The sequence below is a fragment of the Archocentrus centrarchus genome, chromosome 14 (genome assembly GCF_007364275.1).
Source record: "Archocentrus centrarchus isolate MPI-CPG fArcCen1 chromosome 14, fArcCen1, whole genome shotgun sequence".
Classification (NCBI taxonomy): Eukaryota; Metazoa; Chordata; class Actinopteri; order Cichliformes; family Cichlidae; genus Archocentrus; species Archocentrus centrarchus.
The window spans coordinates 136,258-207,812 of NC_044359.1; the positions used below are offsets into that span (position 1 = coordinate 136,258).

At 43.5% G+C, this 71,555-nt stretch overlaps 1 protein-coding gene across 1 annotated transcript; it reads right to left on the reverse strand.

The window, feature by feature from the left end:
* Positions 1-378: 378 nt before the first annotated feature.
* slc23a1 (solute carrier family 23 member 1) lies at positions 379-59,287 on the reverse strand. The gene is made up of 14 exons (XM_030746894.1): positions 59,270-59,287; positions 58,561-58,722; positions 16,161-16,318; positions 15,984-16,072; positions 15,829-15,896; positions 15,088-15,269; positions 14,824-14,944; positions 14,590-14,746; positions 10,906-11,053; positions 10,716-10,821; positions 10,483-10,612; positions 10,265-10,408; positions 3,075-3,170; positions 379-1,859 (listed from the first exon to the last, which is right to left on the reverse strand). Exons 1-14 carry the CDS (start codon positions 59,285-59,287, stop codon positions 1,627-1,629), a joined length of 1,812 nt encoding a protein of 603 aa, XP_030602754.1. The 3' UTR covers positions 379-1,626.
* Positions 59,288-71,555: the final 12,268 nt, after the last annotated feature.

Sequence of the window (71,555 nt, forward strand, 5' to 3'; positions counted from 1 at the left end):
TGGTCAGTTCTTCCAGGTGTTCTTACCTGCAGCTAGCTCTGTCTCCAACACCACCATGTTACCAGTGTGCTGTTTTAACCCTGCCTCCCCTGTGTTAAGCCCCACCCCTACCGTGTTCCAGGTGGGCAATGCTAACCCCACGCTGGTCTCAGTGATGCCGTTCAAACCAGTGGTGGGTGTGTCCACAATTTATGGCCCCTCCTACCTGCCTGTCACTGTGATGACATCACACCCACAGCACAGTGATGATATCACATCACTGGTTGTCTCTGATCACTGATTGCTCATTTGATATTGATTTCTATTTGTTTGCACTCTGACACAGTGTTTTATTTTTATGTATTTTTTTCACTGAAGCATCACAAACACACGAGAAGCTGATCAATGGAAACATTTATTGATTACCATGAAAACAAAAAATTTGTTCAACGAGAACAAAACAAACTGGAGTCAAACTGGGAGGTATACTGGGAACCAGTCTGTCAGACAGTACTCTAATCAATTCATGTCTCAACTTATATTCAAAATTAATACTGATTAATATTGATCACTGTCTTTCAAACCAATCCTCAGTCATAAAGATGTTTTCTGAGTTTTCTGATGTTCGTTTTTATGCATGGACACAATGTTTTTTTGGACAGAAGAGATTTCACCTAAACCTCCATCCTTTACTCAAACTCTGAAAACATGAGTGAAAGGATAAAATAATGAAGTGGCATCATGATTAAGTCATGTGACTAAAGTGCATGCCAACATCTCCTAAATCAGACCTGTTAAAGTTGTGTGACCTCCTGAGATGTGTTCTGACATTTTCAGGGGTCTGTTAGAAATTACCAAATCAGTTTTACACCCACTGCAAGAGTCACAGTCTAAACATAAATCTGTATTTGTTCAGCTTGATTGTTCCTGTTCTGAGCATCAGTATCATGGAGCACATCGTTGTTTAAAAAGAAAAAAAAAAAAAAAAACTAAATTCCTGTTTTAAAAATGACTCAAAAAGCACCAAATCTGGACCCAGCAAGGGCCTCAAACTCTAAAAATATTCACAGTATGAAGGTAAAATTTTACTTCATTTAATATGTTATTGCATTAAGCCAGCTGATGGTATGTGTGTGCACGTGTGCATGCATGTGTGTGTGTGTGTGAAGTTTCTCACATGTTAATGGCTTTATAAAGTCTCGGAAAGATCTGAATCTGTCTGGTTTCCTTCAGTGGTGCAGCCATCTGAACAGGAGCTGCTCACAGACAGTTCAGCAGACTCAGAAAAGACCTGCTTTTATTTTGAACGTGTATGAATAGCAGCTCCCTGTGGCTGCATCCCGCAGGAACCTGACTGCAGTTCATAAAAATGAGTCACTGCACACCTGGAACCTGTGTCCCATAAAGCTTTGGGCTGAGCTCATAAGAAGGAAATTAAACTCAGGGACTGCTGGGCCAGGCTGTGGGCTGGGTTTTAGTTACAGGAAAAGCTGTGATGTCACAAACTTCTGGTCATATTGATTTATGAAAGTGAACAGAGGGAACTAAAGACTGCTGATAAACAATCACCTGGAAATGTTTATCAGTTTAGAAACATAACACATGAGATCACAATAGTCTCAGCTGGGACTGATGACATCATCATCATCACATCTTGGTGCTGGGCAATTGAGTGCCATCTTCCTCTTCTTCTTCCTCCTGTTCAGGAGGCAGTGGGTCATCGGATGCCCTGAAACCTGTGAAGGAGGGGCTGATGGGAAACCGCCTGAGCCAGTGAGTCCGTCTGATCACGCCCATCAGGAAGGGAAGGTCATAGGAAGAGGAAGAAGAGGAGGAAGAGGAGGAGCTCCACTCAACCAGCCCTCGCTCCTCTCTGGTACCTGATCAAAGAAGAAGAACATTGTTCAATTTCAATTCAGTTTATTTATATAGTGCCAAATCACAACAGTCATCTCAAGGTGCTTTATACTGTGGGTAAAGACCCTACAATAATACAGAGAAAACCCAACAGTCAAAACGACCCCCTATGAGCAGCACGTGGTGACAGTGGGAAGGAAAAACTCCCTTTAAACAGGAAGAAACCTCCAGCAGAACCCAGCTCAGGGAGGGGCAGTCATCTGCTGAGAGGGGGGGCTGAGGGGAGAGAGACAGGACAAAAGACATGCTGTGGAAGAGAGACAGAGATTAATAATAATTAGGGGTGGGACTTTAACGTGTTAATTTCGATTAATTAATTACGGGGAAAATAACGAATTAAAAATTTTAACACATTTTAATCATACTTTGCACCGTGGAACATTTCTCAGTGCACGAGTTTCAGGCATACAGATTATATCGACGCACGATGTCAAAAATTCAGGGGCCACATCGTTCAAAGGACCCGGCCCACGTAGACCTCGAAGCCCACGAAGACCGCAAAGGCCGGAAGTGAGCGGCTAGCCTTCATATCAGCATCACCTGCCCTCACCTCTGTCTAGCTCATGTCGCCTAGCAACCGTGAGTGCGAAGCACAGCTGTGTAAAAGCAGCTGTTAAACGGAGAACGAACTTTTTCTCCTTTTTGTGGTTTAATTTTAAGTCTTTATTCAAAATAAGCTGTTAAAACAAGCATAACACATTTCAGCATCAAGGAATACAGCTGAGCTAATGATTAATTTCCAACTATATTAAGTGAGACATTAATGTTGAATAAAACTATCCAGTTATGATGCTTAACTTTAATTTCAGGAGTTTGCTTATCACAGGAGCACTTCTGCCCTTGTTGGTCTGTGTAGTAGACTGGTGGGAAAATAAACAAAATTTTGAAGTTTAAGCTTATGTATATTGATTCATTCATCAACCAAACTTAAATTAATATTTAACATGTTAAATATTTAAATGCGATTAAAATGCGATTAATTTCGATTAATTAATTACAAAGCTCCTAATTAATTAGATTGATTTTTTAATCGCGTCCCACCCCTAATAATAATTACTAATAACACTAATGATTAAATGCAGAGTGGGGTGTAAACAGAGTGAAAAGAGGTGAATGAAAGGACACTCATGAGTGTGCCTGTGTGTGTGTGTGTGTGTGTGTGTGTGTCGGGGGGGTACCTGGGATGGTGTTGTCAAGACAGAAAGCCAGAAAACCTCCAACAAACATCTCAGTGGAGAGAAGAACGGTGAGGATCTGATCGAGTTCGGAAACACCTGAAACACCAGAAAGAACCATCACCATCACTGTAATGAAGGTAAAAGTCAGAGACAGGCATAGGCATAGGAATTGGGGGGGGTCATGCCCCCCAATATTGGAGACAGGCGCATTTGTCCCCCCCAAAAATTACACCGCGGAGGAAAAAAATGCTAATGAAATCTTTAACTCGTGTGCCTTTATTCTGAAGGTGCAACATAGTGTCATGTTGCTGCGCTCCCCCCACCCCCTTCTGAACGGCTCTGAGTGTTTGGGAGGCGGAGACAGCGGCAGGAGTCAAACTCTTTTGAATGAGGTAAATGTCTGTGAGAATGTTGCCATGAATATGGCTTATTTATAACATCTTGTTGTCAGTTTACTTTCATATATAGAAACCAAATCTTTTTGGTTCAGTCTTAATCCTGGGATGTTCACTTGTCCAATATTTAATTGCTAACTTTGCCTAGAAGTTAGCTAAACTAGCCAAAATGTTGTATCTCATTTCTGCACAATGTCCTCACAAACAAAAAGGCTGAAACAGCAGCAGAACTTACTTTGTTTTTTTAAAAAGAGTGATATCACTGTGAGTAACAGTCACACAACACAAGGGAACACCTGATCATAATTCATCAACATGTACGACAGTATATTAGATATGTATAATGATATCTTATCAGGAGAATGGTAGTACATAGAGCAGGGCTCTTCAACTCCAGGCCTCGAGAGCCGGTGTCCTGCAGGTTTTAGATGTGTCTCTGCTTCAACACACCTGAATCACATACAGAAGTCATTAGCAGGACTCTGGAGAACTTGACTGCATACTGAGGAGGTAATTCAGCCATTTGATTCAGGTGTGTTGGATCAGGGACACATCTAAAACCTGCAGGACACCGGCTCTCGAGCCCTGGAGTTGAAGAGCCCTGGCATAGAGTAATGACTCACTTGAAGCAATGAAAGGTGGAGAGGCTGAAGAAGCTCCAACGAGGTCTTAAATTAGTTTAGTGAAATATGTATTAGCTTCTTATTACTTTTAAATATAAAACTAAACAGTTTGATCATGAGAAGAACTGGTTCAGAGAGAGGAGAGCCAGGTGGAGCTTCAGCGTGTGAGGTCAGCTTTTAAAAACCATATTAATTATAATAGATCCAGAAAGAACAGGTGAGGACGGATGTCAGGTTTTTTTTTTTTTTCCCCCAGATAAATTTTGAATGTTTTCATTATTTCCACAGTACTTTTAAGAGTATGGGTTAGGTTATGTTTAAGTTGCCAGGTGCTGTACAACACTCCACTAGAGTTGGTGAAATGGTTCTCCATAGTGACCAATAAGTGGATTTTTTTTTTTTTTTACCTCGTTTAGTATAAAATGAGTCACCTTTAGGTTCAGGAGCTTTGCCTCTTCTCTGAAACCATTTTGTATGTTTAGGAGCAGCAATGCAGCACAAAGGAGACAGGAAGAGGAGAGGGTGGTACAGGGCTCGAGGTGAGGTCTTAAAATAAATGAGTGAAAACTTTTAATGTAAGAGTTAGGTGATGCTGTAAACAGAGTTGACAACGTATGAGATATAATGTATACATCTTACGGCTGGGCAATAAATCAATAATATGTATTGCAATAGACATGTGATCAATATAGCATTTTTTTAATGCTTTGCTCAGAGTATTTACGGATATATCAGGTTTCCGATATGTGTCCCTTTCGATAGTAAACTCATTCCTACGCCCTCGGAGACAGGTAAACACTCAGCCAGATAAAGGACAGTAAAGTATTTGTAAAACAGAGAAAAACCAGCACGTCCAGTTAATTTCTGCCCTGGTGTCTGAAGGAGTATTGATGATGATGATAGTGAAACAGTTCTTTAGAGATGAAGGAGGAAAATGGATCTTCCAGACTTAGTATATTATTGTGAAGAATATGATCTGTGCACAAGGTGTGATGTAAACATCTCTGCTGTTTTGGTATCAAAACAACATTTGAAATGTCTCTACGTTCCCCGTTCCTCCTGGCTGACTCACCCTTTCTCTCTTTTGTATCTCTCTCCTCCCTCTATCTTTGCTTCAGGGGTGGAGTGTGTAGATGGTCTCCATTCTGCTAATCACTCACCTGATCCACATCATTCACAGCAGAGTGTGCCCAAAACTTAAAAGGCAGACATTTTGCATAAGCGGACACCAGCAGCTGAAGAAAGAGCAAAGGCTGGGAGTGTTTATGCAGTGTGTGAAAGTGTGTGAAGAGCAAAAAACAGGAAACCGACCATTTTCCCATTTCCTTTCTTTTTCTTTTTATTTCAAAGGGGGAAAAAGAAATATAATTTGTTTTACATTGTATGGATTTGGAGTATAAAATGAAAAAAACCTCAGTTTTTCATTTTTTTATTATGTATTTGGAAAATGGAAAAACTAATGACCAAGAAGTAGACAGACCCGAGTCAAGGAGCCCTGGGGAAGTTTTGTTTGCCAACAAAGAGAAGACCTTTTAAAACTGTTTAAAACTGTAAATAAAACTCTTCTAATTTCACCTCTGCACTTGTGTACAGACCTTAACAGCAGCCAGTGGAGAAAAAATCAGGACTGAAGTTTCTTAAAGAATCTTTCTTACTGATGCTCATCGGATAAACATTCAATTCTCAAACACAGCAACTGTTTGTGGCAACCTTACGTCACATTCATGTATAGTCATCCTTTGCTATATTGTGGTTCTCCTTCATCGCTATCAGTACTGCACAGCAACATAATTCATCATCTTCATCATTTAAGTTGTAGTATACTTCACTGGTGAGTACCAGGTAGGTTTAAGAATGTAGAACGTGTTTAATATAATATAGAACGTGTCGTCTGTGACACAACGTACTTCAAAAGTGCCGCCTTTCATGGACTAACAGTAACAGTTACTGTAATAACCCTTTACTGGGTGTGAAACACAGCTTTCAGAAACTGTTTGAATTTTTCAGATAGGCCAAATGGTTGGGTAATTACAGTAGTCTCTGGAGCTTGAAAAAGGCGACTGGACTTCTTTTTGTTTCTTGAAGACGTTTCACCTCTCATCCGAAAGGCTTCTTCAGTTCTCAACCAAATGGTGGAGAGACCCAGGTATTTAAACCCCTGTGGGCGTAGTCCCCTGGAGGTGGTTATGACCCTCTATTGATCATGTGCTTGAACACATGTGCCCAGGTGTGAAGGGGGCGTGGGTCATATTTAATCAGTGGTTCAGTGGATAACTGAGAATCTACACAGACATATTGCCTTGCACTTTGGGAGGAACACCCTTCAATTGGTGCGGGAGTATGAAAGGGACTCAAGAAAGCTAGCGGACTACAGGAACCATCTTCGTTTCAACTTGAGATGCAGACAGTCCAGACTGGTTCCCAAGAGTTTGCACCTTGGGTCCACAGTAAAAGGACATAGAGCAGACCAAATTCTATGGAGAGCACAGAACCACCTTTTAAGTGAAAGGATAAGACAGGTCCATTTCACCATAGATGCACTCCAGAACAAAATCCACCAGACTCAGCAGAAACTCTCATCACTCTTACCTCACACCATCGCAGAAGAAGTTTCTACATTTGTGGACAAAGCCCAGCTCGCACAACACATCAAAGGCAAGGAAAGACAACTACGTAAATTTCAAACTCTGCAAACCAAGGCATACCATTCATCTGTTAACAAACAGGACGACACGATAAGCAATGGAAACCAAGGAAAGTGGGTGAAGAACCTATCAGACAGGGTCCTCACCAAACCAGAAGAAAATGTGCTAGCCAAAGGACTCAACTTTGCCATAGCCCCACAACAGCTTCCTATAGTAGACCTCATCACAGCAACAGAAACCGCTATAAGAAATAACAAACTTTCTCATCCTGTAGCAGAACAGATCAGGATGAAAGTTTCAGCCACTCTCTCCAGTGCAAGACTTCCTCCATCCAACCTCACCATTCAGGAGAAGAAGGCCATCACAGCCCTAAGCAAGGATCAAAACATCACCATACTGCCAGCCGACAAGGGGAGGTGCACGGTTGTGCTGAATTCATCGGATTACCACAACAAAATTACTACACTCCTCAGTGACAACAATACTTATGAGGTCTTGAGACGTGATCCCACAAGCAACTACAAGAAAAAAGTTGTTTGCTGCCTGCATGTCTGTGTAGATTCTCAGTCATCCAGGTCATAGTAGTCTCTGGAGCTTGAAAAAGGCGACTGGACTTCTTTTTGTTTCTTGAAGACTAAGACAAAAACTGGTTCATCCCAAGGACAAACCCGCCAAACACAAGATCAGCGATGTAGTGTATGCTGTTCAGTGCAGTGAAGAGTGCTCGGACCTCTACATTGGTGAAACCAAACAGCCTCTTCACAAACGAATGGCACAACATAGAAGAGCCACCTCGACAGGACAAGATTCAGCAGTACATCTGCATCTGAAGGAAAAAGGGCACTCTTTTGAGGATGCCAATGTTCACATTTTGGACAGGGAAAACAGATGGTTTGAAAGAGGAGTGAAAGAAGCCATCTATGTCCACTGTGAACAACCATCATTGAACAGAGGAGGTGGATTACGTCACCAACTTTCCCCCGCTTACAGTGCTGTCCTGAGCTCCCTTCCCAGACGTCTCAACCCCCATTCACACCTTTGTTCCAGTGACCTCAATAGGCCACAGGAAACAATGGAGCGGAGTCCTAAATTGGTTTCAACTGAAACCACTGATTAAATATGACCCACGCCCTCTTCACACCTGGGCACATATGTTCACGCACATGATCAATAGAGGGTCATAACCACCTCCATGGGACTACGCCCACAGGGGTTTAAATACCTGGGTCTCTCCACCATTTGGTTGAGAACTGAAGAAGCCTTTCGGATGAGAGGTGAAACGTCTTCAAGAAACAAAAAGAAGTCCAGTCGCCTTTTTCAAGCTCCAGAGACTTTGCTGCCTGCAACAACTTGAAAAGGAAAAAGCCATTGACCGCCCCACTTACTACCGCCTGTACCCTGGAGAAGCCACTCCATGCATTTATGGACTCCCAAAGATCCACAAAGAAGGAGTCCCACTTCGACCCATTATCAGCAGTATAAACTCGGTCACCTACAACATTTCCAAACACCTCGCCACCATCTTATCACCGCTTGTTGGCATCACACCCCACCACATTGAAAACTCTACAGATTTTACTAACAAGGTCCAGAATCTTGTACTGGATCCAGATGAAACCATGGTGTCCTTTGATGTGGTTTCACTTTTCACTTGCATACCTACAACTGAGGCAGTGGAGACCGTCAGAAGACGACTACAGGAAGACGATTCCTTACTGAACAGAACCAGCTTCACCCCAGATCAGATTTGTGCACTTTTAGATCTCTGCCTTACCACAACATATTTTAAATAAAATGATGGATTCTACAGACAGAAGCATGGATGTGCCATGGGCTCCCCAGTGTCTCCCATTGTAGCCAACCTTTACATGGAGGAAGTGGAAAGTAAAGCTCTTGGTTCTTTCAAAGGGAAGGCACCTAGCCACTGGTACAGATATGTAGATGACACCTGGGTCAAAATCAAAACCCAAGAAGTAGAAGCCTTCACTCGTCACATTAACTCAGTGGATAAATACATACGTTTTACCAGGGAGGACACCAGAGATAACAAGTTACCATTCCTGGACTGTGCGGTGCTTATCGAGGAAGATGGAAGCCTCAACATTGAAGTTTACCGGAAGCCCACACACACAGACCAGTATCTCCTCTTTGACTCCCACCACCCTCTGGAACACAAACTTGGGGTGATCAGGACCCTACAACACCGTGCGGAAAGTGTTCCCTCTAAGGCAGAAGGGAAGCATAAGGAACACACACACATTAAGAAAGCCCTCAAAACATGCGGTTACCCCAACTGGGCCTTCATCAAATCAGCTAAGATGCACAGGAATGAAGGCCAAACACAAACTACAGAGAATGGGAAGGACAAGAGGAACAACATTGTCATCCCATATGTGTCAGGCTTGTCAGAGAAACTCAGAAGAATTTTCTCCAAGCATGACATCTCAGTATACTTCAAACCAAGTCACACCCTAAGACAAAAACTGGTTCATCCCAAGGACAAACCCGCCAAACACAAGATCAGCGATGTAGTGTATGCTGTTCAGTGCAGTGAAGAGTGCTCGGACCTCTACATTGGTGAAACCAAACAGCCTCTTCACAAACGAATGGCACAACATAGAAGAGCCACCTCGACAGGACAAGATTCAGCAGTACATCTGCATCTGAAGGAAAAAGGGCACTCTTTTGAGGATGCCAATGTCCACATTTTGGACAGGGAAAACAGATGGTTTGAAAGAGGAGTGAAAGAAGCCATCTATGTCCACTGTGAACAACCATCATTGAACAGAGGAGGTGGATTACGTCACCAACTTTCCCCCGCTTACAGTGCTGTCCTGAGCTCCCTTCCCAGACGTCTCAACCCCCATTCACACCTTTGTTCCAGTGACCTCAATAGGCCACAGGAAACAATGGAGCGGAGTCCTAAATTGGTTTCAACTGAAACCACTGATTAAATATGACCCACGCCCCCTTCACACCTGGGCACATGTGTTCAAGCACATGATCAATAGAGGGTCATAACCACCTCCAGGGGACTACGCCCACAGGGGTTTAAATACCTGGGTCTCTCCACCATTTGGTTGAGAACTGAAGAAGCCTTTCGGATGAGAGGTGAAACGTCTTCAAGAAACAAAAAGAAGTCCAGTCGCCTTTTTCAAGCTCCAGAGACTACTATGACCTGGATAACAGAGAATCTACACAGACGGTAATTACAGTAATTCAAATTTACTTTGATCAGCCAGCTCAACGGGGATACGCTCAGTGTTAACCAGCTGTTCACAGCTAACAGGGGCAGATAACGGCTCCTTCAGCGGTGATCGCCTGTGTTAGAGGGTTAGGAGCATATGAAGTTTTTATAAGAGTGTGGGAAAGGTTAATAAGAGAGTGGGAGAGGTTAGTAAGAGAGAGGATAAGTGAAGCCAGATGATGGAAAGATATCCATCATCATACCTGCTGTGTGTAGAGCCAGTTGATAGCTGGGGGCAGCTATATCAACTGGATCTACACACAGGTAAACAGAGACTCACCTGTCTGGATGGAGTTGGGGTGTGAGTCAAGATATGTCGGCAGTGTCAGACCAAAGAACATCGAGAACCCGAGAACAAAAAGATTTCTGGACGAGTTCAAATCGACCAGCTGAAGGTTTGACAGACCAACAGCTGTGATCATGCCTGAGAGACAGCAACACACCTGGATTAGCGTGACACCATCACACCTCTATGAACACCTGTTACCTGAGACTCACCGAACAGCGTACAGAACATTCCTCCCAGGATTGGGTCGGGCAGCGAGGCAAACAGAGCTGTGAACTTCCCGACAGTTCCCAGCACAAACATGATGCCGGCGCCATACTGCACCACCCGCCTACTACCCACCTGCACAAAGGGTGAATGGTTCAAACATTCCAACACAAATGAACACCTGTGATTTCACTGAGAACAGACAAACATAAACATCCCTTTCAGGGGGGGTGGTTACCTTGGTGATGCCAAGAACACCTATATTTGGACTGGAAGAGGTGGAGCCATTTCCTGTCCCCAACAGACCTGCAATGATGCAGCACACACCCTCCATGAAGATGCCCCTGAAACAAACAAATAAGAAATAACAGACAATGAACACCTGTTTGGCCATGGAGTATGCCTCATAATGCATTTTACTGTTTCACCTGTTGATGGCATGGACAGGAGGGGGCGTGGCTCCAGACAGGCGAGCACAAGCATAATAATCTCCAATTGACTCCACAATGCCCGCCATCGTTGCACTCAGCATGCCCAACACTCCAGCAACTGTTACCACTGGCAACCCCCACTGGCCTATCAGAGACCAGAGAGAGACATAGGAAGTCAGCGAACATCATCATCATCATTATCTCAGTTGAGTGTGTCTTTCCTTTAGGCTCAGTGCTGTAGCTTTAAAGGGTTATAAACAGATTTTTCAGGTGAGATATAACCTGAGATTATTCACATGAAGTCAAATGTAACCATAGGCGTAGGAACCAATACTGGAGACAGGCGCATTTGTCCCACTCATAAATTATACCGTGGAGGAGAAAGTCCTTGATTTTGAAATCTTTAACTCGCGTGCTTTTATTTTGGAGGCGCAACCTAACGTCATGTCACTGCGCTCCCCCGCCCCCCTCTGAACGGCTCTGAGTGTTTGGGAGGCGGAGACAGCGGCAGGAGTCAGAAACTCTTGAATGAGGTAAACGGTCTGTGGGGAATGTTACCACGAATATGGTTGTGTAAAACCATACGGTTGTTTACACAAGTTTTGCGTGCTCCGGCACCTGTTTGTCCAATTATTAAATGCAGGACTGTAAAGCGCAACAGCAACACTGTTGTCAGTGAGGCACACAGCTTGTCTAGTAAATGTGAGCGGTATCACTTTTATTTATTTATTATGGTTATTATTATTTTATCGATATTTATTTTTATTTATTAGATTTTGTTTTTCTTGGCCAAACAAACAGAGTTTCAAAATGAATAGGCATGTTTTGATAGCTGTTTTTTTACTTAAGGTTGATATTAAAAAGTGAATAGTTTGTTCATTACATTATCTCTGAAGGTTCTTTAATGCCAGAATGGTGTTTAATTAAAGAACCAATTCTATTGTCAGTCAACCTACATAAATGCATTTTTGACTAGTATTAAATGTTTTTGACCCATAAAACATATCCAAATTTGCACTTGTGTGCACTACTAAATTATTTTTGTGCTACTGAAATATTTAGCTTACTAGTAACAGTGCGGCCATCTGATAAACTAAGCGTACAGCCCTGGAATGACATGGTCATTGTACTTGATAAAAGACTCAAGCCATGATTGGTGGTTTGCCCATGTCTTGCGATTATAAAACATATACATATGTAAATTATACATGCAATAATATAGGTGTACACAACACTGTTTTTCCAAGAAAAAGAAGTAAAAGATCAAATAAAATCTTTTAATGCTCAGAGTATTTAATGATCTGTCAGGTTTCTGATATGTGTCCCCCAATAGTAAACTCATTCCTACGCCCTTGAACATAACATAAAGTGTCTTCATAAAGTCTTTCATAAAGAAGTACCCCACCACCTCCTGTAATCCCCCCCACCCACACTTGCTCTGGTCCCTTCAGAAAAAATTAGTGTAAAAGGCGAGTTATGAAAAGATTGTTTGAAGCCATCAGAGTCCATTAACAAAAACAAATTTTTCTCTGACAGAAAATTGAAGCTTCTGTTTTACTCACTGTGATTTTTCAGCTTTCATGTGTTAGCTTGAATGTAAATGAAACCATTAAAACAGTAAATGTCCTAAAATCACACCAACTAACTGACCAATCAAGGCAGCAGCAGACAAGCTGCTCGCCTTTAATGGGAAGTAAACTTCCTGTTTTTGTGAATGCAGTCTGGTGGAGAAAATTACTTTTTTAAATGGCATCAATTTAACGCCCCACTGATGGAGCTGTGTCCCACCTGCTGCAGGTAACTCAGTGGCTGTGGGTCAGAACCTCAGAGAAACTGAACTGAGCCAGCTGAGAGGAAGCAGCTTTTTATTCAAACAGGAGACATAAATACTCACTAACAAACAGTCAGTGCTGAAAAAAAAACTCACCACGGTGGGCAGCAAAGCTGTAGCCTTTTACAGTGGCTTGCAAAAGTATTTATACCCCTTGAACTTTTCCATATTTTGTCACATTACAACCACAAACATAAATATATTTCACTGGAATTTAATGTGAAAGACCAACACAATGTGGTTACAATTGTGAAGTGGAATTAAAATTATACATGATTCAAAATATTTTTTACAAATAAAAAAACTGAAAAGTGCGGTGTGCAAAAGTATTCAGCCCCCCTGAGTCAATACTTTGTGGAACCACCTTTTGCTGCAATTCCAGCTGCAAGTCTTTTAGGGTATGTCTCCACCAGCTTTGCACATTTAGTGACTGAAATTTTTGCCCATTCTTCTTTGCAAAACAGCTCAAGCTCAGTCAGATTAGATGGAGAGCACTTGTGAACAGCAGTTTTCAGATCTTGCCACAAATTCTGGATTGGGTTTAGGTCTGGACTTTGACTGGGCCGTTCTAACACATGAATATGTTTGGTTTGAAACCATTCCAATGTAGCCCTGGGTTTATGTTTAGGGTCGTTGTCCTGCTGGAAGGTGAACCTCCGCCCCAGTCTCAAGTCTTTTGCAGACTCCAACAGGTTTTCCTCCAAGATTGCTCTGTATTTGGCTCCATCCATCTTCCCATCAACTCTGATCAACTTCCCCGTCCCTGCTGAAGAGAAGCAGCCCCAGAGCATGATGCTGCCACCACCATATTTGACAGTGGGGATGGTGTGTTCAGAGTGATGTGCAGTGTTAATTCTCTGCCACACATAGCGTTTTGCATTTTGGCCAAAAAGTTCAATTTTGGTCACATCTGACCAAAGCACCTTGTTCCACATGTTTGCTGTGTCTCCAACATGGCTTCTGGCAAACCACAAACAGGACTGTTTATGGTTTTCTTTTAACAATGGCTTTCTTCTTGCCACTCTTTCATAAAGACTACATTTGTGCATTGCACGACTAATAGTTGTCCTGTGGACAGATTCCCCCACCTGAGCTGTGGATCTCTGCATTTGGTCCAGAGTCACCGTGGGCCTCTTGGCTGCATCTCTGATCAGTGCTCTCCTTGTTCGGCCTGTAAGTTTAGGTGGACGGCCTTGTCTCGGTAGGTTTACAGTTGTGCCGTACTCTTTCCATTTCTGGATCATGGATTGAACAGTGCTCTGTGAGCTTGGGAAATTTCTCCACAACCTTCTTCCTGACCTGTCTGCTGTGTTCTTTGGACTTCATGATGCTGTTTACTCCCCAATATTCTCTTAACCAACCTCTGAGGCTGTCACGGAGCAGCTTTATTTGTACTGAGATCAGATTACACACAGGTGGACTCTTTTTAGTCATTAGCAGTCATCAGGCAACTTCTGAATGCAATTGGTTGCCCTCAGAGAAAAGGGGGCTCAATACTTTTGCACACCACACTTTTTAGTTTTTTATTTGTAAAAAATGTTTTGAATCATGTATAATTTTTGTTCCACTTAGCAATTGTATACCACTTTGTGTTGGTCTTTCACATTAAATTCCAGCGAAATATATTTATGTCTGTGGTTTGTAATGTGACAAAATATGAAAAAGTTCAAGGGGTATGAATACTTTTGCAAGCCACTGTATTTATGTCACTACAGAGCATGATGCTTGGATTGGGAAGAAGAGCAGCAGCGCCAAAATGATGAGTAAAATCTCAGAGAAAAAACCTGGTTATAAACCTGTTACAGGTGAACATCTGGAGCAGTAGCTCCTGTGATCAGTTGGTGTCTTACATGGGTAAGGCATCCTGAACCAGGGTGATGATGTCATAATATCCCCTCGGGCATCGGTGCGACCTTTGTGTCCATAGACATCAGGGTCATTGGGCAGCAGGTCGGTCACAGTGAGGACATAACAAACGAGCCACACCAACATGATGGCGATGATGATCTGAGTAAGGGTGGAGAAAACATTAAAATGGCATCATCACTGACATCTACAGCTGATTTGAGTTTATCTTTATTTACAGGAAACATCTTGAAGATCTGCACTCTGGTGGACCGCAGGCCTTTCTTCCTGCTGTACATGGGAACAGGAAGTGATGTTGCTCTCAGGTATTGTGCAAACAGTACGATCAGCAAAATACACCTGCAGAGAAAGAGAGATGCCTGTGTGCCTGTCTGATATCTTACATTCGTGGATATGTCGTTTATTACAGCAGAACAGAAACAGGTGTGTCAACACAGGTGCTCACACAGGTGTGCTCACACAGGTGTGTCCAGGTGTCTCACAGTGCTGAGAGGCCCCAGTGGGAGCCTGCTCGGTCTCCAGCGGTGGTGAAGACTGAGAGGCCGATCAGTGAGATGGTTGGCGTAATGGTCAGCGGGCCGATGTATTCCAGCAGTAACCCGGGTAACCCACACAGACCAATCACAAGCTCCACTAGGCTGGACACAATGATGGCACCCTGGATCTGCAAACAAACACACAAGTCTGTAAAAAGACAAGAAAAAAAAGTTGCTCCCCACACACGACTTGAATCCAACACTGAGACACTGGTAGTTTAATCCAGCAATGGAAAACATGTTCCTGGGTTTGTAGAACTGACTTGGGACTCAGAGGTCAGAGATCCCTCCCTGACGGACCAAAAACCTCTCAGCTCATGAAGACCATGAATTGGGTCGTGAGAGGATAAACCTCTTGGGGTCCAGCACAACAAAGCTGGACTTCATGTTAAGGACCTGGTACCCCACAAAGGGTCCTTGCAGAAGGTTCAGGACCATTGCAGAATTCACATCAGTGCTACTGAATCAGGTTCCACCATCAGCCAGAGTCAGAAGCTTTCTCTAAGATCTAAAGTCCCAAGTCAGGCCCACAGGATTCTGACAGACCAGAAAAGCATTGTCCAGAATCCTGGTGTCAGAGCCCCTGAGACACTTTCAGAACTAGTTCAGGTTCAGGTCAGGCTGCCCATCCACCCGGACTCACCTGGACCTACTAGTAACTACTGGCTGAGGAAGGAATGATCATACCTCTCTGATTCGAGGCTGCCAGATGTGTGAAGTGTTCAGAGGAATACTCCAGTTCCCATAAATCTCTTCTGTAGATGAAAAAAAAAAAAAATCACATGATCAAGCCCCTGCTTTTTATTTAGAAAAACTGGCCAAAATCAATCAAAGACTCTCACCTTCACTGGGACATCGCCACCTGTCCAGACCGAGGATTGCCTGAGCAGGAATCAGGAATGCAAAAGCACTTGCCTGAAAAAGAGGAAGTCTACACACACATGCACACACACACACACCTGTTAGACTCATCCCACTCACCTGACTGCCTCAGACTCACCTGACTCTCTCAGACTTACCTGACTCCCATGGTGGTCTGAATCAGAGTCGTGATGCCAACTGTGGTGAAAATGGTTCCAATCAGTTGACTGATGGTGTTTTGGTCTCGACCAACACACATAGCCTCAGCCAGAAGAAATGGCACAGCCACTGTTCCACTGAAACACGTCAGGTAATGCTGCAGACAACATACAGCAGGTAACATTCACCTTTTCTGTCAAAAACTTCAATCTGGAGACAACAAGGCAGAAAATAAACCCCTCAGATTCTAAAAAGTTTTCCGTCTCTGCAACGGATTCCTTCTAACACTAAGTGTACCTCCACGCCTGTGCTTGCTGTGCAGAGAATTTTAGCTCCCAGAATGGATCGCTATAGCCACAGTTTGCTAGTGAGCACCGCCATTAGCATTAGCAATTGTTCGGTACCGGAAGGACCCCTTCCCCTTCAAAATATTTTTTATAGTTTAATCCCCGATTAGTGACTAAATATAGACCTGCAGTAGAAATGCATTTGGGAGAATGCTTGTGAATATCATTGCAAGATTATGTTCACACAGTCCCCAGTTTTTCAACATAAACACTGATAACACAACAGCAACAGGCAGCTGTTTTACGTGCAGTCTGTCTGCACAAAGAGGCTGAGCCATTATAGAGATGGTAAGCTCAGGTGGAGCATAAGTAAATGTTTTTCTAGCATCAAAAAGAAGCTTTTTCCCCCCTGTAACCACCATTAAACCTTTACTGGGAAACAGCTGGAGGTCCTTCATCAACCACTTGATCATCAAGTGAAGAAAAGAGAACTTTGTAGCTGCTCCAGCCACCCTGTTTGTTTCACACAGGGAAAAACTGCAGTCCATCCATTCATTCTCTTTCGCTTATCCTGTTTAGGGTCAATTTAGAGTGACCAATTAACCTAACCCCAGTAACTGCATGTCTTTGGACTGTGGGAGGAAACCGGAGTACCCAGAGGAAACCCATACATACACAGGAAGTACATGCAAACTCCACACAGCGAGAGAGAGGCTTGGGACAAGATGGAATCTAACCCAGGCCTTCTAGATGTGATTCTAACTGTGAGGCAGCAGTGCTAATCCCCGCGCCACCACATTGCCCTAAAAAACTGCAGTACGGAAGTTAAAATATGCAGATGAACTGTTAATACGAAAAAAGTATTCCTTATCCAATTACTCAGGTAATCAATGGAATAATCAATAGAACAGTCGATTTCTAAATTAATCAATAGTGGCAGCCCTAATGAAATTTGCAACATGCCATAAGCCAATGCATCACCTTCTCACACATTCAGATTAGTGTTGTAGTACTCGAGATCGGTCTTGGTCTCGAGACCGCTTTTTTATGGTCTCGGTCTTGTCATGGACTCGGACATTGCAGACTCTGGATTTTATTTCAAGACCAGTCAAGACCACAGCTGTGGAAATATCACTAAATTGCCAGAGTATTGTCCAATTCATTTGTTAACATCCTTGCTTTTTTGGATGCAAAACGTAGTGATTCAAATCCAACAAAGATTGCGCTTCTCTGCCCTCTCCCAGGAGCGTAGCTCCGCAGACTCCGCCCCAGCTAGGTCACTGCTATTATTGCCGCTTGGGCCTCTATCATTTCACTGCAATTTGGATCTACCACGAAGCACGGGCAGTTTCATTCACAATGTGATGGCATCTGAATAGTGATCTCACTACAGTCATGCGTCTGCTTGATTTCGCAGGCTACAGAAATTAAAATGACAATTGACATGAACACAAGGAGAAGTAAGAGGAAAAATGAAGATCAAATGAAAATTTCCGGCTTCCAAATCAACAAAAAATGAAAGGTAAATACCAACCTTCATGTATTTTGATACACAAACTGAAAATTTATTGCAAATTTTAGGGCTGCGATGATTCCTTGTGTAAGTTTATTTGATTATTAAAATTCCTCAACACAATTTGTTTCTTCGATGTTTCATTTTAACTCTGCAGCTCCATGTAGGTGGAGCATTTAATCCACATTAGCGGCATTTAAGTTCTCAGTCGCTGCGACAGATTTCCATCATTTGGAAAAAAAAGGACCCTTTAACACGAGTGGATCATTGCTGACAAGTTCTCCCAGCCTCCACTGCTGTGCTGTGAGTGTGCGTGTTTGTGTGCGCACATGTGTTATGCAGAGAATGTCAGCTGTTGTTTTTTTCTTTACTTCAGCTGTAGCGTATGCTTTATATGTGATTTCTGCTAACCATTAGTTGTCATGGTCCTGGGCCGGTGGCCCAGCATTTTGAGTTTCTTTTGTGTAGCCTTCTTTGTCATACTTTTTAGGTTATGTTCCTTGGTGTTTCTTATAGTTATATTGTTTGAGTATGTTTAGTTTCCCTTGTTGTTTTTGTGCATGTTCTCCTTGTCAAGTTTTCAGTGTTAGGTCTGCGTCTGTTATGTTTAGTCAGTTCCTGTCTTATTTTGACAATCTCGTGTTCCCTGTGTTTTGTATCTAGTTTTGCTTCCCCTTTGTTATTAGGTTCATTTGGTTCACCTGTCGTCCCCTGTTGTTTCCACTTGCCCTAATCCCCTTGTGTGTATTTAAACCCTTAGTCTGCCTTTGTTAGTTGTCACGTCGTCGTCATTGTTCCCCGTGGTTTACCCTTAGGTGTGTGCTTTGTTTGTTCAGTTTTGTTTTTCTTTTCTCCCAGGCTTCCAGTTGATTTTTGGCCTTGGTTGAGATTTTGTATTTTGTATTATTCGAGTTTGAAAATAAACCAATTTTTAGTTCAAGTCTGCGTCAGTCCTGCAATTGGGTCCTCTCCCTCCACACACAGCCCCTCATCGTGACAGAACGACGTGACCCCTATGGACCCAGCGGACACAGTTTTCCAGAACTATGTGGAGCACCACATAGTTCCTCATTACACGGGGACAGTGGATTTTGGCATCCCCTGCAAGGAAAGAGGAGTATCGGCAAAAGATTTGCCGTTTGGTTCGCTCCTGGCCCCAATATTCATACTATTTACCGACTTGGATTAAGGACTTTGTTTCCACCCTTGAGTCTCCATCTCCACCCTTGCCACATTCTCCAGCTACACCACCAGTAAATGGCTTCCACACCCCATCACAGCAACAGCCCAAGCCGAGAGTCATAAGGACGGGTTTTGCCAGATTTTCGCCAGCCACTTCCTCGTCTGTGGATTCTGCACAGTCTCAGCCCAGTGCCGCTGCGCGGTCTGTGCAGCCCCAGCTCTCTACCGCTTTCTCCCCCGTGTGTGATGATCACGGCCAACTTGTGAGTACGCTTTGTTACAATGAGACTCCTGTTTCAAACAACAATTCAAAGACCGTGTTGGCACAGCCAGTAGATGTTAAAACCACGAGTCCCTCTGTTAAGACTGCTTGTACTCTTGAGGATGTCAAACAGGAGTTTTTGGACGCTATAACCGTACTCTGTGAGCAATGGCTTAAGATTCCCAATGAAAAGGACCAGGAGATCGGGAGACAAATAGTTCACAGACTGTTATCAGCACATCCAGGACTTTTGAATTTTCTGCATGACTCCATTCGAGACTTTGTTAAGGAAACAATCCTCACTGGCTTTTTGTCATCCTCTGCTGAGGCTATGATTTTAGAGACTGAAAAGAAAGTGACCAACGTTAGAATTGAGTTTGTAGAGAATGTGGACTCTGAGACAGCTGACAGCAACGCTTGTGTTGGACACCCAGAACCTGCACCCGTTCCTGCTCCTCGGGTGAGGAGCACCCAGTCTCAGTTTCCAGCTTCTGCATCAGCCTCTAAGGCTCCAGTTTCCCTTGCACCCGTTCCTGTTCCGCGGGTGGGGGCAGCCACGGACGGGCTGACCTCTGCACCCGTTCCTGTTCCGCGGGTGGGGGCAGCCACGGACGGGCTGACCTCTGCACCCGTTCCTGTTCCGCGGGTGGGGGCAGCCACGGAGGGGCTGACCTCTGCACCCGTTCCTGTTCCGCGGGTGGGGGCAGCCACGGAGGGGCTGACCTCTTCACCCATTCCTGTTCCACGGGTGGGGGCAGCCAGGTCCAAGCCTTCGCATCAGTTGTCAGCGTTAGCCGTAGCTGCAGCAGGGTCTCAGTCAGCCCCTGTAGCTCTCCCTCGCGCTCAGTCAGCTTCCCCAGCCTCCACACAGTCAGCCTCCACGCAGTCAGCACTGCCAGGTACCTCACAGTCCTCAGTTCCAGCTTCAGTCCCCTTAGCCTCAGCTCCCTCTGCTCACTCAGCTCCCTCTGCTCCCTTAGCGCCCTCTGCTCACCCAGCTCTCTCAGCTTCGGCTCCCTTAGCTCCAGCTCCCCTAGCTCCAGCTCCCTTAGCCCCAGCTCTCTCCCTGTCAGCTGTAGCTCCAACCTCTGCTCTTTCCCCTTCGGTCCTTTTAGTAGCTCCCTCTTCTCGTCCCTCACCTTCAGTTAGTGCTTCTAAGCCTTTTACGCCCTTAGCTCCTTCAGTCCCTGTTCCCTCTGTACCTTCACCTTCCCCAGCTTCAGTTCCCCCAGCTCCTTCACTCCGTTTAGTCCCTTTGGTCCCCTCAGCTCCAGTCCCTTTAGTTTCATCTCCCTTGGTTCCCTCTGCAGCTCCGGTACCTTCAGGTCCCTCAGCTCCATTGGCCCCCACAGCCTCAGCTGCTGGTCCCTCAGCTCCCTCTTCTGCTCTCTCGCCTTTAGCTTTAGCTCCCTCGGCTCCCTCAGCTGTGGTCCCTTTAGCTCCCTCTTCTGCTCTCTCACCTTTAGCTTTAGCTCCCTCGGCTCCCTCGCCTTTAGCTTCGCCCCCCTCGGCTCTCTCAACCATGGCTTCGGTTCCCATTGGCCCCACAGCTTTGGTCCCCTCGGTTCCCGCTTTAGTCCCTCCAGTCCCCTCGGCCCTCTCAGGTCCCTCAGTCCCCTCTGTCCCTCAGGTTCCCTCTGCTCTGGTCCCTTTAGCTCCCTTAGTGCCTTCGGCCCCTTCAGCTCCCTTAGTGCCTTCGGTCCCTTCAGCTCTCTTAGTCACCTCCTCAGCTCAGGTTCCCTCGGTCCCTCAGGTCCCCTTAGTCACCTCCTCAGCTCAGTCCCAGCCTTCTCAGTCAGCCTCAGCTCAGCCTTCTCAGTCTCCGTTAGATCCCACACTGCCAGTTTCCCAGTTATCCTCCACGCCACCACCATCAGACTCACCTGAACAATCCCCTGAGCAGCTCCAGCTGTCCAGGGAAACAGACACTCAGCCTGCAACTCAGGCCTCTGCTCCGCCTCACCCTGCACCTGCACTTCATCTGCCTTCACCTCCATCTTCAGACTCACCCGATCCATCTGCAAAGCAGCCCCAGTCGTCGGAGGAGACGGCTGCGTGCCCTGCAATGCAGCCAGGGAGTCCCGCTCAGTCCGAGCCGCCGGGGTTCTCTGCTCAGTCCGAGCCGCCCGAGGGTCCTGGGTCTTCTGAGTGCCCCGAGTCCTTGACCACCCTGGGCTCAGGAGAGTCCAGGTCTGCTGTGGCTCCTGTCTCGTTTCTTCTCCACCCGCCTGAGGCCATCCGGCTCCGTCGCATGCCACTCGGCCGGCCGCCTGAGTTCATCCATCGTCGCCATCGCTGGGAGTGCAGTCGGCCTCCTGATGACTCATCTGTTTCCTGGCCTGTGAGTTCTGCCCCTTGGCCTGGGCAGCCCCCTAGACATTGTGAACTATTTTTCTGGCCTCGTGCTGTTTTTTGTTTGGGCCTTATGTTTTTGTTTTCAGTTTTGACCTTGGCCCTCCATGGACTACTATGGCCTCCTGTTCTGCAGCGTGGCTCTTTCAAGTTTCCTGGCTCCTTCAAGTTCCCTGGCTCTTCTGGTGGTTCTGAGCCTTTCCTGTGTCTGGAGCCTTTCGAGTACCTTGAGCCTGCTCGCCTTCGTCTCCGTTCTCGTCGCCGCCGCTGGGAGCGCGGTCAGCCCCCTGTTCGTCCTCGTCACCGCCGCTGGGAGTGCAGTCGGCCTCCTGCTCGCCTTCGCCCTCGTCCTCGCCGCCGCCGCTGGGAGCGCGGTTGGCCTCCTGCCTGCCTTGGTCCTCGTCGTCGTCGCCGCCGCTGGGAGCGCGGTCAGCCTCCTGCCTTCCTTTGTCCTCGTTGCCGCCGCTGGGAGCGCGGTCAACCTCTAGAACTGTGTTTTCTTTGTTTTGGACTTTTTTCCAGCCTTGTGCTGCCGCCTTTTGTTTCTTTCCTGGTTTGTTTTTTGGACTTTGTTGCCTTTTTGGGGTTTTTTTGTTTTGGCCTTGGTTGAGATTTTGTATTTTGTATTATTCGAGTTTGAAAATAAACCAGTTTTTAGTTCAAGTCTGCGTCAGTCCTGCAATTGGGTCCTCTCCCTCCGCACACAGCCCCTCATCGTGACATTAGTGGAAGGAAACGGCACTCTGGAACACATTAAATGCATGATATATAAGTGTAACTCTTCTGGATTATATGCAAAAATTATCACTCTATCGATCTAGTAAGACCTGATTTAGAGTTCTGTATTGGTCCTTTGTACATAACTGAAAATCCTCTCTGAACCTAACCTGACATGCACCTCGAGAAATGTAACTACACATCCACAAAGACTGTGATTACTGCCTAGGCTTCAGAGGTGCGTTCCAGTTACATACATAGGCCCTGTTACTCAATTAACAAGCGGGAGCGGCATTTAGCAGTTAGCATTAGCTTACTAATTAGCATTAGCGCTGGGCTGAAAAATATTTTTTGCTTGAACCTGGTATTTAGCATGGCCACCAATTACAGCAGATAAGTAAGTAAGTTGTGTCTCCACCATTAGTACATTGAGCTAGTGGTGGGCAGATTGATCCCAATATCAATAATATCGATACCAACATTGGTATTGGTATTGATGAATACCGGTTTCATAAAAGTCGCTCCTGTCACAGCACAGAGCAGGCACACTTTGCTCCTCCCCTCCCCACAGTGTTTTGACATATCATCAAGTGACACGTAACATATTTTACTTGGAAAAAAAAAAAATTTTCTATAAAACACTTAAAGCAAATTCTTTGGTTTTTTTTGTACACCTTGTTTGTTTAAGAAAAAAATCCAGAAAATTAAGCCGCATTTCCATACGGGACGACTCGGCATGGGTCGACTCGGTCAACACAACTCAGCACAGTCGTGTTGTGTTTCCATTGCAATTGAGGACCACCACAGTGTGGGTGGAGTCGATATAGCAATGCGGGCAGTAGTCTCATGACGTGACTCGTGTGCGGCTCAAAACACAACACAACAATAGAGGAGATAGAGGCAAGCTAACAGCTAATGCCAGTTTAGTATAATCATCATGCATAAGTCCCCCATACAATGTTTCATTGGATGAAGGTTATCATTGTATAACCCTATACCTCCGAACATAATTGGCTCAGTGTACTTCAAAAGAGCCGGCGTTCACGGACTTATGGCAACAATTATGTAATAACACCACAGTAATACCCTATATTGGTTGTGAAGTGCAGTTTCTCAGCTTTCAGAAACTGTTTGAATTTTTCCAATAGGACAAACGGTCACGTTATTACGGTAATTCAAAGTTCCTTTGATCAGCCCTGCGGCTGGCTCTGTGCTAACCAGCTGTTCGGCTAGTAGGGGCAGGTAACGGTGCTTCAGCTGCGATTGCCCGGCAGTATAGTGTTATAATATGTATGCTGTGTGAGCGTTTCAGATGGCTCTCATGTTGCAAAACTACTGCTGCAAACTGTCGGTCTGGGGATTCAACCGGTGCTTTGCGTGCCTCCAGTTTCTTGCTGTCAGGTTTTAAAAATGGCAGGCTTGATTCTGGTGAAGGAGTCGCTCTCCGATAGTGACGACACTCCCTGGCCAATCAGTGGCATGCTGTCCTCCGTGTCACATTTTTGTATCGCCTCGTATCGCTCAGAACCTCAGGTGAGTGGGTACAAAAAAGTATCTGCAAACTTGTACCAGTTACTAATGGAAACGCCGTCAAAACGCGGCGAGTCCAGGCGACCCGTGCCAAGTCGTCCCGTATGGAAATGCGGCTTTAGTGAATGAAGGGATATTTTTTAATTATTTTTTTGTATTATTCTTTCTGAATGCTCTACCTGGCAAAAAAAGTTTGAATTTATTCTTGAGTGATGATTTTGTACACTTCATTTATGAAAGAAAAAAAAAAATCCAGACATCAATGTATGGGGAAAATTGTTTTAATGTTCTACTGTTTCAGAAAAATAACTTTAATTAGTTAAAACCCAGGATAGAACTGGACAAAGTTTATAGATAAGTAGAAAATACTTTATCAAAATTAATGCTCCAAATCAAAAAATCACAAACCAGTTCAACTTCATGAAAATTCTTCATGATCATTAAAAAGTCTCAAGTTAAGTCAAATTTATTTCTAAAGCACTTTTATAAAAACAACAATTGACCAAAGTGCTGTAGAAAAGCAACACAGTACATAAAACATAGTGTTGGAGTTATGGTATAAATTCCATTCTGTTTATTATGAATTATCATATCTTCTGTTTGTATATTTTCTATAAGTTGTTTTTTGTACATATGATACTGTTGTTTTTATGTTTGAAATGGAAACACGTGGTGACATATTTTATAAAGGAAGTTGTAGTTACCTGCAGGCTGCTCTCAGCCTGCAGAGAACACATATAGGATACGTGTCTCGTATACGCCATGTTACATGCGCACATGTCACAGTATGCTTACGACCATATATGGTAAGGAAAAAGCCAAGAATGTTGTTTATTACATGCTGTAAACTGCGTTTGGTGTAACCCACGTGATCTTATTGTGAAAATCCGAATAAAAGCGCTGCGCAGGAAGCGGTCCTTCAGGACAGATAACTTCCGCTCAGCCGCGAGCTGAGTTCAAGGAACGGATCTCTCCTCCTTGCGCAAGTTCAAAAGAGTTGTGTGTTTGTTCTCTGAGTTAGTAAAATGATCTGAACCTATCATTTTTTGGTCCTTCGAGAGCCGGAGCAGGACAGTTTGCTGACTGACGCTGGAGGAGAGGAACACCGCAGCCAGGATCATTAGCTGACCTGAGAGAAGCCCTGAGCGTGAATTCGTGATCAGGCCGGTGATTAGCTTCGCTCCTCCAGCGCCGTTCATCACTCTCCCGGAGTCCGAGGGGACATAACACCAACAGTAACAAAGGTATGTGAAAGTCGCGCGTTATAAATTAGGTAGATTCGCCGAACTAGTCCAAGATGGCGCCGCGAATGGATGCCCTGGTACTTCGGTGCGCTCTGTTTTGTTTGTTTTTGTGCGTTATTTCTGTGTCTGGACACTCTTCTGGGTATTCTTACACCAGAGAAGAGCTTTTCAACATTAGGTCCACAACACCTTCGGATTTATTTCCTGTTTTTGTCGCATCTGCGGCGGATTTATTACACACTCTGGCCCAGAAAGTGAGACGCCGAAAGAGAGGGAAGCGCGCTGGCGTCCTTGTGAGGCTAAGGAGACGTGGATTACGCACAGCCTTACCTGGGATTTTCCTCTCCAACGTGCGTTCACTTAGGAACAAAATGGACGAACTGACACTGATGAGGAGCATGAATAGAGACTTTTCCATATCCTGTGTGTTATGCTTCACGGAGTCATGGCTGTGTGAGGAGATACCGGACTGCGCGCTCCAGTTGGAGGGATTTCATCTCCTCCGCGCAGACCGGCAAGCTGCGCTTTCCGGCAAGGCTACAGGTGGAGGAGTCTGCTTCTACATAAACAGTGGCTGGTGTACGGATGTGACAGTGATTGCTAAGCACTGCTCTCCCTCACTGGAATATCTTTTCATTCACTGTAAACCGTTCTACTCTCCGCGGGAGTTCGCTTCATTCATACTGGCTGCTGTTTACATCCCGCCGGACGCGGACGTGCACGAGGCCCAGTGCGCGCTCACAGAGCAGATTCTGTGCATGGAGCGGACATACCCGGACTCTCTTATCATCGTACTTGGGGACTTTAATAAAGCCAGCCTGAGACAGGAACTTCCCAAATATAAACAATATATCACATGTCCGACCAGAGAGGAGAAGACATTAGACCACTGCTACAGCACGATAAGCGGGGCTTATCACGCAGTGCCCCGCGCTGCACTCGGCCTCTCTGACCACGACATGATCCACCTGATCCCCGCGTACAGACAGAGGCTGAAGCTCTCAAAACCTGTGGTGAGGACAACAAAGCAGTGGACCCGTGAGGCTGTGGAGGAGCTCCGCACATGCTTCGAAACTACAGACTGGGACTCAATGAGGGCTGCCTGTGACAGTCTGGATGACTACACGGACACTGTAACCTCGTATATCCACTTCTGCGAGGACAGCATTGTGCCATCACGCACCAGGGTGTGTTATAACAGTGACAAACCCTGGTTTACTCCCAAACTGAAGCAGCTGTGGATAGAGAAGAGGGAGGCTTTTAAAAGTGGGGACAAAGACTGCTACAAAGAGGCCAAGTACAGGTTTAGCAAGGAAGTGGCCACTGCTAGATCACATCACTCTGAGAATATACAGCAGCAGATCTCAGAGAACGACGCGGCCTCTGTATGGAAAGGTTTTAGGCAGATTACCAACTACAAGCCTAAAACCCCCCACTCCACAGACGACCTACAAACTGCAAATAGACTGAACGAGTTCTATTGTCGTTTTGATGGTCAGTTCAGCAGCCTTCACACCTCCACCAGTCCCAACTACAATACAGCCAACACAAATATTCACCCCCCAACCTCCCCCACTCCCCACACCTCAGAGAAGCCCACATCATCAAGGACTCCCACCCCAGAGTCCCCCTCCTCCCCCACCCCCACAGTCTTTTGTATTCAGGAGGACCAGGTGCTAAAGCAGTTCAGGAGTGTCAAAGCTCGCAAAGCTCCAGGTCCAGATGGTGTCTCACCTGCCACACTGAGACACTGTGCTAACGAGCTTGCCCCATTGTTCACGAACATCTTCAACTCCTCACTGGAGGCTTGCCACGTGCCTGTCTGCTTTAAAACCGCTACCATTGTTCCTGTCCCCAAGAAGCCAAGGATCACTGGACTAAATGACTACAGACCTGTGGCACTGACTTCTGTGGTCATGAAGTCATTTGAGCGTCTGGTGCTGTCCCACCTCAAGTCCCTCACAGCCCCCCTTCTGGACCCCCTGCAGTTTGCCTACAGAGCCAACAGGTCTGTGGACGACGCCATCAACCTGACTCTGCACTTCATCCTACAGCATCTGGACTCCCAGGGAACCTACGCCAGGATCCTGTTTGTGGACTTCAGCTCTGCCTTCAACACCATCATCCCTGATCTCCTCCAAGACAAGCTGTCCCAGATGAACGTGCCAGATCCCATCTGCAGGTGGATCACTGACTTCCTGATGAACAGGAAGCAGCATGTGAGGCTGGGGAAGAATGTCTCGGACTCCCGGACCATCAGCACTGGCACTCCTCAGGGCTGTGTCCTCTCTCCTCTGCTCTTCTCCCTGTATACCAACTGCTGCACCTCTGACCACCAGTCTGTCAAGCTTATTAAGTTTGCAGACGACATGACTCTCATCGGACTCATCTCAGACGGGGACGAGTCGGCCTACAGGATGGAGGTCAAACGTCTGGTGTCCTGGTGCAGCCACAATAACCTGGTACTGAACGCCCAGAAGACAGTGGAGATTATAGTGGACTTTAGGAAGCACACAGCCCCTCTACCCTCCATCATCCTGACTGACACCCCCATCACCACAGTGGACTCTTTTCGCTTCCTGGGAACTACCATCACCCAGGACCTCAAGTGGGAGCCCACCATCACCTCTGTTGTCAAAAAGGCCCAGCAGAGGATGTACTTCCTGCGGCAGTTGAAGAAATTCAACTTGCCAGCAAGGACCATGGTGCAGTTCTATACTGCCATCATTGAGTCCATCCTCACCTCCTCCATCACTGTGTGGTACGCTGGAGCCACCACTAGGGACAAACAGAGACTACAGCGCGTTGTGCACTCTGCTGAGAAGGTGATTGGCTGTAACCTCCCATCTCTCCAGGACCTGTACACCTCCAGGACACTGGGGCGTGCAGGTCGGATCACAGCCGACCACTCTCACCCTGGGCACAGACTTTTTGACCCTCTCCCCTCAGGCAGGAGGCTACGGTCCATACGGACCAGAACCTCCCGCCATAAGAACAGTTTCTTCCCCTCTGCTGTTGGACTCATGAACAATTACCCTAAGACTGTTACCACCACCCTCCACAAACGCTGATGACCCTATGTCTATGCACCTGTCTGATTGCACTGATGTACATATTAGTGGAATATAGTTTACATTCTTTTATCTTTTAATAAGTCTCTGCACTGTATATTTTGTAATTTTGTAATATTGTGTTATAGTCATAGCTCTAATATCTCTGTATATTTGCAATTTGTATACTTGTATATTGTCTTATAGTTTTTATACTTATTTGTTTTTTTTTCTGTAAGCACGAAGTACCGCAGCAATTTCCTAATGCTGTGAACCTGTTCACCCATATGGCAATAAAACCTTCTGATTCTGATTCTGATTCTGAAAGGAATCCGTTTTTAACCAGCAGTTACCGCTGTGGTCTTAGGTTTGGGGACGCACAGGTCTGCTCGGGCTGGAAAACGTAAAAAACTCCAGCGGTTACCGCTATACTTTCGAACCTAGGCCCAGAAATTAATTTCTGGACCAGTGAGGTATAGGTCTGCTCGGGCTGGAGAAAATTGGTTATCCTCAGTGGGTTACCGCTGCACTCGGGAGGTGTAAGTCTGTAAAGGCTGGGAAGACAGTACTGTGGTTTTACTTTTGTTAAAAAGAGAAAGTAAATTGGTAACTCTCGCCGGAAAGAGAGGTTTCCCAAATTCGGACTTTAGAAATTTAAAACAGGCCTTGAAAATATGCGTACGTGTGTGTGACTATGAGTGAATCAAAGTGTGTGTAAGCTGCCTTTTGACGTGGAAGCAGCAGCGTGAAGGGATACCCTACGGGTGCCAACGAACTTTACGGCCTGTTGAAGTACACAGTGATGGGCGGATTTGGTATTAGGTCCCAGAAAGACACGTGGTCGGATCGGGACAAAGCACGGGGAGTAAAATGGGGAGTATGGATAGCAAACTGAGTAAGCCTGCCTTTGAGGGGGATTTAAAATATATGGAGAGATACTCTCCGGGCAGCACAATATTTTGTGATAAATGGAAGAAAAAGTATGGTTTTAGTGGAAAGTTGGAGTTAAGGGAATGTGAAGATTTGGTGGGAAATTTAAAAATAAGTGTAACAAAAGAAGGGAAGAGGAAAGTTGAAAAAGACAGTTAATGGGTGAAAAAAAAATGTGGTTGGAGCAAGCATAAAAAGGGCTGCAGGCAGAGAAAAAAAGAAGGGAAAACAAACTTCCTGCAGTGGGAATGCTGCTTTGTTAAGGCCTGAGGATGTAGGGTGCAAACCCCCACCTCAACCACCTTTTCCAGCTCAACCACCTCCCCCAGCTCAAGCACCTCTTTCAGCTCAAGCATCTCCCCCGCAGTTACAGGGGGCAGATGGTAATTTACAGGTTGAGGAGGAGGGGGAGCTAATGCAGCAATTAAATTTAAGGGCGGGAAGGATGGTCCTTAGAAGTCATAATAAGAACAATCAGGGAATGTGGTTGCCCTGGTATAAGGAGGATATCCAGATTTAGAGCCCCTCCTGTGTAAATATGGTGAAAAGCATTGCTCGGGGGCTGGGAGTTGTGATTGTACTGTGGGACACTCGCATTCTTTAGGGCCGCCAGTAAATACCTTTGCTATGTGGAAGTAGCTAATCCACATAGGGGTGTTGGCAATGATAAAGCACAATCTTAGTTTTTAGACCGTAGACAAATGTAGAAATGTTAGAAGTAGTTAAATGTGTATCATCTCACAAAATCAATGTAGGTTGTAAAAAGTGTCCAGATGAGCATTCCCTTATCTGAAACCTATACACACCCTTCCTCCCTCAGGATCTCATGTGTTAATGGGGGTCACATTAGTTAGTTTTATTGTCCTTTTGGTTAGTCTCTTTTAGGCAGGAACATGTAAGTGGGGGAGGATCTCCTCTTCTTTATGGTTGGGTTAAGAAGGGGGAGAACAGGGGGGTGTAAAAGGGTATAAGTGCATTGTGTTTCTGGTAAGAGGCAGAACTCATATACATTCCTTGGTATGTATGTGACTTCTCCTCGTACAAGTAATAAAGTATGTAAAGGAATCTTCTCTCCCTCATTTGATAAGTAAAATTCTATAACAAGTTTGGTGATTGTTGGTAAGATCCAGTGAGTATTTCCACAAAGATTGACGAGTCTCTGGCCCAGCTGAAGAAAAAAAAAAGCTTCAGTCCTCCTGCATTTGCATATTAAGGAGGAACTCGAATTTTCACTCTTTGCTGGACAGCCACCTGGATTCAAGGACCCTGCCTTAGAGGCACGGCCGTAACACATCGAGTGAGAAAGATTCCAAATAATTTAAAAATAGGAATTAAAAAAAAAAATAAATAAATGAATAATTTAAAAAGTAAATTAAAAAATTGCATCTGTCACTGTCGGGGTTGAATAGACATTGGGAGTCTGCCTATAGGGTAACACCCATCGCTGAGCGGGTGACACGCAGACTGGGTTACATGTAAAAGAGGTCAAAGACAAATTGTGTTTAACCTAAGGTGATTAGGCTCCTTGAACGTGTCCTTTTTCTCTGTTTTCTTACACGTAGAAAGAAGAAAACCTGTGAGAGACGTCTCACTAGGAAAAATGGGATCTTAGAGCAGTGATGTTAATCCTTCCCCTGACAGTGCCACATGCAAATGATATAAAGAAGAGATATGGATCCAAATAATTTGAATGAGTAAATTATTGGGTTAGAGTGTGCATAGGAAAAAAGTGAAAATCTGTAAAATGGCTGAATATGAAAGATAAATGAAATGTTTGGGAAAATGGAAATGGGAACGTAGGAATAGAAAATTAATAGTTAAAGAACTCGGCGGAGAGCGAGATCTTAGCAGAGCTTGAGCGGCAGAACAGCTGAAGCCCTAATTAATGGAGTGGCGGTTTTGGGGCCACCTCCATTTGTTGTTACTTGTGATAACTCATCTCTCTATGCCCTTTTTGCAGGCAAATTTATAAGCGCTGAAAATCTCTGACCCAGATCTGGACTCCTGCCCTTTGATCAGACATCGTCTGGACCAGAATGATTGTCGGTAAAAACGAGACCCACCACCTCCACCTCTTAATTGAGTCGCTACTGCACCACAACCTGCAGACAAGCAGTACAGCTCCACCTCAGAAGAGCCCGCAATACTGCTCTCTCCTGTATGGAGACAGACCAGATCGGCTGCTCAGAGCAAAGACCTGAAGTGTGACAGCCGTCACACTGAACTGAGCAGCATGCGCAGGAGATGGTTAATGAGAAGAAGAACCACCAGAAGAAAAAAGGACAAATAAGATGCTGACAGAGAACAGCAACATTGACTCTGTACTGAATCGTTGTCACTAGGTAAAGTGTTGCCCGTGGAAGAAGAAGGGGTGACTTCCTTTCCAGGTGCGTCGAGATGACAGATGTTACAACTGCAGCCTGACGGGTCATTGGTGAACTGAATGTCCACAACTGGTGAATGGAACGTGGACTAACCAGACTGTGTCACACTGATCGGAGAGGAGGACTTCAGACAAGTCAGATGAAGGCGAGTTGCCTGATCAGCAGAAAAGGGAAGTGAGATACCACACACACACACACACACACACTCATTACTGGCGTCTAACACACAGCCTAGCACACGTACAGCAACCTGCTCAGCAGGTTTCCTGTAACATATTATTTTAATGCATCCATGTACAGTTGCATTGGAATTGCATAGGAAAATGCTTATGCTAAATTTAATTGTAAATGGGAAAATTTTTCTTTTTTTGGTTGATTCGGGAGCAACAAATTCTACTGTCCGTGAATATGCATTATTTGTTTCATTTAAGTTAAGTGGACGCCACATCTATTCAATATCCACATCTGGGAATACAGTTAAATAAGTTTTGCAGTTCCAAGCTCAGGCAAAATAGTCAGGACAACAGTACACTCATTCTTTTAGAGTCTAAAATGTTTTAGCTTCCAGGAGTAAAATTTAGTCCAACTTTGTCTGATTATATCTACCAGTGGAAACTGAGCCAGAGCTCATTTTTCCGCCCAAGCAGCGGAACTTATAGCTCTCATAGAAGCCTGCTTATTTTATAAGGATAAGACTGTGACAATTTATACAGATAGCCAATATGCATTTTCAACAGTGCATCTTTTTGCAGCCCAGTGAGCAAGAAGGGGAATGCAGACGTCTACAGGTCAGCCAGTGAAACATGCTACATTGTTAAAACAGTTACTCTTGGCCATTATGAAACCCAAAAACATAGCTATTTGTAAATGTGTAGCCCACACTGTGGGCAAAGATCCTGTTACCTTAGGAAATGCCTTTGCAGATAAGATAGCTAAGGAAGCGGCACAGGGCCTTTATGGCCACAGCGACACTGAAGGATAACATTTATCATATTAATGATAAACCGGTACTCCGTAAAGCCCTTTTTAAAAACTGCAGCATTATTGAGTCATGGGCCTTACCATGCCTCAACAGGGGGGAATGGTAAAGATAAGTAAATACTTCAATGTAAAAGGCTTTTATAACTATTTAAAAAAATAAAAAAATTTTGTAGAGCATGTTTAACTTGCTGTAAAAATAATCCACAGGGTAATCTGAGACCAAGAAGGGGTAGATTTCCAACACCTTGTTATCCTTTTCAGTTCCTTCACATGGATTTTACAGAACTGAATCAATGTAGGACTTACAAGTACTGTTTAGTACTTGTAGATCCTTTTACAAAATGGGTTGAAATTATTCCATCGGCAAAAGCGGATGCACTGACGGTTGCAAAAGCCTTATGTAAGACCATAATTCCTAATTATGGCATTCCAGAGAAGCTGTGGACTGATAATGGACCACACTTTGTAAATGAGATAGTGTCTAAGGTGTCTCAAAATTTAGGCATTGAACTGAAGAACCATTGTGCATACCACCCGCAGAGTGCAGGGTTAGTGGAAGGAACAAATGGGATGATAAAAAACAGGTTGAGGAAGAGACCTTGGGTGGACTGTATAGACCTAGTGAAAATGTACATGCGCATAACACCATCAGAAATAGGACTTACTCCGTATGAAATATTATATGGCAGACCATTCAGGCTGCCTGTATATACGGAGGAAGAGAAGGCAGAAGAGAGCTGTGATTTGAGTGACTGGATGAGGAAATTAATACAAAGCTAACAAGTAACTGATGCTAACAAAGTGCCAGAAGCATCTTTTTCTCTCTTCACAGGTGCCACTGATACAGCCAGGAGACTGGGTGCTGGTCAAGGTCATCAAACGGAAGTGCTGGTCGAACCCGAGGTGGGACGGCCTATATCAAGTTCTACTGACCACACCAACAGCAGTGAAAATCGCTGAAAGATCTACATGGATTCATCTGAGTCACTGCAAGAAGGTGGAGCCACTTACTTCGGAGTAAAGGTGGAAGTCTGGTTACAAAGGGGGAAATTCCTTATAGTGGTTTTTTCGTCTCAACCCAGTGAAGAAAACAACTGATCCCTACTCCTTTAGAATGGCGCCCTTCTGCAGCTTCATAGTTATTTTCAGCATGAGCACACTGCTAGTTTTAGGAGGAACATCTTCATTAAATTACACCCAGTACCCACATGAATATGCAACCAATGAATGGTGGCAGTTAATGAATGTCACAGCTCATGTTAGTAATTGGACAAATTGTTATGTGTGTTCACATATACCAGTGGTAGGACACAATACTGGACTGAGGCCATACAATGTTAGCTGGGAGCGCTCATGGTGCCTCTATGGGTTGGCTACACATCCAGGGAGAAGAGCTAAATGGAGTGAAGCAAATCTTATTATAATTTTACCACAATTCTTAATGTAAAGGGGATAAGTTCTCCTATTAATAGAAATTGATTTGCTCATTTGGCCTCAGCTAGCCAACCCCCTTCCTGAGGTGCTAATGTTGAATCATTTGCCAGAGAAAGCTTTTCCAGCATGTGTTATAGTTATATAGAGGGAGGACTGTCAGTCTGACCTGGCCTACAGAATACAGATGGACGCTGGAGAGCTGAGTCAGTGCTCACGAGTAGCACCAGGACCCAAGGGAACAAGAGTGTTAGCGGATTGGTATTTCATCTGTGGTCACAAAGCTACCAGGCCAGTCATCCACATCACAAGATGAAGCGACTGTTTGGAGAGTGGCTCACGAGCCATTCAGAAGTCCCAGAGGAGCTCCGGATCTGGGGAGCGAAGATTGCCCAGTCTATCTTTCCAGGAATTGGACTGGGATTTGTGCGTGACCAAGTGGAAATAAATCGCTATGCACTATTACGTCTGGTAAATACAACCATAGCTCTAGGACAAGGAACTTTAAAAGAGTTAAGTTCACTCAGAGCAATGGTGATGCAAAATAGGATAGTATTAGATCTTTTGACAGCGTCCCAGGGTGGCGTGTGTAAGATTATTGGTAAGACATGTTGTACTTACATTCCAGATGAAGATAATGCTGGTGGAGCCATAAGGGAGGCACTCGACAGACTGACTGAATTACAGAAATATGTACAACAGCACACTCAGGAAAGCCAGAGTGATTGGTTTTCCTGGCTAAGTGCGGGAACTTGGTGGCAGGTATTGTTGAAATGCCTGACTCCTGTTTTGTGTGTGTTAGCGTTGATTTGTGTGTTTACAATGTGTATTCTGCCCTGCATCAGGTCCATGATAACAAAGGTTTTCACAGGTTATGTTGTGTCATATTTGCAGCTTCAGATGGTCGACCAAGACGCTGAAATGACTGCAGATATTTTGTAAATATGTAAATATTTGGCAGTGAATGAAACCCACACTGAAAATGTGCAAGCAAGTGGTGTGGAAAAAAGACACCAGTGAAGTTATGATAAACAGGGGGGAAATGTTGGAGTTATGGTATAAATTCCATTCTGTTTATTATGAATTATCATATCTTCTGTTTGTATATTTTCTATAAGTTGTTTTATGTACATATGATACTGTTGTTTTTATGTTTGAAATGGAAACACGTGGTGACATATTTTATAAAGGAAGTTGTAGTTACCTGCAGGCTGCTCTCAGCCTGCAGAGAACACATATAGGATACGTGTCTCGTATACGCCATGTTACATGCGCACATGTCACAGTATGCTTACGACCATATATGGTAAGGAAAAAGCCAAGAATGTTGTTTATTACATGCTGTAAACTGCGTTTGGTGTAACCCACGTGATCTTATTGTGAAAATCTGAATAAAAGCGCTGCGCAGGAAGCGGTCCTTCAGGACAGATAACTTCCGCTCAGCCGCGAGCTGAGTTCAAGGAACGGATCTCTCCTCCTTGCGCAAGTTCAAAAGAGTTGTGTGTTTGTTCTCTGAGTTATTAAAATGATCTGAACCTATCACATAGCATAAAACAAGCATCAGTTAAAATGAAAACATAAAATAGTTAAAATAACATATGAGGACTCAGTAAAAGCCATGGAATAAAAGTGAGTTTTCAACCGAGTTTTAAAACTGTCAACTGTTGGGGAGGTCTTGATGTGAAGAGGCAATGTATTCCATAATTTTGGGGCAACACTGCGAAAGCCTGATCTCTTCTGTGTTTCAGTCTTGACCTCGGAACTGAAAGGAGCATTAGCTTGGCAGACCTCAAAGACCTAGTAGGAATGTGTAGGCATAAGAGGTCAGAGAGGTAAGGGTGCTAAGCCATGCAAAGCTTTAAAAACAAGTAATAAAAGTTTAAAATCCATTCTAAAACTCACTGGGAACCAGTGTACAGAAGCCAGAATGGGAGATATATAGTCCCATTTGCGAGTGCCAGTCAGTACACGTGCTGCTGCGTTTTGGACCAATTGTAATCAATGAAGGAGCAATTGACTGACACCTGAATAGAGGATATTGCAATAATCGAGGCGGGATGAGATAAAAGCATGGATTGCGCTTTCAAAGTCCCCAAAGGTGAGAAAAGGTTTCACTTTTGCAAGAAGTCAGAGATGAAAAAAGCTGGATTTGACAACAGCACTGACATGCTTCTCAAAGGTCAATTTGCTGTCAAAAATCCCTCCTAGGGGAAGATGGCGGACCGTGGGGCGGAGTAGACGTGTTTGGGATGAGCTCCACCATAATCTCGTTTTTTCCTCACCTAATTTATTCTTGAGCTGATACCCTATAGTTCCACAGTGTTTGGAAACGAAATGACTAGAAAAGGCAAGGGACTCAGATCTGAAAGTCATTTTTGTGAAGATCTAACTGCGAAGGACAAAAACTCTGATGCTATGGCAGCTAGTGCTAGCTTCGCTGCTTCGGCTTCAGCCACCAACGAAGATATCCTAAACGCAATACACAACATGAACAGTGCAGTGGATGCGAGATTCGATGAGCTGAAAGGGTCCCTTTGCAGCCTCGAAACAGCACTATATGCGCTTTGAGTGCTCTGATTGAGTAGAAAAGCGCTATATAAGAACTTGTCCACTATCGACCATAAGTGACCGTGTATCTGCCACCGAAGAAGCCGTGGGATCTCATGAGAAGCAACTGGAGGCGCTGGAGAGGCGACACGAGAGCCTTGTTTCAATGTGTATGCTACAGCAGGCTAAGATGGAGGACTTGGAGGCCCGTTCTCGCAGGCAAAATATCCGCATCGTCGAAATAAGAGAAAAAGCAGAGAATGGCAGACCCGCCGAGCTTGTCGCCAGACTGCTCCCTGACTTGCTGGGGCAGGAGCATTTTGATCAACCACTGGATGTGGACCGTGCACACCGCAGCATGGGGCCTGCTAAGGATGGAAAGCCACGAGCCATCATTTCTAGGCTGCACCGGTTCCAAATCAAAGAGCTGGTGCTGAGACTGGCGATGGAGAAGGTACGAGGGGCGCCCAGTGTTCATCTTTCCTGATTTAACATCAGCAACTATCAAGAAGCACATGGCCTTCCAGCAGATCAAGGAGAAGTGTAGAGTCAGGAAAATAAGATATGGCTTCAGACACCCTGCCAGGTTCGTGGTTACAGTCAATGATAACACCGGCGTGTTCGACACTCCTGCCGATGCCGAAAAATTTCTGAGAGGAGAGGCTCCAGACTGGAACACTGACTCTGAAACGGGTTAGGCTCTAGCACCACACCATATGCACTGTAATAAATGATTCTGTGGTCATGTAGGTTTTAATTGATGAATTTGGTAAAATATATTCAATATTAATGTGTTTTTGATTTTGTTGTAATTATTTAAGTAAAATTAAAATAAAAATTTCTTGAATAAAACTGACGTATTCTGGGTTAATCAAATATAAGCTTTCTGTTTGTGTAATTCTAAACAGAGAGAAAATTGAATAAATCCAACTTAATGGAATTGGTCAATTTTTAATTGAAAAGCACTTCCTGTTAACCGCGCTTTTTGAATTTGGCAGACATAGCCACAAAAAATGCAGACGGGGAGTTACCCTCTACCTCTTTACTCATCTATCTGGTTGACTACGGTAAGGAAACTTATTTTGTTTGTACTGGGCTGGTGAGGACAATGCATAGGTATGGTGTATGCTGCATTATAATACAACATGAGCAGTCACAGAGAGAGAGAGACTCAGCAGCAGAAAGCTGGCTTCTGTTAGCTAAGCCATGTTAATATAGGCTAGTACTGTGGTAGCGTTTCGAACTGTTCGTATTGCTGACAAAAGCACAAGCTTTTATTTTGAAAGATATTGGTTAGTATTTCCGCTATCGTGTTGCCCATGTTCCGTTTATGTTAGTGATATGTCCTCGGTATGTACTTATTAAATCCTGCCGATAAGCATGTTGGGGTTTGTGTTACGATTAGACACCTTTCCATAACGGGAAATTATCAGGGCTAAGTATAGTGAGCATCTATGTTCCAAACTCTACTTGCTGCACTTCCGTTAGCTTTACTTCCTCTTTGTGTTGGACCGTTTACCACGCAGGTAATGTTATCACTTCTCTCTGTTCTTTCGCTGTTTTGTCATAAATGTTAAGTTACCTTGAAAACGCATTAAGTCAGTGTATCAACAGTTACGTTTTAGAGCTTCAGTTTTATTAAGGGTTACTGTTTATTAATCTCCCGCCCGCCGCGAGAAGTCATATCAGGGAGGCGAGCTAACACGACGGTTGCGTCAATTTTCTCATTTAAACGCGAAACAGTACAATACAATTCTTCTGAAAACATTTGAGGAGTAATGCGGTACCATATCTTTATTCGTTTTGTGTCCAGCACAGCCAGGTTTGATAGTTTAAAAGTTTCGCGAACTTCAGCCAGGCAGGGGTGGTGGTGGTGAAATAATATAAAAGATAAAAGTAGGTTAATGCGCAAGCCTGATGTGAAGTGATGCAGCTTGATGTGATGCCTGCTATAAAAACCTCCCTATTAAAATTAATTTGTTCTACCTTTGCATAAAACTCAGTAAAAATTTAGCCAGTCACTTATTATATTATAGTAATCACATGTTCAAGTGTACAACAATTAGGCTTTACAATTCATTAATAGTATGAAATATTTAAAATGACTTAAATAATGAAGTCAAATTAACAAGTTTTGTTTTGGGAGAAACTCTCAAATCTAGAATGTAGGCTATAATTGTGTAAAAATTTAACGTCTTGCTAGGCTGGATGTCGTCAGTGCACATATAACAAACGGATGCAAATATTGATATACCAACCAGCCCTACAATACAGCCTATGCATGTGATTGATACAGGGATGCAATTAAGCAGAAAGGCACATTTTGTCATTAACATTACTGTGTTTCTCTTACATGTCCCCAGATGAGATGGCAGTGTAAAACCTGCGGATTCAGAGCAACGACAAGGGGTGATCTTCTGACCCATTACAGGCTACAGCACAGGACATTTGAAACTGGAAATTCGGTACCTTGTCTTGTTCATGATTGTCCGTGCTCCTTTAACACTTTTAGTGCCCTACGAACGCATCTTTCAAGATACCATCCAGAAGATGAAGCTAGAAGGCCATAAGTAGTCCTCTGTTTCTCATGTTTAATCTGCTCATCTAAACATCCCACTAAAAAAGAATATTTCCTACACCTTGGCAATCATCTGAGGCGTCATGAAACCGTAGAGTGTGTTTTTGCTGGATGCACATTTAAGACAAATATATATGTCACATTTTTTTCGCACAAAAGCAGAAAGCACAGATCTCATTCACTTGAAGACTTAAAGCCAGATGTCATTGGTGAACACCAGACTTTACCACTGATCATGTAGGTGACAGTGATTATGAGGATACCTGTATAAATCCTCCAGTGGACATATCGAATGAAATACAACAAAGAATTGGCTTACTTCTCTTGAAGTTGGAAAGTGTGCAAAACGTTTCTGGTAAATGTATTGATGATTTGGTGGAGGAGCTTCATTTTATATACACAGCATCTGCTCCAGTAATTTATCAGCTAGTTGAAACAAGTTTGAAAAAGAACAATTGTGCCGTGGAAGAAGACATTGTCACTGAATTGGCAGAAGAGCTCTGTAAGTCACATCCTACAAGCAAAGCATTGGGAGTAGATGGGCCCTTTGGTTCTGTTTATAAAAGAAGAAAATATTTCAAGGAACAGTTTGAATTTATCGGACCAGTGGAGTACGTTCTTGATTCGCAGGAGAATCTCAGCTTCCAATACGTGCCCCTTCCTCAGACCTTGCAGCATATATTGACTAATAAGGATATTTCACATGAAGTTTTAAAAAAAAACCAAGCTCATCCACTCATTATGAATCATTTCAAGATGGGGAATATTTCAAACAAAACCCATTTTTTGCTGTAGAGGAACCAGGAATAGCATTAATTCTCTACATTGACGATTTCGAGGTTGAGAAGTGATGTAATACCACTGTCTGTCTTGTTGCCTTTTTGTTTCAGATCAGTGCTGAATTTCAGAGAATAACCACTGTACAACTGGAACCCAAATTTATGTCTGGGTTCGACCTTCACACTCCCAAGCTACTGAAGCTGTTTCATGCTAAAGGTGGAGCACTTGGACAAAGACTGAAGATCATAATGGAGCCACTGGAGGTACAATACTTTTCAAAATTAAAAGTTGCTTTGTTCCGTAAGATTTCCAGGCAACATTTTTTTCTTTACACTCAAGGTGGCAAAATCTAATAAAATTTTGAAAGTACATGTCTAGATAATATTTTATCATGATGATTATAATTGTTTATTTATCTATTTGTGAGTTTTGTGGTTATGAAGTTAACCGCTCTATACAGTGATTGTGATTTTAGGTGCTGTCAGTATATATTTGACTTTAGGCTCCATTTCAAGATAGCAGTTATCATTTTATCACCATGTGTTCGATATTATTGTAAAGTTTTTTTATGTAGTACCTTTCACAGACCAGGCATTACAAAGCTAAAAGGACCACACAAACTCTTCAAAATAAGGTGCTGTGGAATGAAGTTTGTTTTTTAGCAGTGTAATATCAGAACTAACAGAATTATGACACTGCACTGACTCCATTTATAAGAACAGGAATCACACACATACACAAAAATACTGCCATGAACTCAAGGATTCACTAAATGTATATTTAACTCTATAGTGAAGCAGGCAAGTAAAATACTATCAGAATTTAAAAACATGATGACCAAAATCACAAAAATAGGATCTAGGTTGTACAAAACCAGAATTGTCCCCTAAGTGTTATGTGTTGACATTTACGAATTAATAGAACATCTACAGTGATTTTTTTGTTTTGTTTTTATGATTGGCTTATCAGTTGTTGCATTCCTCTCCAGAACTCCACATGCCCTACGGTTGAGACGGCCAGAGAGGTTGTCCTTCGGTGCCTTATAGAATACCTTGGAGAGCATGGGGAACATCTCATCAAAGAGTTCAGTGTAGGTGAACTTAATTTGCATTAACCTAATTCAAGGATTGTAATTCCTTGATTAGAGGCTGTCAAGTACATTGGTATGTGATGTGTAACCAAAACTGTTTTCGTACTCTTTAATTTTTGCCCTACCAGAACAGCTTCAGTCTGTTGAATCAATTCTAAGGAGCACTGACGTTGTTGGCTACTGGTGGATCAACTCCTTCTGGTTTTCATGAGTGATCAGTGAACAGTGAATAAGGGCCCTAAATAAACATGAACTTAAAATTTTGCTTTAATTTGTCATTCACCCTTACATTGACATGGGTGACATAGAGCTCTTTATTAAAAATCTTTGTGATGTGTTGTGCAGTTTTTTTTTAAGTGATATGCTACTTTAAAAATAAAGCTTTATGCTATGGCACTGATTACATTTTCATGTTGCAGGACATCGAGAACTTGGAGGAACTTGAACAGCTTGTAGTGGCAATAACTGTGATCACAAAGGACATAGCCTCCACAAGCGACAGCCCAAAGGAAATTGGAGTTGTCATTGAGGGCATGGAAGTCATCAGAGGACTTGGAGATATTGCCAGGACTTGCTGTCTCCTCTTGGGCTTGACCTATGCACTGAATCTCGACTATCCCAAGCAGTTGAAGTACACCTTTGAGGTATTCCAAAAACTTTTCTTGGAACTGGATGCATCAAAGCTGTCAAAGAAAGTCCAGTCCCTCAAGAGCAAACTTCTGGCTTGAACTCGCACACTTTTGTGCCACACAAAGTTCAGCTTTAACAAAGCTTGAGAATTGAATGTTTGAAGGTGCCAAATGTCAGTGAAATTTCTGTTGTGGTCAGTTCACGGTAAAATGTTTATGTACAAATTGTTCTTTTACACGTTTTCTGTTGGGGCAAGTGCACTTTTCAAGGATTTGTGCTTTTTCTTTGAGATCATAACTGGTATAATTCAATGGCTCACTGTGCTGAGGAAGCAAGCATAGGATTTTTCTTTTTGACAAGACAATTCTTTCTTTATACAATGACCATAAATGGTCTCCTCTCTTATTTGTCACAAGCATTTAATTTATTTGTAATTTTAGCCAGTGGAGTATGCTCTTGATTTGCAGGAGAATCTCAGCTCCCAGTTCATGCCCTGCCCCTTCTACCTTGCAGCATATATTGACCAATAAGGATATTTCACTTGAGGTTAAGCTCATCCATTCAGAATGAATCATTTCAAGATGGGGAATATTTCAGACAAAACTATTTTTTTTCATTGTAGAGGAACCAAGAATAGCATTCATTCTCCACATTGATTATTTTGAGGATTCCATTAGGAACATTGTGTAAAAAACAATATCACAGCTGTTTATTGGGTATTAGCAAATACACCACCTGGATTGCACTCTATACTTTGTGCAATAAACTGGTCTAGTCTCTGCAAGGCTGTTGGTGCTAAAAGATTTGGCTATGATATTGTGTCAGAGCCTCTCAAAAGATTTGTGTCTTAAAAAGAAGAGTTTTGTATGTCTAGAGTTTTTGTTGCCAGTGATGGAAAGAATTTTAAAGGGACAGTATGTTGTATGGCAGCAGACAATCTTGGTGCGCACTCTCTTGGTGGACTTATTGAAAGCTTTACAGGTCCTTACGTTTGCAGGTTCTGCTTAGGACATCGTTCTGAATACCCCTTAAAAAATTCTGTTGTGGTTGGTTCAAGGTAAAAATGTTTACAAATTGTTCTTTTACATGTTTTCTGTAGTGGCACATGTACTTTTCAAGGATTTGTGCTTCTCTTTAAGATCATAACTGATATAATTTAGCGGCTCACTAAGGTGAGGAAGCAAGCATAGGATTTTTCTTTAAGACAAGACAAATATTTCAGTTTATACAATGACCATAAATGGTCTCCTCTCTTATTTGTCACAAGCATTTAATTTATTTGTAAATTTATGTCAGTAGGACAGTGTAGCCATGCCCTAACGTTTTTTAGTTCTTCTCGACAGGTCCTCTGGCAACTGTACTCATATTTGTTTTCACAAAAATAGTGTTCAAGGTCAGCATTTGTAAAAGTTTGCAATGAAATGCTATATCTTTTATAATTAAAAGTGTTACTTTTGGCAAGAATTTAATGTGTGTTCTGTTAATTGAGTTTTATTTACTCTGTACTTCGTGGTACCCATTGTATTCTCACCTTAAAATGTGGGTCATGAGATAAACACAATATATCTAAGTAAGAATTATCCATCCATCCATCCATCCATTTTCTTCCGCTTATCCGGGACCGGGTCGCGGGGGCAGAAGCCTAAGCAGAGAAGCCCAGGCTTCCCTCTCCCCAGCCACCTCCTCCAGCTCATCCGGAGGGACCCCAAGGCGTTCCCAGGCCAGCCGAGATACATAATCTCTCCAGCGTGGCCTGGGTCTACCACGGGGCCTCTTCCCGGTGGGACATGCCCGGAACACCTCACCCAGGAGGCGGCCAGGAGGCATCCTAATCAGATGCCCGAGCCACCTCAACTGGCTCCTTTCGATGTGGAGGAGCAGCGGCTCTACTCTGAGCCCCTCCTGGATGGCCGCACTCCTCACCTTATCTCTAAGGGAGAGGCCAGCCACCCTTCGAAGGAAACTCATTTCTGCCGCTTGTATTCGCGATCTTATTCTTTCGGTCACTACCCAAAGCTTGTGGCCATAGGTGAGGGTAGGAACGTAGATCGACCGGTAAATCGAGAGCTTCGCTTTTACGCTAAGCTCCCTCTTCACCACGACGGACTGGTGCAGCGTCCGCATCACTGCAGAAGCAGCCCCGATCCGCCTGTCGATCTCCCGTTCCCTTCTCCCATCACTCGTGAACAAGACCCCGAGACACTTAAACTCCTCCACTTGAGGCAAGAACTCGTTCCTGAGCCGGAGATGGCACTCCACCCTTTTCCAGCTGAGGACCATGGCCTCAGACTTAGAGGTGCTGATTCTCATGCCAGCCGCTTCACACTCGGCTGCGAACCGTTCCACTGCGAGCTGGAGGCCCCCCCCTGATGAAGCCAACACAACCGCATCATCTGCAAAAAGCAGAGATGAGACTCTGAGGCCACCAAGGAAGAAGCCTTCCGCCACCTGGCTACGCCTAGAAATTCTGTCCATAAAAATTATGAACAGAATCGGTGACAAAGGGCAGCCCTGACGGAGTCCAACACCCACAGGAAACGAATCCGACTTATTACCGGCTATACGGACCAAGCTCTCACTGTGGTTGTACAAGGACTGAATGGCCCGCAACAATGGGCCAGACACCCCATACTCCCGCAGAACCCCCCAAAGGACACCCCGAGGGACACGGTCGAATGCCTTCTCCAAGTCAACAAAGCACATGTAGACTGGTTGGGCAAACTCCCACGCACACTCGAATATCCTTGAGAGGATAAAGAGCTGGTCCAGCGTTCCACGACCAGGACGAAAACCGCATTGTTCCTCCTGGATCCGAGGTTCGACTAACGGACGCACCCTCCTTTCCAGCACCATGGCATAGACCTTACCGGGGAGGCTGAGTAGTGTGATCCCCCGAAAGTTGGAGCACACCCTCCGGTCTCCCTTCTTAAAGATGGGGACCACCACCCCGGTCTGCCAATCCAATGGCACTGCCCCAGATCTCCACGCGATGTTGCAGAGGCGTGTCAACCAAGACAGCCCTACAACATCCAGAGCCTTCAGGAACTCAGGGCGAATCTCGTCCACCCCAGGGGCTCTGCCACCAAGGAGTTGTTTAACTACCTCAGTGACCTCACCCCCAGTGATGGTCAAGTCATCCCCCTCGGCCCCAGACTCTGCTTCCACTACAGAAGGCGTGTCAGTGGGATTCAGAAGGTCCTCGAAGTATTCCTTCCACCGTCCGACTATAGCCTCAGGTGAAGTCAGCAGCACCCCCCCCCGCACTATAAACAGTGTGAGTGAAGCACTGCTTTCCCCTCCTGAGTCGCCTGACGGTTTGCCAGAATCGCTTCGATGCCGTCCGAAAGTCTTTTTCCATAGCCTCACCGAACTCCTCCCACACCCGAGTTTTTGCTTTGGCCACTACCCGAGCTGCATTCCGCTTGGCCTGTCGATACCTGTCAGCTGCCTCCGGAGTCCCACAGGCTAACCAAGCCCGATAGGACTCTTTCTTCAGCTTGATGGCTCCCTTCACCTCCGGTGACCACCATCTGGTTCGGGGGTTACCACCACGACAGGCACCAACCACCTTGCAGCCACAACTCTGAGCAGTAGCCTCAACAATGGAGGTGCGGAACATGGTCCATTCGGACTCAATGTCCTCAGCCTCCCTCGGAATGCTGTCGAAGTTCTGCCGGAGGTGGGAGTTGAAGATCTCCCGGACTGGGGCTTCTGCCAGGCGTTCCCAGCGCACCCTTACAATACGTTTAGGTGTGCCAGGTCTGTCCAGCATCTTCCCCCGCCACCTGATCCAACTCACCCCCAGGTGGTGATCAGTTGACAGCTCAGCTCCTCTCTTCACCCGAGTGTCCAGAACATACGGCCGCAGATCTGATGATACGATTACAAAATCGATCATCGACCTGCGACCTAGGGTGTCCTGGTGCCATGTGCACTTATGGACATCCTTGTGTTCGAACACGGTGTTTGTTATGGACAAACTGTGGTTTGCACAGAAGTCCAATAACAAAACACCATTCGGGTTCAGATCGGGCAGGCCGTTCCTCCCAATCACGCCCCTCCAGGTCTCACTGTCATTGCCCACGTGAGCGTTGAAGTCTCCCAGCAAGACTATGGAGTCACCAGATGGAGCACTCTCCAGCACCCCGCCCAGCGACTCCAAAAAGGGTGGGTACCCTGAACTGTCATTCGGCGCATAAGTGCAAACAACAGTCAGGACCCGTTCCCCAGCCCGAAGGCGCAGGGAAACTACCCTCTCATCCACTGGTGTAAACTCCGACGTACAGGCAGCAAGCCGGGGGGATACAAGAATACCCACCCCAGCTCGCCGCCGCTCACCGAGGGCAACTCCAGACTGGAACAGAGTCCAGCCCTTCTCCAGGAGACTGGTTCCAGAGCCCAGGCCATGCGTTGAGGTGAGCCCAACTATATCTAGCTGGTATCTCTCAACCTCACGCACTAGCTCAGGCTCCTTCCCCACCAGAGAGGTGACATTCCATGTCCCAATAGCCAGTTTCGATAGCCGGGGATCGGTCTGCCAGGGCCTCCGCCCTCGGCCACCGCCCGACACACACTGCACCCGACCCCTACGACACCTCCTGCGGGTGGTGGGCCTGCAGGAGGGCGGGCCCATGTAACCTCTTCGGGCTGCGCCCGGCCAAGCACCACGGGCTAATGCCTGGCCACCAGACGCTCTCCCTCGAGCTCCCTCCCCAGGCCTGGCTCCAGGGTGGGGCCCCGGTAACCCTATCCCGGGCAGGGTAAACTGTTCCCTTGTTTTTTCACTCATAAGGGTCTTCTGAACCGCTCTTTGTCTGGCCCCTCACCCAGGCCCAGTTTGCCATGGGAGCCCCTACCAGGGGGACACGCCCCCAGACAACATAGCTCCTGGGATCACTGGGCCACACAAACCCCTCCACCACGATAAGGTGGCGATTCACGGAGGAGAGTAAGAATTATATTTAGATTTAATTAAATCCACTAAGTAAATTCACTGATTAAGATATATCATTATTACTCAATTACATGGTACTTGTATGTAGAATTTAATTATGTTTTATTAGTACTTTTTACTAATTTAGACATTTCTCTTTTTGATATCTACTCAATATTTTTGTTTAGGTTTTAATTAATTCCTTTATGTATTTTAATTAAATCTACTCGTATTAAATGGTTAACTCCAAAGGGTCTCATTTAATTAAAATTTACTCAATTACAAACAAGATTATATTTAATTAATAATATTGCGTGCAATCTGTTGCCTCAATTTTATTGAGTAAATATGGTATATCTTTTTTTACAGTGTGGCTGAATTTTATCCATCTTTTGTAAATAGTGAGCTCAATTTCTTTGTTAAATAACTTAGTTTGCCTTAAGCATTATGTTTTTTTTTGTTGTTTTTTTTTTTTGTTCCGATCTGGTGGAGCTCAGCAGTAGGAAGCAGAGCAGTTATGCTAACATAGCTCCTATGTTTAGTTGTGACTTGGAGAATGGGGTATGGAGTTCTGGTTTGTGTGTTAGTTCTCCCCCGCAAGTGTTATGTGTTCAGATTACAGTTCCTTCTCTTTAAGCACATCTGCCACTGTGATTTTAATGGACCTTTTCTTTTGGCTTCCCGATGCCTATTTCTTTTAAAGCAGATCACCTATGTCTGGAAAATTGAGTAAATACAATGGGGATGGATTTACATTAGTCAGCTGGAATGTAAGAGGGCTAAAACCCCATTAAAAAGAGGAAAAGTATTCACTCATTTACGTACTATTAAAGCCGACATATGCCTTCTTCAAGAAACTCATATTAGGAAAACTGCGGCAAAGGTCTTAAGCCCATCCTGGGCTTCGTATGTTTTTCAATCAAACTTTAGCACAAAGACAAGAGGTGTTGCTATCCTTATAAAAAAAACATATCTTTTGCCCACAAGCACACTATTTCTGACGACAGAGGAAGATATTCGATTGTTACAGGAGAGCTAAACTCAACTCCAGTCACCTTAGATAATGTCTATGGCCCCAATTTTGACAACCCAATTTTCTTTCAGAATTTTTTTAACACTATATCCAGTTTGCCAGATACAAATACAAATGTTATCCTAGGTGGAGACCTAAACTGTGTTTTAGATCCTTTTCTTGATACAGTCATTTAACTTAGTGGACATTTGGAGACTTCTCCACTCCACAACAAAAGACTTTTATTATTTTTCAGCATAAGACCTATTCAAAGATTGATTATTTTATCCTAGATTCTAAACTCTTGTCAGAAGTTTTGGACTGTTCATATCATAATATTCTCATATCAGATCATGCTCCAGTCTCTTTACGGTTAAAACTTAAACGTGAGCAGGGTAAATTCAATTGGCGATTAAATAACTCTATGTTAAAAGATAAGGAATTTTGCTCCTACCTATCAAGCAAAATAGATTATTACATAAACACTAACGATAACAAAGAGGTAAATGATTCTACTCCCTGGGAAGCCATGAAGTCCATTCTAAGGGGTCATATCATATCTTATGAAGCTGCAGAAAAGAAAAAATCTAAATATAGGATGAGCGAAATTGATAATCAACTATCAGACCTTGAGGCATCATATAAAGAAAGTAATAAACCGGAGCTACTGAAGAGGATCTTAGCATTGAAATATGAGTTTAATTCAATAATGTCCAAGGAAATTTCTCGTCTGCTAGTCCAAGTAAAACAAAAATACTTTGAATTTGGGGACAGACCTCATAGGTTGCTGGCTCATCAGTTGAGGCACTCTCATTCATCTAGAGCCATTTATTCTCTTAGATCCAGTGAAGGTTCTCTCTTGACGGATCCATTAGATATCAATGAATGTTTTGTTAATTTCTATAAAGAGGTTTATCGGTCCCAGGGAAGTTGCGATGTTGGGGTAATGGACCAGTTTTTTGAGAAGCTTGAATTGCCAAAATTATCAGGTGAATCCTCTTCGTTGTTAGATAAGGATATTAGTTTAGACAAGATACTAAAAGTGATCTCATTTCCTAATAATAAATCTGGGGGACCAGATGGCTTTTGTATGGAATTTTTCAAAGTATTTCGTGATAAATTAGCCCCTTATGTATTGCGTATGCTTAATCACTCTTGGCATATTGGTTGGTTACCCCCTACCTTATGTAATGCCAATATTTCTCTTTTATCCAAACCAGATCGAGATCCCAGTCTAGTCTCCTCATATTGTCCCATCTCTCCGCTACCTATAGAGACCAAGATTCTCAGTAAAATTCTAGCGAATAGACTAAAGGAACAGATTTGTTCTATTATCCATCCTGATCAAACCGGTTTTATACCTGGTAGGCACATGTATTTTAACTTGCGCCACCTGTTTCACATTTTGTATAGAAAACATGCAGAGGAGGCAATAATGATTTCCTTGGATGCGCAACGTGCATTTGATCAAGTGGAGTGGCCATATATGGTGTTCACACTTATAAAATTTGGGTTTGGGCCCTCTTTTATAAAGTGGATTGAGCTCCTCTATGCTAATCCCACTGTCTCCATTATCACTAATCAAGAAATATCACACCCCTTTGCAGTAAGTCGTGGTACCCGTCAGGGATGTCCCTTATCCCCTTTTTTATTTTCTATTGTGATCGAACCATTAGCAGCAAGTGTTAGACAAAATAATTTAATTTCCCCAATTAGTATTCATGGTATAGAACAACACATCTCACTTTATGCAGATGATATACTCTTGTTCATATCTCGTCCCGAAGCATCTGTACCTCCTCTTCTGTTCCTAATTAGTAAATTTGGTAAATTCTCTGGGTTTTCTGTTAACTGGGACAAAAGTGAACTTATGCCTATATCTGAGAAGATTAACTTGACAAATATTCACTCCACACCCGTCAAAAAAACATTTGAATCCTTCACCTACCTCAGTATAATTGTAACAAAGGATCCTAGGGACCTTCTCCGATGGAATTGGCACAAAAAGATTGAACAACTCAAACAGAGTATAGACTATTGGAAGACACTCCCAATCTCTCTAGTCGGTAAAATTAATGCAATTAAAATGGTGGCACTGCCACGTTTCATGCATCTTTTCCAATCTCTTCCCTGCTATATTACCCAATCACATTTTAAGCAGTTGGATTCAGTCATTGTGCCCTTTATTTGGAGCTATAACTCTATAACAATCACTAAGAAACATCTATGCAAACCACGGGAGGCTGGGGGGTTTGCTCTTCCTGACTTTAGGATGTATTACTGGGCTGCACACCTATCGGTGCTATCCTGGTGGAGAGTGCCCCCCCCCCCTATGTTCTTGCCCATCGTGGTTGTGTATGGAACGACGGTTTTGTAGGAATACCTCCTTGTTAGCGCTGCTTAACAACCCCAGTAAAGTACACAAATCGCAATATAGTGACAGCTTTGTAATCAGTAATTCTCTGGGCATATGGGAACAGATTAAACTATATATTAAAGCACCCACACAGATGTCCCCATCTGTGAAAATCATGCTTTTCAGCCCAGTCTATCTGATGGTGTCTTCTCTGATTGGAGGCAGAAGGGTATCTATAGCTTACATGATCTTTATGTCTGTGTAGATTCTCAGTCATCCAGGTCATAGTATCTCTGGAGCTTGAAAAAGGCGACTGGACTTCTTTTTGTTTCTTGAAGACGTTTCACCTCTCATCCGAAAGGCTTCTTCAGTTCTCAACCAAATGGTGGAAAGACCCAGGTATTTAAACCCCTGTGGGCGTAGTCCCCTGGAGGTGGTTATGACCCTCTATTGATCATGTGCGTGAACACATGTGCCCAGGTGTGAAGGGGGCGTGGGTCATATTTAATCAGTGGTTTCAGTTGAAACCAATTTAGGACTCCGCTCCATTGTTTCCTGTGGCCTATTGAGGTCACTGGAACAAAGGTGTGAATGGGGGTTGAGACATCTGGGAAGGGAGCTCAGGACAGCACTGTAAGCGGGGGAAAGTTGGTGACGTAATCTACCTCCTCTGTTCAATGATGGTTGTTCACAGTGGACATAGATGGCTTCTTTCACTCCTCTTTCAAACCATCTGTTTTCCCTGTCCAAAATGTGAACATTGGCATCCTCAAAAGAGTGCCCTTTTTCCTTCAGATGCAGATGTACTGCTGAATCTTGTCCTGTCGAAGTGGCTCTTCTATGTTGTGCCATTCGTTTGTGAAGAGGCTGTTTGGTTTCACCAATGTAGAGGTCCGAGCACTCTTCACTGCACTGAACAGCGTCTTCAAGAAACAAAAAGAAGTCCAGTCGCCTTTTTCAAGCTCCAGAGACTACATGATCTTTACTTGAAGGGAAATTTTGCTTCATTTTCACAGCTTCAAGCCACGTTTAAAATTCCCAACTCAAGCTTTTTTAGATACTTACAGATTAGAGATTTTACGAAAAAGAACATACCAAATTTTGAATCCCTGATGATACATGACACTCTGGAAAAAATTATTAATATTATTCTGGCCACTCGCAGGGCAGTCTCTTCATTTTATTGAATCATCCATAACAATGTTTTATATAATACTGAGAGTCAGAAACAGTCCTGGGCAGATGAGCTTAACATAGAATTGAGTGATGGAATATGGGAAGAATGTTTAAGAAATATTCATAAATGTTCTGTTAATGCCAGACATAATCTCATACAATTTAAAACGATCCACAGACTTTACTTTTCACAAGAAAAAGCTAAATAAACTCTTTCCAGATGTCTCCCAATTATGTATCCATTGTAAATCTATGACAGGTAATCTAGCACATTCCTTTTAGTTTTGCAAAAAAATTCAACCGTACTGGAAATCTATTTTTCAATGTTTTTCTGATTCTTTTGGTAAAAATGTGTCACCCTCTGGTAGCAATTTTGGGAGCTGTTAATGCTCTTTCTCTATTTAATAAGTACGAGAATAGTGCAATTCTTTTTGGGATGGTGATAGCAAAAAAATTAATTTTACGTATGTGGAAGCAGGATTCAGTCCCGATGTTTGATCTGTGGATGGGAGAAATGTTCAACATGTTGCACCTCAAGATACTGAGACTGTATGATGAAGATAGAGGACCAGAGTTTGATCAGACATGGGACTCTCTTCTGAAATACATTAAAGGTGAGAAATAGTAGCCTTTAGCAACTTTGTGAACTTCACTGTGCCAGGATATGTAAGTTTTTTGTCAATTATGCCTGTCAGATGTGCTTTGTTTGGTTTGTTTAATTGTTCAGCTGTGTGTTTCTATTCCTTTTTGTATGAGCAAAAAAAAAAAGTAATAAATAAGTTAATTTTCAAAAAAAAAAAAAAATCACTCCTAGATTTCTCGCAAAGGGTTTAATGAAAGGCTTTAGAGGGCCGAGATCATGGCAGTCAGGGGTACCAAACACAACAATCTCTGTATTTTGGTCATTCAAGCTAAGAAAATTTTAAGCCATCCATAACTTGATATCCTCTAAACAATTCAACAAGGCCTTTAATGGACTCATAGAACTGTGTTTTAGTGGCAAGTAGATCTGGGAATCATCAGCATAGCAATGATACTGTATGCCATGTTTCTTAAAAATTGAGCCCAAGGGGAGCATGTTGATTGAAAAAAGAAGTGGGCCAAGAATGGACCCCTTGGGGACCCCACCAGTAAGCAGGCTTTTTAAGGAAGATATAGTCTCCAGCCTAACTGTTCAGTTCTGTTGGTTAAGTAAGATTTAAACAATTCAAGTGCTCTTCCTTTGAGTCCCACATAATGCTCTAATCTAGATAAGAGGATACTATGATCTACTGTATCAAAGGCAGCAGTGAGGTCCACGAGTACTAACATTACAGAATCCCCCGAGTCAGTAATAGTTAGGAGGTCGTTCAGTACTTTTAAAAGCAGTTTCAGTGCTGTGGTGAATTTTAAATCCAGATTGATATACTTCAGTAATATTGTTTTGATCTAAAAAAGTCTGGAGCTGAAGAAAAACAACTTTTTCCAGAACCTTAGAGAGGAAAGGTAGTTTGGAGATTGGTCTGAAATTGGATAAGATTGTAGGGTTGAGATTTGTTTTTTTAAGGACAGGTTCCACTACAGCGTGTTTAAAGTTAGAAGGGACATGACCAGAAATTAGACTGCTGTTTATGATAGACAAAACACTTGTTCCCACAGTACTCTGTGGTTCAATATAGAGAGGGAAACGGGCTCAAAGTAGTCAAAAGTGGCAGAAGTAGATGGGTGAACAAATGAGTCAATGACAGGAGGGATGATATTAGACCTGATGTTAGCAACCCTGTCAACAAAGAATCTCAGGAAATTTTCACACATCTCTGTAGACGCTACAAAAGAGGAAGCATCAGTTGGATTGAGAGCAGACTTAATAACATTAAGTCTGTGGTAGTTATTAGACACCATCTCAGAGAAGTATTTTGTTTTTGCTGCTTTAACAGCTTTTTGATAGTTTTTCAGGGATTTTTTGAGTGCAATAAAAGACATCTGGTGTCATGGTCCTGGGCCAGTGGCCCAGTGTTTTTTGTTCTTTTGTTTTTGGTCTTAAGCACAGGTTGACTTAAAAGTGAACACTCAAATATTATAGGCATGTGATCAGAAAGATCTGGTTCACAGATTTCTATGTTATAAAGAGACAGGCCACTAGACAACACAAGGTCCAGAGTATGTCCGTGTTCGTGAGTCGAGCCTTTAACTGATTGAGTGAGATTAAAAGAGTCCAGAAGATTTAAAAAATCCTTCATCAGCGGCATATTTGGGCAGCAAACATGAATATTAAAATCCTCAAGGATTAAAACGCTGTCATTTTGCAGCATAGTTTCTGCCAGAAATTCAGAAAAGTCTTGGATAAAATCCTTGTTATATTTTGGAAGTCGGTAAACTAGAGCACACACACCGGGGTGGAAAGTTTAATCTCAAACAGTTGCAGTTCGAAGCTGGAGTAGCTGTCAACTGCTAGCTGCCGACAGTTAAAAGTGTTTTTAAAAACAGCAGCTAGCCATCCACCATGGCTGGTTGACCGAGGTGAGTTAAAATAGTGACAGTTTGGTGGGATAAGTTCAGAGAGTGGGCTTAACTCACCCGTGCGTAGCCAAGTTTCCGTCACCAGAAGTAAATCCAGGTGACAAGAAGTAAAGAAGTCATTTAGGATGAAAGTCTTGTTGGCTAGTGATCTAGCATTAACCAGAGGCAGCCTGGCCAAGACAGAAACAGTAGCTGACTGGGATGCATGACCCAAGGAACGAAGATTCTGGTGTTCCACTCTGCTTCTATGACGATGGGGTGAGAGGCACCGAGGGGCAGCGATGCTAGAGAGTGGGGTGACAGGCACGTTCCACTGGTAGGCGGGTTCCAATGACCACTGGGAAACAATCCCCACCAGGTCCGGAAAGAAAACCCTCATCAGATCGCAAGGATCAGCCACTGAGACGGATGCCAAGCAGTTTTTTTAATCTGGCTGTCACACCACCGCGTTTCCCTTGGTTCCTGCAGCATTTGTTAGTGGGAGGCCAGGGTGGGCCACGACAAAGGCACAGAGGTACGGTCTCTAGCATAGGTGGAATATTAAATTCGTGGCCTCCTGGAATCGGTTGGTACTGCTCTTCAACAGTGGCTCTAATCGTCAGGAGGAATAGGTGATTGTAGACCAAAAGAGAGGAAACATCGGTGAAAAAATCTGATGCAAGCAAAACAAACAAAAGCAAAGCAGGCAAAAGCTGACAGTAGGCCACGAACACCGGCGCCATTTTGAGTCAGTATTGGCGATACTGGCCCTGTATTTACTTGGCATCAGATCAATACCAAATCTTGCAGTATTGCACACCACTACATTCAGCAGCGCATACACGAGGAGTGAATAACAGTGCTAAGACCCTCCTCCTAGCTCTGATTGGCTGCTTTTGATCAGTAGCGGTTCAGGGAGGAGGTAGAGGAGCTCGATTTTTTTTAAAGATTATCTGTCTCATACTGTTGGGACATGGTGACAGTTTTAACAAATATGTAACAAACAGATTTTTTTTATATAAAAGTTACACACTGCAGCTTTAATTTGTATAAGAGAGAAAATTGTGGCCTTAGTTCTTACTGTCAGTGATTGCCATTTTTTCAGTTTCACACATTTAGCTATGTGGTTTTGAAATAGCACCCATTTTCACAAAGATTGTTGTTGGTTTAAAAACAACAATTCAATTCAATTTTATTTCTATAGCGACAAATCACAACAAACAGTCGCCTCAAGGGGCTTTGTTTTGTGGTTAAAGACCCTAAAATAATACAGAGAAAACCCAACATTCAAAACGACCCCCTATGAGCAGCACTTGGTGACAGTGGGAAGGAAAAACTCCCTTTTAACAGGAAGAAACATCCAGCAGAACCAGGCTCAGGGAGGGCGGGTCATCTGCTGTGACCGGTTGGGCTGAGGGGAGAGAAAAAAGACATGCTGTGGAAGAGAGCCAGAGATTAATATCAATTAATGATTAAATGCAGAGTGGAGTATAAACAAATGGTAAATGGACTAGTTCTTATATAGCGCTTTTCTACTCAGTATGAGCACTCAAAGCGCTTATACAACATGTGCATTCACCCATGCACTCCCATTCATACAAGCACTTCCATTTTTATGAAGCTAAGTGCTTTTTTTTTAATTAACTAACATTCACACACATTCATACTCCAACAGAACGGTCGGAGAGCAACTTGGGGTTAAGTATCTTGCCCAAGGATACATTGGCATGTAGCCTGGAGTAGCCAGGATTCGAACCGCTGACCTTCCGGTCAGTAGGTGACCTGCTCTACCTACTGAGCTACAGCCACCCCACAAAGTAAATAAGGTGAATGAAAAGAAATAGGGCATTATGGGAACCCCCCCCAAGCAGCTTAGGCCTATAGCAGCATAACTATGGGAGGGTTCAAGACTCCCCATTTACATGAACAAATTGGAGTCTATTAGATAAATATGATTCAAACCACTACCTTTAATACCTATAGCAGCCATCACCAATAGGCGGACCTCGGTCCGGATCCGGACCGAAATGAGGTCTCAAGCGGACCCGAACCTAATACCAAAACAGAAATAACCACTTAATTAAAATCTTGTTGAGCGCTTTCTGGTTTACCGGCGAAGCTTTTACAGTCCTTACGGTAGTAGTGAAGCGTCCAAGGAAACCCACTGCGAGTTTGGCTATACCACGTGATACCACCAAGCTGGTTCCTGCCGGCTGGTAAACTTTGGAACAAACAGGGTTATTATAGTTGACAAAAATGAACTAAATAATGAAAACTGAAACTGAAAAAAAAAAAAAATTTCATTAACTGAAATAAATAAAATCTATAATTAAAAGCAAAAAAACAGTATTGTGAGTTTACAAAACTAACTAAAACTAAGAGAAATTATAGATAAAATGACCTTTGTTTTCGTAATTTTATTAAAAAACCCTTGTGGATTCATATGAAATAATTTTTTTCCGCGCCATCGGGCAACTGTGTGCGTGCCTGTGCATGCTCACCGCATCGGTCCGCAAAGTAATGGCAGCGGTCTGGTGAGAAACCGCACTGATCCTTCAACGTAACCTGACGTGCGCCTCCGGAGAAATCGAACTACATGTCGGGTCCACACAGCCCACAAGTTTGTGATTAACCTGTTCAGTCCTTGTGCGTTTCTGGCTACTTTTTGCTGCAGTGTTTGAATTTATAGTGAGAAAATAACAATCTGGAATAATAATCAAAGCATCAATATAAGGACTCACAAATGTCAGCAAATTCCTGGTGGGAGACGGCTGGAACTATCGGAATGGATGTGAGGAAATGAAGAAAGTGGAAAAACAGGGACAAATATGTTTGCAGCCAAAAAACTGAGCACAAAGAGCGAGGACCAAAAAAATCCCAGCCGGCACCGCAAGGTAATTAACACACACAATCCAGCTACACTTAAGTAGGTTGTGTACAGAGGCCGCAAAGCTAGCTCTCCGAGCAGCTCCAAACCAGAAGCAGCTTCATGTGGTGAGAACATCAGGATGCAGCTGGATTTGACCTTTGATTCCTTCAAAGAGTTTGTTTTTGTCCAACATTTGCTGTGTTCTGATGTTTTACACCACGTGTTCTGCACTGACGCTGAAGTTTGTTGTAGAGTTTATTCAGTTTTGGAGTTCATGTTTTTCTTTATGTTTCTCCTTGTTGATGTTCATGTGTTTCCTTAATATTACACACATTAAACACGTAATGCTGCTATTTTGTGAACAGTTGGTTGTTAAATGCAATTTTTTAAACGGTATCTTTTGTCGAGTTATTGTTACACAATAGTCACTCTGCACCTGACAAAGTATGAAAAACTAAAACTGACGAAAACTAACCTAAAACTAAGCATGAAACCAAATATAAAAACTAATGCTCTGAAAACTAACAAAACCTTTATATATATATATATATATATATATATCACATTAAATAGTTGGACTTCCAGACCTTGGTCTCATGAAATTTTGTCTGACTGGACCTCTTTAAATTTTATTTGAATACCCCTGACCTATAGTATGCTCTAATCTCTGTAATAAAATGTTATGGTCAACAGTATCAAAGCTGCACTGAGGTCCAACAGGTCAAGTACAGAGATGAGTCCACTGTCAGAGGCTGTGAGAAGATCATTGGTAACCTTCACTAATGCTGTTTCTGTACTGTGATGAATTCTGAAACCTGACTGAAACTCTTCAAATAAACCGTTCCTCTGCAGATGATCAGTTAGCTGTTTTACAACTACTCTTTCAAGAGTCTTTGAGAGAAAAGGAAGGTTGGAGATTGGCCTATAATTAGCTAAGACAGCTGGGTCAGTGATGGCTTTTTAAGTAGCGGTTTAATTACAGCCACCTTGAAGGCCTGTGGTACATAGCCAACTAATAAAGACAGATTGATAATTTTTAAGATAGAAGCATCAATAATTGGAAAGACTTCTTTGAACAGTCTAGTAGGAATGGGATCTAATAAACATGCTGCTGGTTTGGAGGAAGTAACTATTGAAGTTAACTCTGACAGATCAACTGGAGCAAAAGAGTCTAAACAAATACCAGCAGTGCTGAAAGCAGCCGAACATGAAGAATAATCTTTGAGATGGTTATGAATAATTTTTTCTCTAATGTCTAAAATTTTATTTGTAAAGAAATCCATGAAGTCACTACTAGTTAAAGTGAAAGGAATACTCGGCTCTACAGAGCTCTGACTCTTTGTCAGCCTGGCTACAGTGCTGAAAACAAACCTGGGGTTGTTCTTATTTTCTTCAATTAATGATGAATAGTAAGATGTCCTAGCTTTACGGAGGGCTTTTTTATAGAGCAACAAACTCTTTTTCCAGGCTAAATGAGCATCTTCTAATTTAGTGAGACGCCATTCCCTCTCCAGGTTACGGGTTATCTGCTTTAAGCTGCATGTTTGTGAGTTATACCACAGAGTCAGACATTTCTGATTTGAGGCTTTCCTTTTCAGAGGAACCACAGTATCGAGAATTGTACGCAGTGCTTATGTAAAACTACTGACAAGAGAATCAACCTCTTCGGGAGCAGAGTTTAGGTAGCTGCTCCACACTATGTTGGCACATGGCTTTGAAGAGCATAATTATGGAGGAATTATGTCCTTAAACTTACAGCAGTTTCAGATCTTCAGACTTCTATTGTAATAAAACTTATTCCCCACTGCTGTGTAACCCAATAAAGTAAATGTAAATGTTATTAAGAAATGAATAACCAGTCTAACCCAATGTAATCCCAGGTTAAAGCCTGTAATCCTAGTCTAAAGGCAATAATCAAAGTCCAAACCCAGTAATCTCAATTTAAATCAGTATAATTCCAGGTTAAAGCCAGTAAACCCAGTTTAAATCAGATAATCTGAGTCTGAGCCCACTAATTACAGTTTATCCCAGTACAATAGCAGGTTAAAACCATGTCATTCTAGTCCCTCCAATAATCCCAGTCTCACCTGTAATCCAAGTAGAATACACAGGTACCAGGGTGGGACATCTTCAATGGTGTAAATCATGTCTGGCCCCACCCTCTGAGCATCCATTGACTGTTTGTTTTTTTTCTGTTCTCCCATTGGCAGGTCAGGCCTGTCAGGTTTGTAGCCCTGCCCCTCGTGACTCTGATGGGAGAGACAGAAACATCTGCTGATCGGATACAGCACTAATCACTTATTAATCCTTATCAATTTCATACTTGTTCCTATTGTAAATTAGGCATCAGAAGTCAAAACAATTCTTATTTTAAATGACAAAAAAGAAGCAGTGGAAGAAGAAACCTCCTTTCTTTGCTTGTCATCACTGTCAGTGCACGTCCCCACATGGAAGATAAACACACACACCACACACACTCTTACTAAGAAGTGTCACAGTGACTCTGGTTAGCCTGAAGCTACAAAAACACCTGCTGCATATCTGCTAAATTAGTGTGAAAGGATCTGAGTTCCGACTTCCACAGGAACTAGGTGTGTCCAGGTGTGTGCCTGTACCTGTTGCTGTGTAGACATCAATTTTCCACATCTACTTTTTGTAGGTCAGTGCTCAGTATGTGTTTAACTCATCAGAGGTCATTATACCCTCCACAGTCTACCTGTCATACAGTCCACCTGTCCTACAATCCACCTGGGTACACTCAGTGGGACAACACTCAATGATCAGTCATCAGTTTACCTGAAAGTCGTCTTCCATTTCACCTGTGGCAGTCTGACTTCAAGCAGCGAGCACAGAGAGAGGACAGAGAGGCTGTTTTAGTGTCTCAGGTGAAAGTCCATGCAGATTAACAGAGATTATTAACCATCACACACACGTGAGCATTCTTGTCTGTGTGAGGACTCTGACCCAGTTATAAACCAGATCCATAAACCAGGTCCCACGAAGCAGAAATGTCCCAACAACAGCAATAGAAGCAAGTGGATGTGATCAATCATGTCCCACTACCCATGACTTGGCAGTTAATTATCAGTTATTGTTTATATGTTTTGAACACGGTTATTAATGTGGTCTGTTGTGGAGTCACTTGCTGGTTTTTGAGTTACACACCTGCAGGCGAGGACAGATGTGTCAGAAGGTGAGGTTCCATTTATCTGCTCTGATTCACATCAAACACCTGAATGTTTATAACCAATGATCTACACAGCACCTCACCTGTTCCCCAGTCCACCTGATCACCATGTCATCACACTCTCTACTAATCCAGATTAAAGGTGTGAACTTCAGAGAGTCTACAGGGAACTCTGACAGGAAACATCCCATAATACCCAGTATAACCAGTGAGACACTTAATATAACCACTAAGGGTGGAATATGCACACAATTCCATGACCTCCACAGCAAGTGGCTTTTCACCCTTTGAAGCCACATTGGGATTCCAACCCCCTCTATTCCCTGCAGTTGAAGGTGAGCTCTTTGTACCGTCTGTCCAGCATGACCTCCAACGCTGCCGATGGATGTGGAAGGTGACCCAACCAGCACTGTTGAGAACCAGAGACCAGAATAAACGCCTGGCTGATCGGCACTGAGTTACGGCCCCCGACTACCAACCTGGTCAAAAGGTTTGGCTCTCCACCAAGTATGTACCACTCTGCTCCGAATCCAAAAGGCTGTTGCCTATCTTTATTGTTGCCTTTGTAATTGAGTCTGTAATCAACCCTGTTTCAGTCCATCTCAAGCTACCCTGTAACAAGCGAATTTACAATGTTTTCCATGTTTCCAAGTGAAGCTGGTCTGTACTAGTCCTTTGTGCTCTCCTTCCGGACCCCCTACACCTACCCATGTTGTGGATGGTGAGCTGGTCTATTCCATCTCTCACATTATGGATGTGAGAGATGGATGTGTGTGTGTGTTTTGTGGTCTCATGTTTGGTGGGCAGGGCCTGGTCTGGGCCTCCACCCCCTCATCATTCTGCCCACCTGGGAGTGATGAGACACTAGTTCCTGATCTCGTCAAGGCCATTACTTAAGCTGCCAGGCTGTGGTTAGTCTCCACTGGATTGTTAACTGGAAAACAGTTAGTGCTGCTGGCTCTCTGGTCATTATTGCCTTTGCTCTGCTCACCGTTCTGCCTCACTAACCTGACCCCGTCTCTGTTCCCAGGAGGAGTGGAGAAAGTTTCAGAGTGCATTTACGGATAACTTGTTTGGACCTGAGAGCTGATTATAGCACCACTGGATGACTGTTACAAATTGTGTTTTTCAAGAACCTAGTAAATGAACACTTAACTTTTACCTCTGAGTCCTGCCTCTTAGAGTCCACCTGCCCACCGGCTTTGACATTTATAGCCAAAGTAAAAAGTTTACCAATAAATCTAAGCAATGTAATCCCCCTGTTGTTGTCAGGGTTATTTATATCACCTTTGTTCTTATAAAAGAGTTTGATAAGAGCAACACTCCTATCTTCAGGTACAAGGCCTGTCTCAAGAACTAGATTGAAGAGATGAACTATTAATGAGAACATCATCTCTGGACATTTTTTCAAAATTCATTATCATTATCTGTCAAAGCTCGTTGTGTGGTAGGCAGGATTGGACCCCAAAATGCAGGACTCACACAAAATAGAATTTAAAGGTGGTTTATTAATAAAAAAAAAACAAAAACACAAGGAATCATAAACTCAGCTAAACAGGAGCTGGACAGGTGCCAGAACTAAAATCAAAACAAAGGTACTGGGACACACAGCGAGGGAACACTGATGACAACGCGACAAAGAACAGATGAAAACTGAGGGCTTAAATACACATTAGGTAATCAGGGCAAGAGGAAACAGCAGGGACCAACAGGTGAAACAAATAGAACTAATAACGGGGGAATCAAAATGAAACACACAGCACGGGGAACACAAGACTGTCAAAATAAAACAGGAAGTGACTAAACAAGGTTCATGCAGACTTGACACGGGGAACTGGCACACAGACACTGGACAGAGACGCAGACCTGACACAGAGAAACACAAGGGACTAGAAATAAACTGAGGAACACAAAAGAAAACTAATGAACATAATCAGAGATATAACCAACAGAACCAAAGGAATACAAAACACTGGGCCACCGGCCCAGAACCATGACATTATCAGTGCCACAGGCCTTGTTGTTCTTCAGTTTCTTAATTAACACTTTAATTCCATGTCATTCTGTTGCAATATGTTCATAAGATGTTTACAGTTGTGTTCAAAATAATAGCAGTCCAACATGACTAACCAGATCAATCAATATTTTTGGTAGAAATCATATTACTACATGGCAAATAATTTACCAGTAGGTGTAGTAGGCTCCTCTGAAAAGGAAAGCTTCAAATCAGAAGTGCCTGACTCCGTGGTATAATTCACAAACGCACAGCTTAAAGCAGATAACCCGAAAGCTGGAGAGGGAATGGCGTCTCACTAAATTAGAAGATGCTCATTTAGCCTGGAAAAAGAGTTTGTTGCTCTATAAAAAAGCCCTCCGTAAAGCTAGTACATCTTACTACTCATCATTAATTGAAGAAAATAAGAACAAACCCAGGTTTCTTTTCAGCACTGTAGCCAGGCTGACAAAGAGTCAGAGCTCTGTAGAGCCGAGTATTCCTTTCACTTTAACTAGTAGTGACTTCATGGATTTCTTTACAAATAAAATTTTAGACATTAGAGAAAAAATTATTCATAACCATCTCAAAGATTATTCTTCATGTTCGGCTGCTTTCAGCACTGCTGGTATTTGTTTAGACTCTTTTGCTCCAGTTGATCTTTCACAGTTAACTTCAATAGTTACTTCCTCCAAACCAGCAACATGTTTGTTAGATCCCATTCCTACTAGACTGTTCAAAGAAGTCTTTCCAATTATTGATGCTTCAATCTTAAAAATGATCAATCAGTCTTTATTAGTTGGCTATGTACCACAGACCTTCAAGGTGGCTGTAATTAAACCTCTGCTTAAAAAGCCATCACTTGACCCAGCTGTCTTAGCTAATTATAGGCCAATCTCCAACCTTCCTTTTCTCTCAAAGATTCTTGAAAGAGTAGTTGTAAAACAGCTAACTGATCATCTGCAGAGGAACGGTTTATTTGAAGAGTTTCAGTCAGGTTTCAGAATTCATCACAGTACAGAAACAGCATTAGTGAAGGTTACAAATGATCTTCTTAGAGCCTCTGACAGTGGACTCATCTCTGTTCTTGTCCTGTTGGACCTCAGTGCAGCTTTTGATACTGTTGACCATAACATTTTATTACAGAGATTAGAGCTTGCTATAGGTATTAAAGGTACTGCACTGCAGTGGTTTGAATCATATTTAAGAAGAAGAAGAAGAAGAAGAAGAAACAGCCTTTATTGTCCCACAGAGGGGAAATTTGGGTGTAACAGCAGCCGCAGTTATTATAAATATAAATAAAGATATAATAATTCACACTATTAAGAAAAGAATATATATAAAATCAACAAACAATATTAACCTTAATACTACTAATAATAATAATAACACTATATACAATGTACATGATGTGCCTGTGTGTTGAACCTTAACAGGCCGGACTATTTACAGTATATTATATATTATCCTACATTGTGTAGGCTATTGTGGTTTTTGTTGGGAGCAGTGATGGTTATAAAGTCTTACAGCTGCTGGGAGGAAGGATCTGCGGTAACGCTCCTTTGTGCATTTAGGATGCAGCAGTCTGTCACTGAAGGAGCTCTCCAGCTCAGCAACAGTTTCATGCATGGGATGGGAGACCTTGTCCATCAGTGATGTTATTTTGGTCAGAGTCCTTCTGTCTCCCACCACCTGCACTGAGTCGAGAGGACATCCTAGGACAGAGCTGGCTTTCCTGATGAGCTTGTCTATCCTCTTCCTCTCAGCTGTAGACAAGCTGCTGCTCCAACATACTGCTGCATAGAAGATGGCTGATGCCACCACAGAGTCATAGAAGGTCTTCAGGAGTGTCCCCTGCACTCCAAAAGACCTCAGCCTTCTCAGCAGGTAGAGTCTGCTCTGACCCTTCCTGTAGAGCGCATCAGTGTTATGAGTCCAGTCCAGTTTATTGTTTAGGTGAACACCCAGGTACTTATAAGAGTCCACTATCTCAATGTCCACTCCCTGGATGTTCACCGGTGTCCGTGTGGTGGGTCTGCGCCTGCGGAAATCCACCACCAGCTCCTTGGTTTTAGCGGCGTTGATCAGGAGGTGGTTCCGCTGGCACCAGTCCACAAAGTCCTGAGTCCACTGTCTGTACTCTGAGTCATCCTCACCTGTGATGAGGCCAACTATGGCAGAGTCGTCAGAGAACTTCTGCAGATGGCAGCGTGGGGAGTTGATGGAGAAGTCTGCAGTGTAGAGGGTGAAGAGGAATGGTGCCAGCACAGTTCCCTGTGGGGCCCCCGTACTGCAGACCAGCCTGTCAGAGACACAGCCCTGTGTCCTCACGTACTGTGGGCGGTCAGTGAGGTAGTCCAGTATCCACTCGGAGATGTGGTGGTCCACTCCTGACAGTTCCAGCTTGTCTCTCAGAAGTCCTGGCTGGATGGTGTTAAAAGCACTGGAGAAATCAAAGAACATGATCCTCACAGTGCTTCCAGGCTTCTCCAGGTGGGTCAGAGCTCGGTGCAGGAGGTAGATGATGGCGTCATCCACCCCGATGCCAGGCCGGTAGGCGAACTGCAGCGGGTCCAACGAAGACGACACCATGAGGCGTAGATGGTTGAGGACCAGCCTCTCGAGGGTCTTCATTAGATGCGATGTCAGGGCTACCGGCCTGTAGCTGCTAAGATCCTTTGGATGTTTGGTCTTTGGTACCGGTACCACACAGGAGGTCTTCCACAGTTGTGGTACTTTCCCCAGCTTCAAGCTCAGGTTGAACATGTATCCCATGATGCCACACAGCTGATCTGCGCAGCACCTCAGGAGCCTGGAGCTGATGCCGTCTGGACCAGCAGCCTATTTATCTCATAGACTCCAATTTGTTCATGTAAATGGGGAGTCTTCTTCACACACTAAGGTTAATTATGGAGTTCCACAGGGTTCTGTGCTAGGACCAATTTTATTTACATTATACATGCTTCCCTTAGGCAGTATTATTAGAAAGCACTGCATCAATTTTCATTGTTATGCAGATGATACTCAGCTTTACCTATCAATGAAGCCAGATGACACACATCAATTAATTAAACTGCAGGAATGTCTTAAAGACATTAAGGCCTGGATGACCTCTAATTTCCTGCTTCTAAATTCAGATAAAACTGAAATTCTTGTTCTCGGCCCCACAAATCTTAGAAACATGGTGTCTAACCAGATACTTACTCTGGATTGCATTACTTTGGTCTCCAGTAACACTGTGAGAAATCTTGGAGTCATTTTTGACCAGGATATGTCCTTCAATGCACATATTAAACAAATATGTAGGACCGCTTTTTTGCATTTGCGCAATATTTCTAAAATTAGAAACATCCTTTCTCAGAGTGATGCTGAAAAGCTCATTCATGCATTTATTACTTCTAGGCTGGATTATTGTAATTCATTATTAACAGGCTGTCCTAAAAGCTCCCTGAAAAGCCTTCAGCTGATCCAAAATGCTGCAGCTAGAGTACTGACAGGGACTAGAAAGAGAGAGCAGATTTCTCCCATATTGGCTTCTCTTCATTGGCTCCCTGTTAAATCTAGAATAGAATTTAAAATTCTTCTCCTCACATACAAGGTCTTGAATAATCAGGCACCATCTTATCTCAAAGACCTCATAGTACCATATCACCCCAACAGAGCACTTCGCTCTCAGACTGCTGGCTTACTTGTGGTTCTTAGGATACTTAAGAGTAGAATGGGAGGCAGAGCCTTCAGCTTTCAGGCCCCTCTTCTGTGGAACCAGCTTCCAGCTTGGATTCAGGAGACAGACACCCTCTCTATTTTTAAGATTAGGCTTAAAACTTTCCTTTATGATAAAGCTTATAGTTAGGGCTGGATCAGGTGACCCTGAACCATCCCTTAGTTATGCTGCTATAGGCCTAGTCTGCTGGGGGGTTCACATAATGCACTGTTTCTCATTCACCTTATTTACTTTGTTTATACTCCACTCTGCATTTAATCATTAATTGATATTAATCTCTGGCTCTCTTCCACAGCATGTCTTTCTCTCCCCTCAGCCCAACCGGTCGCGGCAGATGACCCCCCCTCCCTGAGCCTGGTTCTGCTGGAGGTTTCTTCCTGTTAAAAGGGAGTTTTTCCTTTCCACTGTCGCCAAGTGCTGCTCATAGGGGGTCGTTTTGACTGTTGGGTTTTCTCTGTATTATTGTAGGGTCTTTACCCACAATACAAAGCGCCTTGAGGCGACAGTTTGTTGTGATTTGGCGCTATATAAATAAAATTGAATTGAATTGAAATTGAATTGAATTGTAGTAGAGTCATAGAAAACCAACAGACCCAACATTCGTGAGATGCATGCTGCTGAGTCTGTGTAATTGAATAATTAATTGAAAGGGGCGTGTTAAAAAAAAAAAGTGAGCTCATTCATTCTGTAAAAAAACAGGTGTCAATCAGGTGGCCCTTATTTAAGGATGAAGCCAACACATGTTGTACATGCATTTCCCACTGAAAACCTAAGAAAAATGGGCCGTTCCAGACATTGTTCAAAAGAACAGCGTTCTTTGATTAAAATGTTAATTGGAGAGGGGAAAACATATAAAGAAGTGCATAAAAAAATAGGCTGCTGAGCTAAAGTCGTCTTCAATGCTCTAAAATGGAAAGCAAAACCAGAGAGAAATGGACGAAAACGGAAGACTACCATTCAAATGGATCGAAGAATAGCCAGGATGGTAAAGACTCAGCCAATGATCAGCTCCAGGGTGATCGGAGACAGTCTGTTACCTGTGAGTACTGTGACAATTAGAAGACACCTGTGTGAGGCTAATCTGCCAGCAAGAAGCCCCCATAAAGTCCCACTGTGGGAAAAAAAAAGGCATGTGCTGAAGAGGTTACAGTTTGCCAAAGAGCACATCGACTGGCCTGAAGAGAAATGTAGAAACATTTTGTGGACTGATGAAATTAGGATTGTTCTTTTTGGGTCCAAGGGCCCCAGACAGTTTGTCAGACGACCCCTAAACACTGAATTCAAGCCACAGTACACAGTGAAGCATGGTGGTGCAAGCATCATGATATGGGGATGTTTCTCTTACTGTGGTGTCGGGCCTATTTATCGCATTCCAGGGATCATGGATCAGTTTGCATATATCAAAATCCTTGAAGTCATGTTGCCTTATGCTGAGGAGGAAATGTCCTTGAAATGGGTGTTTCAACAAGACCAAGACCCCAAACACACCAGTAAGCGAGCAGCATCTTGGTACCAGACCAACAAAATGAAAGTTATGGAGTGCTCAGCCCAATCCCCGGACCTTAATCCAATAGAAAACTTGTGGGGTGACATAAAAAAAGCTGTTTCTGATGCAAAACCAAGAAATGCAGAGGAATTGTAGGAAGTTGTCAAATCATCCTGGGCTGGAATACCTGTTCACAGGTGCCAGAAGTTGGTCGACTCCATGAAACACAGATGTGAAGGAGTTCTCAGAAACAGTGGTTATACAACTAAATATTAGTTTAGTGATTGACAGGAATGCTGATTCCTACAGATTTTTCAGTTCATAAAGTGAATATTTGAGTTTATAAAGAAAAATGCAGACACTGCTATTTTTTTGAGCAGCCCAGCATTAATTTTTCTTAATTTCCTGTAAAGTAATTGGAAAATTTATACATTTTTCCACATTATGATTTAGAATATAATGTGCAGTGTTCCCAATGCCTGTAAATAAAAACTATTATAAGGATTCTGAGCTTTATTCATGTTTTTGAATGCACTGCTATATTTTGAACACAACTGTAGTTGAGGCACTTACTGCTGTGGTGACTACAGAGATTAACAATGATTGAATGGCAGATTGGCAGATATGACTTGTGTGACTATTTGACTAACATCCATGTTTCCCACCAATTTTGAATGACCCCCCCTCCCTGAGCCTGGTTCTTCTGGAGGTTTCTTCCTGTTAAAGGGAGTTTTTCCTTCCCACTGTCACCAAGTGCTGCTCATAGGGGGTCGTTTTGGCTGTTGGGTTTTCTCTGGGTCTTTACCGACAATATAAAGGGCCTTGGGGCGACTGTTGTGATTTGGTACTATATAAATAAAATTGAACTGAATTGAATGTGACTCTGATCACTGATCAATAATCCAATGAGAAAAAACAGTCTGACATGCAGCCTTTTATTGTATTTTGTTTACAACTTTACAAGAAGAAGAAGAATCATTTCCTTTTTGCATCATTTCCGATATAGAAACATCCAAGGATCAGTCACATCTGCAGGTGACCTTCAGGTAACCTCCAGGTAACATACAGGGTATCCCTGTGAATGTCATGGAGATGCTCTGACATAACTGTGACACGATCTGTTCAATAATCAATCTATAATCATTACACCACCTGTTACAGGAGCTACACTAGCAGTGCCCATCTGCATCCAGTCTCTGTGCTTAGCTAGGCTAACACATCTCTGGTTCAGGTGTGTGGACAGGGTGGAGCCTTATCTCCAGGTGAGGCTACCAGAGGACAGTGCATTCAGGTGCAGCAGTAAAGTCTGTAAATCTCAGTGACATCATTCCTTAAGCTACGCGCTGATTGGTTACTGGCTGATTGTTTAATGACTGTTGATTGGAGGACGCAGAGTATAGCATGTGATGTCAATGAATTAAACCAGGTATCCATGGAAACAGGCAGTGATCAGACCAGATCAATACATTTCTTTATAAATATAAACTCTTCACTTAAATAATTATTATTAATCATCTGTGTCCATGTGATGATATGAACCCACCCACAGCCTTTCAGCCAATCACAGCAAAGGATTCCAAGTGTCAGCAGCTCTTCAGCGTTGTGCTGCAGAGTAAGAGAGGGAGAAAGAAAAAGTATTGATTAGGATCATCTGTTCAGGCAGATGGCATCACGTGTGATGTTACATGTCTCTGCTTATTGGCTAACAGCCTGGACATACCCAACAAACACTTTTGGTACCAGTACATACAGGTGATCACTGGGTCCATTGATCTGTTACATTTGTGACTGATTAACAAATCAGGGAGAAGCTGTTCATTTTTCACTTCCAGTTAATTATTGAATAAATTGTGATTTATAAACAGGAAGTGACCTCATCATCAAGAACACTTTCACTGAATTATTTATGAGATACTTCTGTGATGTTCGTGTGGATCAAGTGATCAGTGACAAGTGATGGGCTAAGTGTCTCGTTAAGAATTATTAATATGTAATGACTGAGAGTCACCACCAGGTGGAGCATAATTAAATGATTTGTAAACCTCATGAACCCAGATTTCATCCAACGTAACAGAAACATATCAGAACTGAGGAAATGCTTATTTTAATATAAATCTGAGCTCATATTGAGTTTGATGACAGCATCACGTCTCTAAAGCTGTCACAGGTCCGTGTTTCCAGCTGTGCAGTAGCCCCTCTGATTTAACATCAATCTATAAACATCTGGAACTAAGGAGAGCAGCTGCTGGACTTTGGTTGTCCTGTTCTGTCTGATAGAGAAGTCCAGCTGTTCAGCAGTCCTGGGGTTGCTTGGTCCTGTTTTGGGGTTCCTGATGCTCCAGATGTTCACAGCTTTTCGTTTGTCAAAGATCAAGACTGCAGGCCGGTTCAGCACCCGGACTCTCCTACTATGAAGCCGTGCTGCTGGAATAGCGGCAGGATGCAGTTTAGCATCGTTGCACCTGCTAACCCTAACCCTAACCCTTCCCTGAAGAAGACATCTCTGGATGGGAGCACATGCTGCTCTGATGCCCCACCCCCATGCTGTCAGAGATGCAGGCTTTGAACTGAGCTGAGAACAGCTGGATGCTCCCTCTGCTCTTTAGTTCTGACCTCAGATCAGTTTCCACTTTGCCTCAGTCTATTTTAAAGAGCTTTGGGTCAGAGAGGACGGCGCTGATTCTGAATCAGGTTCACATGTGGCTTCTTCTTTAAGTTGCATGTGTGGATGGTAAATGGTAAATGGACTAGCTCTTATATAGCGCTTTTCTACTCAATCAGAGCACTCAAAGCGCTTACACAACACGTTTTACATTTACCCATGCACTCACATTCATACAAGCACTTCCATGTTTCTACTAAGCTAAGTGCTTTTAATTAACTAACATTCACACACATTCATACTCCGACAGGACGGTCGGAGAGCAACTTGGGGTTAAGTATCTTGCCCAAGGATACATTGGCATGTAGCCTGGAGTAGCCAGGAATCGAACCGATCAGTAGGTGACCTGCTCTACCTACTGAGCTACAGCTACTGAGTCCATGCAGTGATCTCCAGGACAGGATTAGGCCTGTTTTTACTGCAGTGCTGCCTGAAAATCACAGGTTTACAGCTTCATCCCTGCACACACATTCCTCCAGAGTCTCTGAGTCTGATGATAATGTTACTGTGGGTGATAAGATATTCACAGTCTTCACAATTTTATGTTTTTCTAAAATTGTTCCACAATTTCCTCAGTTTAGACATGTGATGTTTTCTATGTTCCATTGTGAATAAAATTTGGGTTTATGAGATCTGAAATCATTGGATTCTGTTTTTACATTTCAGGCGTCTTTAGATTTTTTTGGAACTGGGTTGATAAATCAAAACCTGTCCAGGTGTGACCCCTTTCAGTAAAACCCCTTTAAATGCCAATCTCAGTCCAGGATCAGATCACGTTTAATTCGGGATTAAGTTGGGTTTAGCACTTGGTGAAACTCTGGGTTTTAGAGGGTTAATGCAGATCATGTGACCAAGCCCAGACTCAGGTCTGATGACAATGAAGACAGACAAAGGACAGACACAGTGATGCCAGGTATCAGGTGACCCCTACCTGTGTTTTCTTTTTAACCCTTTCAGGCTGATTTAATAATGTCTGCTGCTAACAGCAGGTTAGCAGGTAGCTTCAGTAGCAGTTGTAACTTTTGCAGTTTTGTAGTCTGGTGCTGACAAAAAGACAGGAGATTGTGCTACAGGTGAGCAGGATGGACAGGATTAGATATTAATCCATCAGTGGGACAGCTCAGAGTCAGAGAAGTTGAGATGGTTTGGATGTGTGCAGAGGAGGGAGGGTAGAGATATAGATGGAGCTGCCAGGCAGGCGGAGAAGAGAGCATTCGTGAATGTAGTGAAGGAGAACATGCAGAGGGTTGGTGTGACAGAGGAGGATGCTGGGATAGGGGGAGATGGAGGCAGATGATCCACTGTGGCACACCCTAAAGACAGCAACTGAGAGGAGGAGGAGAAAGACATGATGGAGATGAAGAAGGAGATGAGGCAACAGGAGATGATGAAGGTGATGATACAGGTCAAGGGTAAAAACAGATGTTCAGACCCACCTGGGGTCGGTCTCATTCCTGGAATGATTTAACAGGCGACACACAGGAAGTGATGAAACCTCCTTGAGAGGCCTTTCACTTGCTGTGTGTCACATGATGATCTGCAGAATTTGATCCTGTTCATGAGCTCAATAACTTCCTGTTTTAGCACCCAGTACGAGGACCCACCTCTCCAGCGTTAGCATGAGTCTGCCCTCTCTGTTAATCATCATCCAGGATTTAGTCTGTACCAATTACTTGATCAATAAACTTTTCAAATTCAGGATTTCAGAAACACACTGATCAGTTTATTGATCACTGTCATGTGACAGAAAACCTTTGGAGCCAAGGACCAGAAGAGTGATTTAACCATCTATCATCAGTGGTGATATCAGTTTACTGATCGTGGACAGTCTGAAGTTCTTGCTGCTGGTCCTAACACCGACCCTGACCGTAGAGGAGCTTCGGGAAGAATGTTTGAATCAAAGCCGTTATTTCAGTTGCTGCACGGTGTCTGCGGTGATGATGCTGGATCGTGTCACATTATGAACTCTGACCTCTGAGAATGGCGAGCGGCACGGTTTATTTCCGGCTTTAAATGGCGGACTGATGGGA

Bases quoted from the DNA above. Each gene is read 5' to 3' on its own strand.
- slc23a1 (XM_030746894.1), bottom strand. The intron at 16,319-58,560 runs GTGAGACTGGGA...TGTTGTCTGCAG, and splicing joins GTATTCTACTTGGATTACAG to CATTACCTGACGTGTTTCAG. The intron at 11,054-14,589 runs GTAAGACACCAA...GGTCTCTGATAG, and splicing joins GTTCAGGATGCCTTACCCAT to GCCAGTGGGGGTTGCCAGTG.